The 58,121-nt window shown below is 33.8% G+C and overlaps 9 protein-coding genes across 13 annotated transcripts in view; 4 read left to right on the top strand and 5 right to left on the bottom strand.

Moving 5' to 3' along the window:
* Positions 1-2,050: 2,050 nt before the first annotated feature.
* On the bottom strand, positions 2,051-7,663 carry LOC122581602 (transcription initiation factor IIB-2). Its single transcript, XM_043753844.1, has 7 exons — positions 7,192-7,663; positions 5,710-5,734; positions 5,300-5,429; positions 5,086-5,216; positions 4,875-4,963; positions 3,321-3,397; positions 2,051-2,482 (listed from the first exon to the last, which is right to left on the bottom strand). Exons 1-7 carry the CDS (start codon positions 7,542-7,544, stop codon positions 2,349-2,351), a joined length of 939 nt encoding a protein of 312 aa, XP_043609779.1. The 5' UTR covers positions 7,545-7,663; the 3' UTR covers positions 2,051-2,348.
* Positions 7,664-10,449: 2,786 nt separating this feature from the next.
* LOC122581076 (xylan glycosyltransferase MUCI21-like) lies at positions 10,450-13,183 on the top strand. The gene is made up of 3 exons (XM_043753220.1): positions 10,450-10,779; positions 11,198-11,266; positions 11,771-13,183. Exons 1-3 carry the CDS (start codon positions 10,569-10,571, stop codon positions 12,970-12,972), a joined length of 1,482 nt encoding a protein of 493 aa, XP_043609155.1. The 5' UTR covers positions 10,450-10,568; the 3' UTR covers positions 12,973-13,183.
* Positions 13,184-14,955: 1,772 nt separating this feature from the next.
* LOC122581075 (thioredoxin reductase NTRC-like) lies at positions 14,956-21,185 on the bottom strand. Of its 2 annotated transcripts, none has more exons than XM_043753219.1 (10): positions 20,849-21,185; positions 20,014-20,221; positions 19,825-19,930; positions 19,104-19,369; positions 17,309-17,588; positions 16,873-16,980; positions 16,265-16,351; positions 16,073-16,177; positions 15,828-15,958; positions 14,956-15,186 (listed from the first exon to the last, which is right to left on the bottom strand). In XM_043753219.1, exons 1-10 carry the CDS (start codon positions 21,120-21,122, stop codon positions 15,126-15,128), a joined length of 1,626 nt encoding a protein of 541 aa, XP_043609154.1. In that variant the 5' UTR covers positions 21,123-21,185; the 3' UTR covers positions 14,956-15,125. The 2 variants fall into 2 exon arrangements, with proteins under 2 accessions (XP_043609154.1, XP_043609153.1); XM_043753218.1 differs by having other exon boundaries at positions 20,014-20,224.
* Positions 21,186-22,639: 1,454 nt separating this feature from the next.
* Positions 22,640-27,719, top strand: LOC122583945 (pentatricopeptide repeat-containing protein At1g79540). Of its 4 annotated transcripts, XM_043756315.1 has the most exons (4): positions 22,640-25,299; positions 25,711-25,774; positions 25,971-26,073; positions 26,958-27,719. In XM_043756315.1, the coding sequence occupies exon 1, from the start codon at positions 22,878-22,880 to the stop codon at positions 25,236-25,238; it is 2,361 nt and encodes a 786-aa protein (XP_043612250.1). In that variant the 5' UTR covers positions 22,640-22,877; the 3' UTR covers positions 25,239-25,299; positions 25,711-25,774; positions 25,971-26,073; positions 26,958-27,719. The 4 variants fall into 4 exon arrangements, with proteins under 4 accessions (XP_043612250.1, XP_043612249.1, XP_043612251.1 ...); XM_043756314.1 differs by lacking the exon at positions 25,711-25,774; XM_043756316.1 differs by lacking the exon at positions 25,711-25,774 and having other exon boundaries at positions 26,970-27,719.
* A 558-nt stretch (positions 27,720-28,277) lies between these two features.
* LOC122582041 (DNA-directed RNA polymerase II subunit RPB7-like) lies at positions 28,278-31,995 on the bottom strand. Its single transcript, XM_043754387.1, has 7 exons — positions 31,905-31,995; positions 31,175-31,298; positions 30,921-31,086; positions 30,779-30,829; positions 29,482-29,547; positions 29,317-29,385; positions 28,278-28,636 (listed from the first exon to the last, which is right to left on the bottom strand). The coding sequence occupies exons 2-7, from the start codon at positions 31,288-31,290 to the stop codon at positions 28,571-28,573; spliced, it is 534 nt and encodes a 177-aa protein (XP_043610322.1). The 5' UTR covers positions 31,291-31,298; positions 31,905-31,995; the 3' UTR covers positions 28,278-28,570.
* Positions 31,996-36,642: 4,647 nt separating this feature from the next.
* Positions 36,643-38,406, top strand: LOC122581193. The gene has a single exon (XM_043753362.1). It carries the CDS (start codon positions 36,838-36,840, stop codon positions 38,266-38,268), a length of 1,431 nt encoding a protein of 476 aa, XP_043609297.1. The 5' UTR covers positions 36,643-36,837; the 3' UTR covers positions 38,269-38,406.
* Positions 38,407-41,806: 3,400 nt separating this feature from the next.
* On the bottom strand, positions 41,807-47,983 carry LOC122582749 (villin-3-like). Its single transcript, XM_043755175.1, has 20 exons — positions 47,900-47,983; positions 47,492-47,666; positions 46,985-47,399; positions 46,757-46,889; positions 46,503-46,662; positions 46,265-46,430; positions 45,778-45,881; positions 45,536-45,694; positions 45,391-45,459; positions 44,876-44,944; positions 44,650-44,787; positions 44,403-44,531; positions 44,135-44,282; positions 43,857-43,867; positions 43,623-43,763; positions 43,120-43,245; positions 42,961-43,020; positions 42,678-42,882; positions 42,341-42,537; positions 41,807-41,948 (listed from the first exon to the last, which is right to left on the bottom strand). Exons 1-20 carry the CDS (start codon positions 47,950-47,952, stop codon positions 41,835-41,837), a joined length of 2,772 nt encoding a protein of 923 aa, XP_043611110.1. The 5' UTR covers positions 47,953-47,983; the 3' UTR covers positions 41,807-41,834.
* Positions 47,984-49,684: 1,701 nt separating this feature from the next.
* LOC122582297 (exosome complex component RRP43) lies at positions 49,685-54,208 on the top strand. Its single transcript, XM_043754668.1, has 9 exons — positions 49,685-49,916; positions 50,141-50,307; positions 50,629-50,678; positions 51,019-51,088; positions 51,180-51,285; positions 51,474-51,540; positions 51,727-51,802; positions 52,802-53,097; positions 53,889-54,208. The coding sequence occupies exons 1-9, from the start codon at positions 49,732-49,734 to the stop codon at positions 53,970-53,972; spliced, it is 1,101 nt and encodes a 366-aa protein (XP_043610603.1). The 5' UTR covers positions 49,685-49,731; the 3' UTR covers positions 53,973-54,208.
* Positions 54,209-55,947: 1,739 nt separating this feature from the next.
* Positions 55,948-58,121, bottom strand: part of LOC122582767 (probable glycosyltransferase STELLO2) — a 3,549-nt gene continuing 1,375 nt past the window's right edge. The window contains exons 1-3 of the mRNA XM_043755199.1: positions 57,614-58,121; positions 56,726-56,852; positions 55,948-56,625 (exon numbers count right to left, since the gene is read on the bottom strand). The exon at positions 57,614-58,121 is cut by the window's right edge and continues 1,375 nt beyond it. Of these exons, the coding sequence (XP_043611134.1) occupies positions 56,152-56,625; positions 56,726-56,852; positions 57,614-58,121 (1,109 nt within the window). The 3' untranslated portion in view covers positions 55,948-56,151. The remainder of the gene's footprint in view (positions 56,626-56,725; positions 56,853-57,613) is intronic.

Here is a 58,121-nt window from a genome sequence, read left to right on the forward strand (position 1 = left end):
AATTATTAACATAAATATGAAACAAATATATGAGAGAAAAATTTTGGGGATGGTGGAGAGAAGTAAACCTGAAACTTTTTGTATTTAAGAATGAAATGGATGAATGGTGGAAAATAGAAGAAGATAAAGTAGAGAGAGAAAATGGAAGGGGGAAATGAGAAGGATATGAGGGATTAGGTTGGGTGAGAGGAGATATTCCCGTGACTAGTTCCAGTTTTTTTTGAGAAATGATTCGTTTAATTTAAACTTTAAGCCTGAGTAATGTTTAAATGTTTTGTTGATACAATATTACATATTTTTAAATTACGCTCTTAATGATTAATCACATGCCTACCTTTTCTTTACAAAACTTTATTTACTTCATTGGACTAATTTCCGTTTTACGAGTTCGCTAATGTTGATCGATCAAAGTGGCGGGCGTTACACTTTGAATTCCAAGTCCAAGATCAAAATGTTTTTGGAAGGACCATGCATAAACTGAGAAAGACGTTGCGCTGCATAACTAATATCTGGACTTATTAAAGTAAATAAACTAATTTTCTTACAAATGTTGATAAACAGTGATATTTTAAAATACTTTCATATTTTCAGTAACAAGTTTCATAGTTTTATTAACTTCGGGAGGTGTTTTAATAGGTTACATCTTAATATTCCAAAATCACTCAATAATGCGAAATAATATTTTCTATGAGAATGACATAAACTTTCATTGGTTTCAAGAACTTCAATAACTAAAACATATTTAAAGTTTTCTAAATCTTTTACGAGTATTTTATAGAACCCAAAAACATCTTCACTTTATCAATTTACTTTTACAAAGGACCCATTGCACACTTTTATTTGGCGTCTGGTATCCTGACCATGATTTTGGTAACCCGACCAGATTACTAATGACAGGGGGCCCGCTTTTTACTTTATTATATATACCATTATAGACATGGGGCTCACACTTTTTGGTTGGAATACCAAAAAGTGTGGTTGGAATACAAGAGGTGTTTTATTTTCCAAAGTCTTTTCTTTCGCGAGCAAAGCTACGAAAATCCCAATCATCAATAACTTTGCACGTAAAGTGAATATTTTCCTTTAGATGCATTTTTAAGGGAAATGATTAATCTTTTTGAAAAATAGCTTAACACCCATCCTAATACTATAAGGTTGGACGGAGTGGGTTAAGCATCACACCGGTACCGGTCCGATACGAGGGGAACACCGCCCCGTGGTACCGATACCGGTCGGGTGGTGACCAACCCGGATACCACGCTCCCTACCCTCCTCTCGAATCGCACATGACCGTGAACCAAAAAAAAATTTTAAGAAAAGGTATGTGGGGCCGACCAGTCGACCGTTTGACCTCCACCCTCTCTCTTCTTTCTTTCTTTCTTTCTTCTTCTTTTCTCTCTTTTCCTACTTTTCTCTCTTTTCCTACTGCCGTTTCACCATTTTCTTTTCTTTGATTCCTTCTCAAATTTCATCACAGAATCATTAAAACAAAAATCACAAAAACGAATCGCAGAAAGGGTAATCAAAAACGAAAAGATCCAGTGTTTAATCAACTTCCCAAACGTCGCAAAAACCCACCGCCCCCAAACAATCACTATATAGTTTGTTAAATTAAATAGAAAATGATTAAAATAAAAAAGGGTGAGAAGGGACGGGGAAGCACTCCGTGCATTTAAGGAGTGGGCGGGAACAGAGTGAAAAACCGGTGAGGGAAGGGGGCACAGGTGGTGAAGCCCTCCCCCCAGCCTAACCATTTTACATGTACAATCACTTATTATCTTTCTTCATCTTCTCCCTTAATGTTTCCATGTAACATAGTTATGATTTGAAAGATTTTTAGGATATTTTCCTAAAGGATTAGTCGACGGACAGAGAGATTGTAAAGCTATGATGGAAGATAAGTAGATATGATGGAAGATACTGATATCAAAAACAATTTCAAGTTGACAGCTTTTCAAGTTTTCCGAAATTTGGATGTTCAGTTACAGACTTACAGCTAAAAGTTAAAACGGCAAATGTTGATTAAAAAATAATAATAATAAAACTTACATGGGCAAAGGACAAGAATGGAATTGGCTTGTATGTTGAACGAGAGTATGTTCATGAAACAGATGAAATGTACAACTTACAGATCTTTTTGAATAGAAAAAAATGTCCAAAACATGAGCCACTCCCCTAGTAAACTACATTTGTGAAAGAAAGGGAGGGGAGAGGGAACGACCATGTTTTGCTGTATTGTATAACCATCGCAACAACGGGGGAAAACCTCATATAAAGGGCTTGAAGGCCAAACATGTTGAAAAGCAAATCGTTTTTTTTTTTGTCCAGCATAAATCATAAATGTGTGTTCAAGGGCTGGTGAGGTTCTTGAGATCCTCTTCCTGGGCATACCAGGAAGGTATTATTTTCACCAAATGAGGATAAAGATCCTTGTAAGAGTTTCGGATTGTCCCTTCTGCAACTCCAGTTGCAAGTGCAACATCTGCATCCACATTCCACAATTAAAGACAATTCAAATTATAAGAAAAAGTTCCAAACAAATATTAAATCTGTCCATTAGCAATCTATAGAAAAATACTGATAAGTAAACACTTGATCTTTACAAGATCCATCCAATGTTGTAATTATCAAATTATATATATCTCACCAACGACCGTACATTTTCACAAACCATGTACATCAAATAGAAGAGTCAAAGGTTATGTTTATTTTGAAAGGGAAATGACCAAGATATCTTGTCAGAACAACGATTTAAGACATGATCAACTAGAGAATGATGATACATTCTCCTAATGGGGAGTGAAAAATTCAATACACCTAGGAAAAAGTCAGCACCTCATGAATTATAGCTATGTGTATCAATCAGTATACATAAAACTTTTAGTACGGCTCAGGTCTTTCAGGTTTAATCTAAAACACTTCCGTCCATTTTTATATAAATAAAACATACTGTAAAAGGTAAATACACTACATATGCCTACAATGTTATGACTGTAGTCCAATTTTTGAAACCCTCAATTCTACCAAGGTTAAATAAATGTCTCCTGAAAAAATTAAATCAAATTTTCTACACTTAAAAATGTTCCACTTATTTATATGATCATATCATCACTTAGTTATTTTTGCATCTATAAGTAAGAGATTTTTATAAAGCATTTTATGCAATTGTAAATATGACAAATTCCTTTTATTATCTACAAAGATTTTACGTTATTGTTGCAATGTGTTCACTAAAGATACATTTACCCAACTTCAGGTCCATTTGACATGTTCTTAATTGAGAATCAAAATATTGTACTAATCAATTGAGCAAACTTCACCTTTGAGGGGCTTCTTATCATCCGAAAGTTGAGTTACAATGTAGATAACAGCTGCAGCGATAGAAATTGGACTTCTCCTGGAAGAAAAGAAAAAAAATACACATTAGAAAACCAACACAAAAAATTCCAAAAGAAATCAATTAAACTGTGGGGTACATGAGTTAAGACTTGGAGTTGACACTACAAAAGGCAACACATACATGTATTCTTATATAATTTTGATTGATACGAAACAGACCTAAGATAGTATATATGTTTGGAGGTCAAATAATCAGTTACATAAAAGTTGCAACAAAACCGATTATCCAAGGGTGCATTTACCTACTAAGCCCATCTTATAGCATAACTTCAAAGAAAGACTAATCCCATGTGTCCACATAACAAGACCTTTCCTCAACAGTGAAGATGTCTCATTTGATTCTTTCATATAGCAAGTCCTCATCAGAATTCGTATTTGTCAAACACTCGGTATTTAATAACCATACTGTTAAATTTCATATAAAGGAAGCACATACAAACACTACTTTCTACCGTCCTTGCATTCCAACAGATTACCTGTTCTAGTTATCCAATATCACACATTGACTTTCAGAACTCACATCTAAACACCCCCAAAGTTACCCTTTCCAATGGTGTAAATGTATTTACATAATCACATAAACGATTCAGATTTTGGGTCCGTAGTCCAAGTTCGTTTTTCAAATTTGAGTTTTAACTATGTTTTTGTAACTTTATATCACATTTTAATTTACAATACTTTCTATTTTATTTTGATAATCTAGTTCTCAAGCTGGTTGTTTTTGGTTGGAAATAAAAACTAATCTCAACTTTTTCCTGTGCACCTGCGTAAAACTGTAAAACAGTTGATAGTGCTATTGGTATATTATGTGCCAATGTTTTTGTAAAACTGTAAAACAGTTGATGGTGCTACTGGTATGTTATGTGCCAATGTTTTTGCAGAATGCAAGTTGAAATGTGGATATTTTGTCAGTCTTTCTATTCTATTTTGATAATCTAGTTCTCAAGCTAGTTGTTTTTGGTTGGGGATAAAAATTTATCTCAACTTTTTCCTGTGCACCTGCGTAAAACCGTAAAACAGTTGATGGTGCTACTGGTATGTTATGTGCCAATGTTTTTGCAGAATGCAAGTTAAATTGTGGATATTTTGTCAGTTTACAAGCTATTTGTGTAGTGAGATCACAGATTCTTTTAATAGTCTCTGTTTTGATGGTCCCTTTTTCAGGTTGCTGATCTTCAAATGATAATAAATAATTCCACCTATTTCATCTAAGGTATTTTAGCGGTGAAGTAGTAATTTTTGGGTATCAATAACAGTAATTAATGCCCATGTTATGTACAATAATCAATTGGACTATCTAGCTATGCAATTTACTTTGTTCTGTCGATTACTTTCGTAATATGCAACTCAATTGTTGTATATGTAGCTTAACACTGGCGGTAATAATTGGCAATAAATCACTTTAATCTTACAAGTATATTCTGACTAACTTGATCAAAAAGAACTCTGTCCACCAAAACATTTTTGCCACTTACCTTATATCAAACTCTTCCGACTTTTGGACAGATTCCTGGGCAGCTTTAACTGTTTGATTGGTCATGCCAAGATTGGAACAAAAACGCCTCTGATGATTCCAAATTGTTGCAAATAACACACAATCAATAATCAGATAAATGAAAATATAAAAAAACCAAACCCAATAAAAGGAAACTTTAAGTAACATAAAAGAAAACCAATAAAACTTACCATAAAATCACCAGCATGTATAGTACCCATCTCCACTGACTGACCCATCTCAAGCTCTAGTTGTTTGACAATGTATTCTTTAGCCCGACCAATTTCCTTCTTTGTTGCTCCATTGGCAACCGAGCAGATTTCTATTGAACAAATGTTCAGGGAAATCTCATTCATACATAGATTTCTATTTGAACATATGTTAATAAAACAAGGTTGTTAGTACCCTTTACGGTCCGTGGCTTATCTTCTTGACGACAAGCAATGTAAAGACAGGCAGCCAAAATGGCATCTTGATTTCTCCCTCTACTCGACTTCTGATCTTCTACCTTCTTAAATATCTCATTAGCACGATCCTATAATATCGACACAAAACCAACATAAAATAAATGGAAACACAAAAGCACACGTTTGAAATGAAATTCAAATTGCAGGGAAAAAGGTAAACTTTCAAAATGTTTAATCTGCCAGGGAATATATAAATATATATATATATATATATATATATTATATATATATATATATATATTTCAAGCCAAATCTTGAAAGAGAACATTTCATTTTAAGTAACACACTGAAGAACCTTGTTGATACAATGATACCAATTGTCTATATGTACTGTTGTAGATAGCATACCTTAATTGTTGCAACAAGGCCCAACCTGAATGACAAATTAAATGCATCAGATATAACCTCAGGCTACAAATGAAATTGCTTTAAAATGAATGTGCGGCTGTTGATAAAAGAAAAGATGTGTCTGCTGAAGCATTGGTTAAAATCATGAAAAAATGGGAAATCACTAGTAGAAAACTTTGGATTCAAATGCTAAACTAGATCGGTGACTAACATAGTGACATTAGCATTCTCAAATGGCATGGACATACAACTGCTCAAGCTAAAAAGAACCAAATATAAAACAAAAACAAAACTAAGATACCAAAAATATACATGAGAAAATTGACAAGACTCAAACTTTGGCAAAATGATAGTTTATCATTAAAAATTTAACCAGTTCTTCAGAGCCAGCAAGAAAAGAAGTATCACACGTTAATTTGTTCAAGTTAAAGGGACACCTCGCACCACATGATTGAAACTATTAGTAGCTCACAACTTGATGCTTGTAAGGTGCCCAAACTTCTCATTTCTCTATATATCTGCAACGGGTTGGCTATGGACTCCAACTTATAAACCTAATGCTTACACCTAAATTCGATGTGTACTCCGTTCAGTGCAATTATATGTACTTAGTTACCTCTTCATCAAGTAAATCGTATTTTTCAATGACATATTCTACACCGCATCCGCACAAATAACCATTCAGTGGACACACACAAAAACGCCAAAACATCGCAAGTCGGAAACTTTTTCAATTCCCTAATCCAATACACACACACATTCTTATTCAAAACAAATTCCTTTCCTCCTATATTTTGCATATCACAATTATAATACTAAATGTATCACTACCTTATATATATATATATATATATATATATATATATAGGGGGACAATCAAATAAGAACAGTTTTAAAATAAGAACGGTGAGAACACCTTAAAAACATCATTTTGATGCATTAAAAGTCTATAAAACTGACATAGTGCATAACTAATTATCATTATTTAAGTGTTTAACAACACATTAATTCATCAAAATCGAAAAAATCACGTTTTTTGTTGGATGCATTATTTTGATGATTATGCATCCAAGATGGATGCACAAAACAAAAAACATGATTATTTCGATTTTGACGGATGAATGTGTTGTTAAACACTTAAATAAAGATAATTAGTTATGCACTATGTTAGTTTTATGGACTTTTAATGCATCAAAATGATGTTTTTAAGGTGTTCTCATCGTTCTTATTTTAAGAGTGTTCTCACCGGAGTGTTACCCTATATATATATATATATATATATATATATATATATATATATAGGGGAACAATCAAATAAGAACAGTTTTAAAATAAGAACGGTGAGAACACTCAAAAAACATCATTTTGATAATTAGTGTTCTCACCGTTCTTATTTTAAGACTGTTCTTATATATATAAGAATCAAACAATATAAATATATATATATATATATAAATTGAAGCAAAAGAGCTGAAAACTGACCGATCAGACATAGTAGCAATGGTTTTAAAAGCCATAATAAGCGAGCGATCAGGATTCGAGCCGCGGTTCTGCCAACGGCCTAAAGACGAAGACAAAAAATCACTAGTAACGCCGTTAGGTTTGGAGATAACGGTGGATAAACCGCCGTCATTCAAGAGAACGTTAGTGGGACCGCCAACACGGACGGGATCATTATCGCCGGATTCATTAGCGAAAGTACGCCACTCGGAGGTTTCGTCAATTGAATGGGATTCGAGAACGAGACCGCATTCGGAACAGACGGTGTCGCCGGCGGAATGATCGAATACGACTTCGGTTGATTTCCGGCAGTCGGAACAGTATGCGTCTGCCATTAATAATTATTAATTGATTAATTAATGTGGTGAGGATTTGTTTTGTAAAATTAGGGTTTGTTTTTGGTGATGGATGGATGGATGGATTTGGTGAGATGGATTGAGGGAACTGGAGTGAGAAGAAAAGAGAGACTTTGGATTGGGATTAATTATTTGTTTCTTAACTATTTTTATATATCTGACTTTTTTGACTTTAGACTTTAGAGTAACTTTGAAACAGAAACAAACTTTTTTGCTATCAAATATCTCCAAACAAAATAAAAATGTGTATCAAATACTTATGGGAAATGAATATGTGTATGTAATTTGTGTTCAGGTATTATTGTAGCAAAGAAGTTTTTTTTTTTCGTTGTATGTAAGTTTGTCTCAAAAACTTAAAGAAATGTATAAGAAATCGGTCGGATATTAACGTGTCACTATCAAACATCTGGTACGTGACCCAATGAGCGACCACCACATCAACATTTAACATATTATTTACACGATTTGTTCAGCTTAGCAGGTTACTTACATACAATAAACAACCAAAACAAAGTTTCTTTCCCACAATAGTAGCTGAAGACAAGTTAAATACACAAACATATTCTTTTCCCAATACTTATATATCTATCATAAAATTTAGATAATGGGTTTTCAATATAAAATGTAAAAAATATTTTATGCATGTTAGCTGCATTTAAGCATTTTCTTTTATTTAAAGGACTACCAAGACGCTAATATGATCATAAAATAGAACGATACAATCATACAAAAATATAATTAGAAGTCAAAACGATATCATTGGTTCCATGAGATCGAAAAAAATTTAGCTTTACATTTGATCCAATTATTAAAATAAACGTTTTGATGCTTATACAAAGCTTTAATTTCCATTTGATAAACTAATTTACATATTCAACCTTTGTCAGTTCATCTTACTATTACAACTCAAATCTTTATCTTTAAAAGCATTTTAACTATGACAGATACATCAATTACATGTATATCAACCTACATCATTTAATGCACCAACCATTAACAATAGTCACCACTGTCTATAAGGACATGTGGATTTCACTAAAAAAATAATTATCTTATCCTTTTATATATATATATATATATCATTTGATATAAAATATATGAATGGATTGAGTTTCTAATGTACTTTTCGTCTTTCATCAACTAACATATAGTATAAATAAAGTTATTTACGGTAAAAGTTAACCAACATGACAATTATAACGAGACGAAGAAGTAAATAATAAAAATTAACTATGACTGTATTGGCGTGCTGGCTCCGCCGCCCATTTGAGATCCTACGCGGTTTTTGGTCGAGCGTATAATCACGCGCGATCCGAACACACCAAACATTACGCAATTCGGACAGCCAGGCTTTTATTCCTTCAAAATTTTTCAGATTAATCCCTCAACTATTAACTTCTGATGTGTACCCACTTGTACTTGTGAAACTATCAATCCAATCTTAAATGTATTATTTGCATCCTTTCTGCTGCTTCTTCATATATGAAATGAAATGTCATCTTATTGGCTCGTTCTTCCTTCCCCTATTTTTTTGAGAGAGAAGGTCATGATAAACCAACAATTTTAAAAGTCTATATTGATATTGATATAAAAGCTTTTGTTATATATATATATATTTTTAAAAGTGAGTTTTGATTCAAACGTGTTGGAGGCAATTTTGACCAGAGATTTCCGGACCTCCAACCCCTTTTCATGGAAAATTCCTTTGAGATGAGAACCCCAAGACTTAAATCTGAGACCTTGGTTAAACTCACCCTTGAAGTCCACATAGTGAATTTATAAGATACCCCTAACTACTAGAGTTTAAGCTTTTGTTATATAATATAACAATAACTGTAATTTGTGTTTTTTAACTCGTCACTGAGTTATAATTTTATTTATTTACGTTATTGAACTTAAAAATCATTCGCTTATATAGAAAACTTTTGGTGGTTTGTATTTACTTTAATTTATATATGCATCCAATAATGTTTATGTTGACATAAGTATTAGAAAAGTTTTAGTAAAAACGGGGACACATCTAAGTTTTAGGTGATGTGGTAATGGATGACTATTTAATTCTTCTTTAAATCATTTTATGTGAACCGACAAAGAAATAATTGGTACTCATAAGGTTAAGGTATGATATCCAAGTTCGATACAAATAACTTCGTGGTAATTTTGAAGTCTTTTAGACAATAAAGTTTAGTCTCCAAAAACTTTGCTAAGAAGTTTGCCAAGTCAATGGCAAGGTTTAGTTTAATATGAAGATGTTGTTTTACATAAATACATTTATTTATGAAAGATACTAGCATGTTATCCGCGCAATGCGGCGGTAGTCGTGACGGCGACGATGTGATGATGGGGCGACTGTTGGCGGTGAATGAGACGTCAAATGATATAGATAATTGATGTAAAGGATTAATGAAGATATTTTAAAATATAAATGATTGATAGTATAATTTAATCATTAATGTTAAAGGATAGTATATGTGAAAATATATTAACGAGTGTTAAGTGTATTACATATTTTTAACACTTTCAAAAATAAAATGCTATTCTTTTTATAATACAGTATAGAGATATAGATATATGAAATTTGTGTTTGACATAAATCTTACTAATCGATGACGGTTAAGAAAAGGGTAAGATCTCTTATTGATAATATGATAGTGTATAGCCTTAAGTTGTAATCATCAAAACTTTGAGGGCCTAGTTTGAAACTTCTATTCACACGCATTCTTGACTGTCCCAAAAAAGCATCCATACCAAACCCTGATTTTGACTATGTCCCAAAGCACCACTCTCTTTTAATGAAATCTACTGTATAAACAATCAATTTTATCATACAAGAACTAACATAGGAAACCCCATAAAACACTTCCCCATATAACCCCAAGATAATATAATCTTTCGTTACATACTTGCATCTATATCTACATTATTTCTCTATATTATCTCATAAAAATATCTCTACATCTTGGCTCTAAATCTTGGTTTTGAAACTTTAAAGAAATACCAACAATGGTTGATCATCATAGACATATGCAACATAAAAAAGCTGCAAATATGATGGTGATACATCATGTAGATGAAGAAAGTGGTTGTGTTGTTAGTATCAAAAGATCAAGACCAAAACTTCTGTTTTTTCTCACTTTTTGCTGCCTTCTTTCTTGTTGCTTGCTTCTTATTCCTTCCTTTCTTCCTTCTCCTTCTTCCACTTTTTCTCTCCTATGTAAGCTCACTTTCTATATCTATATCTATATCTGTATCTATCTGTATGTGTATATATAACTAACTCTGCTTTTACTCTGTTTTTGAATCAAAGTTTGAATCTTTTTGAAACCCATCTCATTTTTACTATGTTTTTTAGCTAAAGTTTGAATCTTTTTAGTAACCATCTCATTTTTTGTTCTCTGTTTTTGAATAAAAGTTTGAATCTTTTTGGCAACCATAATGAAAGTTTGAATCTGTTTGATGACCATCTTATTTTTGATTTATTTTTGAATCAAAAAGTTCGAAACTTTTATGATTTCTAAAAGTAATCTTTGTTTTTTGAATTGAAGTTTGCACTTTTTCCTTATGTCTTCTAATAAAGTTTATAGTTTTTTGTTCCTTCTAATAACCATGTACTTTCTTTTTTGGTTTTATAGATTCATATGAAGGTGAAGATGAAACAACTTCTGATACAAAAGCTCCTCTTTGTTCATCCGTCTCTAATGGTAAATTATTTTCACTGTTTTATTCAACTTTGCATTGTGGGCTTATTTCATTTTACTTAATGACAAAGAAATACTCCTTTTGAAATTTTTTTAATCAAAGTTTATCTATTGAAATGATAAGTTTTTGGTCTCCAAGTTAATGTGTGAATATATTATGTATAATGGGAATTTCTATGTATCTTGATGTTGGTGATGTTATGTACTCCGTATGTTTTTTATATATAGAAATTTACATACATGTATTATATTAGATTAAGTCTTGAATAATAGTTTCAACAAAATATAAAAACTATACTACACCAAGTCTTTTGAATTTGCCTTCTCTGAATAACCTAAACAAATAAGACCTCATCCGTTTACTGTTTTATAAAATACTTAAGTTTTTGGGTGTTTTTTATAGGGACTATATGTTCTGAATCTTAATGTATGCTTGTATGAACATGATATTTTGGTTTCGTTAATCCTGAGACTATATTAACAAACTTTATGTGTTTTATTTTACAGGAACTATATGTTGTGATAGAAGCAGTATTAGATCAGATTTATGTATAATGAAAGGTGATATTAGAACAAAATCTTCTTCATTTTCCGTCTTCCTTTACACTGAAGATCAAGAAGAAATCCGGCGAGAAAAGATCAAACCTTATACTCGAAAATGGGAACCATCAACCATGGCCACAATTGATGAACTAACTCTCAAGAAAACCAACTCTTCAGCAATCGAAAAAAGACATAAATGTGATGTGAATCATGATGTTCCAGCTGTTTTCTTCTCAACTGGAGGCTTTACGGGTAATGTATATCATGAATTCAATGATGGGTTGATACCACTATACATAACTTCTCAGAAATATAACAAGAAAGTTGTGTTTGTAATTCTTGAGTATCATGATTGGTGGGTTATGAAGTATGGTGATGTTGTTTCAAGATTGTCTGATTATAAACCTATCGATTTTAATGGAGATAACCGAACCCATTGCTTCTCTGAAGCCATAGTTGGGTTAAGAATCCATGATGAACTCGCTATCAATTCTACATTGACGGAGAATAACAAAACAATTGAAGACTTTCATGATGTTCTTGACAAAGCATATTGGCCAAGAATTCAGGATTTGATTCGAGAAGAACCAAGAGAAGAAGATAAAGAATTGGAGAAGCCAAAGCTTGTGATCATATCAAGATCTGGGTCTCGGGCCATTATGAACCAAGATTTACTAGCAAAAATGGCAGAAAAAATCGGGTTTTCAGTGGAGATTTTGTGGCCTGATAAAACAACGGAGTTGGCAAAGATTTATCGTTCATTGAACTCAAGTGATGTCATGATCGGAGTCCACGGTGCTGCAATGACTCATTTCTTGTTCATGAAGCCTGGATCTGTGTTCATACAAGTTATACCTTTAGGTACAAACTGGGCCGCAGAGACTTATTACGGTGGGCCAGCAAAGAAGCTTGGTCTGCGGTATATAGGGTATGAGATTCTACCACAAGAAAGCTCGTTGTACAACGACTATGAACACAATGACGTAGTTTTGACTAACCCAGATAGTGTAAATGATCGTGGCTGGGAATTCACTAAAAAGATCTACCTTGATCGTCAAAAGGTGAAGTTAAATCTAGCACGGTTCAGGAAACATTTGGTTCGCTCGCATTTATATATCATGGCAAAAAGGAACCAAGCTCACGTTCAGACACGATCCCGAGTTTGAGCTCGTGCCTCAACCTGAGCCTGAGCTAGCGCATCACAGAAAATTCATCCTTTAATGTTAATCGGAGTAAAATTTGGGAGAATGTAGATATATTTTACACTTGAGATTAGGAATTGGTTGTAAAAACTTGAGGTATACAATATTGTAGCAAAATGGAACAAACTTATATTCTTTGATATACATAGAAGTAAATACAATCTTTATTCTTTAATTTATCTTCTTTGGAGTATACTTGGTGGATTATCAGGTGTCTTGAATAACTGAAGTAGCGACTTAATCCAAAATTGATACATTTTCAGTTAACCTAATCATTTTATCACTAATTTTGTTACCTAAAGTGGCCCAAATTTCAGTCAGGTGCATTATTTTAACCCATGTTCCTGATCATCAGTCAACATGAAATAAGTAAATCGCACTAATCCGAAACATGATATACCTCAACCTTCCCTTGATGTTGTATTTTCCACCAAGTTGCCATTACAGCAAGGTTCATAGTGTAGTAACATAGATCATATATAGATATAGTGGACATGGTTGACATTTGAGAATGATTGTTACAATGTTACTTGTCGTGTATAACTATCTTTCTGATTTCCTTTCCTTTTTTTTTTTATTGTATGTTTTGTGATGTGTCCCTCTAAAGTCATGGCCATTATCTCATATTCCTTTTCATGACAACTATGATTATCCAGTAATACTAATTATCTTTTGATACATCAGATTAATCTATTCTTATAAAGTTTCTATTTTTATGAAGTTTCTTTATGAAAATCCATATCTATAACTATATTTATACCCTTTATAATACAAACTAGAAATCTATTTTAAGATATCAATTTTTCCAATATCTCCATATTGACCCTAATTTACACATTACCTATAATTCTATATCTTTAAACACAATCAGACAAACACCCTATCAAGATCTAACACACAGTCACTTCTTTCTCTCCTTCCTATTTACACCCACGCATATCAATTCCCCCATCTGTTTTGGATTATCATCATCGTTTAACCGCCGCAATGCACAAGCACTAACCCTAGATTTTCATTAGACTCTTTTGTATACACACGGTCTTAAATACACTGTTTGAAAAATCCTTACAAAATAATTGTTTTAATCCAGTAGGTGCTAAACAAGTTATTCTATAAATCTATAGCAAACCTACAAAGATATGACTATCTACAATCTTTCCGGACATGATGTATGTTTTTGATGGTTTACGTATACGTTACTGTATCTTCTTCACAACTCTAGACAATTAGAAATCTGCTGGTTATTGTGCTTTGAAAAAAGTATCGAACTGTGGTTGGCTGGTTGCACATTGCATGATTGGTTTGGGAATCTTGTCCCCTTTTGGGTTGCCAACCTTTTAGAGCAGCATATTGTCACAAGGGTGCCATATCATTAACCACTAAAAATGGGCCAATCATGATCCCCATCTTATATTTAAATTGTCTTTCTATACATAAAAAATTCTACTAATGACCAACGAAAGATGGTTACACTAGAAAAATTGATGTCTTGCAACCCTCACCGGGCATACCGGCCCATGAGAGTATGAGACGGTGCAGACCTCACTCAAGGATTATCTGGGAGACAACAAAAGAAACCAACCCAGCCCTCCATAATCTAATCAGGGTAACCCTTTTATCGGAAAAAAACTCGGCCCTCCATCCGATGTAAATGACAACAGAGTCTGCTAAAAAGGGTAGGTGTTCCCAGATCAAGATGAAATATCCCTACTGTGTTAGATTTGTAGTTGACTTGATCATATTTAGAGATGATATAAGCATAATACACAACTACACAAATTACAATTATAACATGTAAATTTCAATACTGTCAGCTAAACCCAAATACATATAAGAATTTACAGATGTATAGCAAGTATTTTTGTGGAGTGGCCATGTATATCAAGTATAGTTGTGGTCAAATATCACATTTTTTAAGAAGAATTTTATATTCATTTTAGACTTGTATTGTCAAATACAATCTGATACTGCATTAAGAGCTCGGCATCTATATTGCGATGTGATCAGTATAAATTGTTTAAATTACAAGGAAGAATTTAACTAGCCAATTTGGAATATCAAAATTGAATGACAACATGAGCTAGTGGAACACTTGTAGACGAATGAACAGAAAAAACTCACTTATTTGCATTGATAAATTCTCTGTACTCTTTCTTCATTTTGACACCTGATACACTCCTGCATATCGATCCATGGGCATGACTAAGTATAAGCAAATTTAAGTACTCGTTGAGATTTTTTCTAGTTGATAATACATATTCCATACTAACTTAATAACACATGCCTTCATATTGTAGTCCGATTTTAAGAAGCATGAGGTAATAGGGTCATGGTAATGGTTAGAGGTGGCATATTGATCCTTTACTTACGGAGTTACGGTCATGGTAATGGTTAGAGGTGGCAATATTGATCCTTAACTTATGAACGGGTCGTTGCGAGTTACATTTATCTCAAGTGGGAGATATGGGTACAAAGTAAAACATAAAGGAAACGGTTCAAAGGGGTCGAAAGTTGCGAGGGTATTTTAGTGCATTAAACCTCCTAATTCAGACATTTTTAATCATATTCGAGACATCAATTATACATAAAAATTTCAAAAATTTCGGATAGAAAGTGTTTGGGAACTACCGGATCTGACCCATTTCAGCTGGTACAAATATAACCCTTTTAGTTTTAAAAGGTTACGGATCCTACCTATTTTCCCATCTCTAACAAGGGGGTTTTAGATTGTAAAAGCTGATCCAATACTTAGAGATCATGCAGAATTGCAGATGGAAAGACCAATGACAAAATAGGTCAACACAAGTATATAAACTAACCTGATCATTTCTTTGTTCTTAAAGAACTGTACACACGGTGTACCCATAATATTTGCTGCCTCTGCAACCTCGGGATCTTCTTCAATATCAATCTCAACAAAATGGACATTCTGATCAAACTCGTCTATCACCTGCCATTAACCAAAATTTACAACATCAGTCGAGGGCAGATCAAAGATCAACAATATAAGATATAAAAAACATCATCATTACAATACAGACGCATATTTGAATAACATTCTTACCTTGCCGAGAATTGGCTTCAAGGTCCTACATGGACCACAAGTTGGCGATGTATATAGCACACAAATGAGTCTAGGACTTTCGTGGTACAATTTACGCAATGCATACTGCGGGACAAAGAAATAGAGTTAAATATGGAACCACGGTAAATGACGTAACATGTAGAAGATATCTCGTTAATAAAGATTATTTACCTGGCCCCTGTGCTTAGTAATTGTAATGTCAAACCCTTCCTGCACATCTCTTGGCGTGAGCTCCTTCTTAACTTCTTCAGTATGGGGCTACAGTAACCAAATAAAGATTATGTTCATTTTCTGTGGCACGTAATACCATAATTAACTAAGAGACAATTGTACTAATTTTCTGCCATTTTCATTACTAAAGTAAAGGATGAACCTAGAGGTAGGAAGATGGGTCTGTTCAAGCGGGTTGGTAAAAGGGATCAAAACAGGATGGGTATGAAAAAGGTCATATTTGATACGTGTGGGTCCGGCTGGGTTGACTTGCAAACATATTGTTGCCAGTCTTAACTATTTTGTATGCATGTTATGTTTACGTAAAGAGTCTTATTACATCAGTACTCTAAATTTTTCAATAAAATGATTTAGAACGTTGCATTGGAAATAGACTGTAAGCTACTTTCGACCCTTTTGACCTGTTTATCCCATTTGACCAATCAAGCAAGCATTTAATTTGACCCATTTAAAATAAAACACAGCCCAAAATCATCTACTTATAAGTAAACAAGTCAAAATTGCAGCCTCCAGTTCTAACAGAAAACATCATTCACTTGGCAGCATACCTGGTGAAATTCAATAAGTAGATCATTGCTGACAAGATATCTCTCCACTGACAGAGCGGCAATGCATCCTGATCCAGCTGCAGTTATAGCTTGCCTCCATTCATGGTCCTGCACAGAAATTTAGAATAAAAAATATTTTAAAAAATTGTTAGAAATTTATAGAAGTGAAAAAACAAGGAATCTCACATACACACACACACACACACACACACATATATATATATTATATACAGAGGAAAAGGTTCATGAGAGAACCATTAAAATTGGAAGAACTATGAGAACTTCTCAATAATAACTTGATGTTCATATCCGAATGGTATATGAGAACATGTTCGTTCACATATGAATTATCAAGTTATACTTAACATTATCTATGTTCATATGTGAATAGTTCTCACATGAACCTTATATAAAGCCTGGTAGTCTGGTATGCTACCTGAACATCTCCAGCAGCAAACACCCCTTCTACAGAAGTCTTTGCATTTCCGTCCTCGACCAAAATATATCCCGCACTATCCAGATCAACTTGTCCTTCCAGCAATTGGCTGTTTGGAGAATGGCCAATTCCATAAAATAGTCCTTTAGCCTCCAGCACAGATTCCTCCCCAGTATCATGTTTCTTGATCTTTATGCCAGACATCTGTCCTTTTGTATTGCTGACCACATCCAGCGTCTCTGTGTTGTAGTGCACTGTGATATTCGGATTATCGTGAACTCTGAAACATTCGCCAGAATCAACCTGTTAAACAAACATTCAGGGAGTTGAAACTAGAATACATTAACTTCTTTAGTAACTTGGTTCACCTAAATGATAAACAAACAGTGAACAAGAAAGTTCCCACTCTTAAATAAGGCACTATATGTATCATTGATGTCCAAATTTATGCGTGGGAAAGAACTAAAAGTTTTTTGGTTCTGAAGCAGAACCCATATATGGGGTCAGTGGCCCATTGGTAAGGTCTTTGACCTTAGAAGGATCCACCTAGGTGTGAGTCCCACTTTCACATTTATGGGGGTGGATTAATAGGGGGGGTTTTCAAGAGTCTTGGGTTCCATTCCAGACATTCGTGTAATGTAGGAGTAGAATAATACGCCGTTCAAAAAATTTTTTAAAAAAATAAAAACGCATCCAAATACATAATGTATAAACTATAACAAACTGGCGTTCAAGTACTGTAAGTGTAACACTTCAAATTTCTAAATGTGACGTTATCAAATGTTCTGGTTTACTTAAAGGAGAGGAAAGGACTACAAATTTGGTGTGTGGTGAGAAAAGGAAGTTACATCAAGGAAATAGAGTTGAGGAAGTGAAGAAGTACTTTTAAATCATAGTCATATGCATAAATGTGAAAGAAGCTGCAAGTTCGTGGTACATGTTACACCTTTTGTTACCAAATCTATACTAGATTAACTCTTGATTAAAAGTTATTGTGATCTAGCAGATATGGAAGAATCGCACATATGATGTATGAATGAAAATGTACTAACGGTCCATGTATCCACTATATTAATGAAGAAGGATGGGTGTAACAATAAGTAACAAAAAATCTCAATAATTTAAGGAGGGAAAGTTTTAAACGAAGTTTACAGAACCAATCACTACTAATATTTGATCCAAGCAAGAAAGCTTGAGAAACGCAAATGCTTGTAAATAACAAACTAACAAAGGGGGGGTCATCAGACTTGAATCGTATATCATGCTATTGTAAAATCAATGCAACATCATGAAGCAGCAAAAATGGTAAGAAAGCAGGCTTGTAAAGTTCGAATCATCATAATAAGTGGCAGACAATTAGAGAGGGGAACTTTGACCCATTTACTCTTAATTGATTGGTTTGAGTTAGATTTTAACTCAAACGGGTTAAAAAAAGAATGCGTCAAATGGGTAGAAAGTCACCAAAGGCTATTCTATCGGCATACAACCCCTAAACCGTTTTTACTTAGATAATTATATAGTTATTGTAATAAAATTGGTTTTATAAATTATAATCACATTTGATGCATTAGCCATATGTAATTTAGAGACAAGATAATAAAAAAAATTGTTCTAGGGTGAACCCAATCGATCCTGCCTGTTTGGACCCAAACAAATGGTCTGTTTCTATCCGACCCAGTACCGTCGCCCCCTGGACCATCCCATATTGCCACCTCTAAACAATACCCACAAACAAAACTAAATTTATTGTTCAACTAATTTTCTTAAATCCACGTGAAATAAAATTAACACTAACCTATCTTGCATCGCTTTTGATGCCCTCATTTGATCCCTGCGTACGAGTAAATGCACATGTCGAGCATATTTAGTCAGATATATTGCTTCTTCGGTAGCTGTATCACCTCCTCCAACAACTGCAAGAACTTGACCCTTGAAAAGTGGTGAAGCTCCATCACAAATTGCACATGCACTAATTCCTCTACTCCAGAACTCCTCTTCACGGGGTAAATTGAGTCTTCTGGCAGTTGCTCCGGTAGCTACTATAATACTATGGCATTTCACCTGAACAAAACCAATATATTTATGATACTTTTCTTCTTAAGGACAGCGTATATTTTGTTCATTGCCATTATATATAGGGCAGGCAACCAACTTTGTCTAGCTTTTGTTTTGGTTAATCAGTGTATAGTTAGGCAAGAAAAAACCATCAAAGTTTAAAGAATGAACTACAATTACTAAAGATAGCTGGTTTATAAATGCCAGTGGTGCACATGTCGGACCAAATTAAAGTCAACATGGCCAAATTTTATGACTTGTTAATCAGGTCAGATTACCTTGAACTTTTGAAGGTTCGTCAACTTCATTTAAAGAAATTTATGGTTATGATGGTTTTTTTCTGATGCAAGAAATGGCCTAAAACATAACTTGGACCAGAGTTGGTTATCTTATTAGACAATTAGCCCTTGCACACTAGGTTATGAAACGAAGATTCACATGGTAATAACACGAGACATCACCTTTCGATCGGTACTTTGTACGGTAAACGGACGTGAATTCGTGTCAATAAATTCTACATCTTCTTGAAAAAGTTCTGCTCCCCAACGCTCAGCTTGATTCCGCATCCTATTAACCAAAACATTAGTAATCTTAAACTGTGGTTAAATTTACCAGCAAAATAACAAGAGATACTTCTGATAGTAACTTACCGCTCCATCAAATCTGGACCAGTAATTCCCTCAGGAAAACCTGGAAAGTTCTCAACCTCAGTAGTGGTCATCAATTGTCCACCAGGAACACCGCCAATCTGATACCCCTCAAACACTACAGGTTTTAAATTGGCACGAGCAGCATAGATTGCTGCTGTGTAGCCAGCCGGACCTGAACCAATTATCACCACATTTTCAACCCCTTGCCCTGCTGAAACAGAAGTTCAAATTGCATGAGACTCTATTTAGCATAAATACATATGGTCTAGATAAGAGCCTCATACAATCATTTAGCATAACATACTCAACCATTATACTTATCCTGAATGGGTTGACCAGCCATTAAACGTTAATAAGTAATCGAAAAAAACAACGTTTAAAGAGGCAACCGGATTCCACATACATATTTAACTTATCAGTGCAAACTTTGACTTCTATAGCACTTCACTGAGGCCTAAACTTGTCATGTTACGCTATTGTGTGTATCCAACTTTCAAATGTTCTATTGTATGCTTTTGACCTCTTATTACTCGTAAACCGCTGAAATGTCGGCTTATATGGTACCAGGTCAGCAAAAGGATATTTGTCACCGGATGAAGAGGTAACCGGATTCCGCATACTCACAACAACAATGAATTACATGTTTGATACCAACAATATACGTTTTCGAAATCTAAATACACAAAAATAACAAAAAAGTCACAAGCTTGATACGCCTTGGTGCACTTTACAACTACCTATGATACAATTGTAAGCTATATCTATATGTATATATATTTCTACAAAATCCTGATAAGTTACACATATATAAAATAAGATATAGTTAAAGAAAGACCTGAAGAAGTGGGCTGGTCAGCAGAGGAAGCTGAGGCGCGTACAGAACACGGTGGCGGGGAACGACGGTGGGTGTAAAATGGACCGGTGATATTGAGGACGGAGTTGAAACGAAGAGTGGTGGCGCGTGGGCGAGTGAAGCCAAGTAAGATGGTGTTGTTTGGAGTTAATGAACAAGAAGAGGTGGGATGCCGGCGGCGAGAATTTCCGATACCGAAGCCGTTGGCGATATGAGCAGTAGTAGTGGATGTGGCCATTGGTTGGTTTCGGACCATACAACAATATCCTTTCGACCAACCCCAAAACAAAAAAGGCTCAAATAACAACACACAATTATAGTATTATGAGAGTGTGTATGTGTGTGTGTTTTTTTATATGGTTTGGAGGGGTCTATCTAAAATGATCTAGAATTAATGATTAAGTTTTAGCGATAACACATATACCATATGGTCTAGTAGTCCATGTTATAAATTTGAGTTTTGTTACTAGCTATTTTGAGGGTACAAATAAGGTATATCTATAATTTGACAACATAAATTAAGGGGTTAATAAGTATGCATCTAGCTGCATATTGTTACTAAGATTTTGATAAAAGGGAGAATTTTATATTTACATGATTAACAGAAAGAGATTGTGATGGAGAATGCTATATTTGTTTTTCCCATAAAATTATAAACCAAGAAGGATAACTACAATAATGTTTAGTTTCAACTAAAATATGATAAAAATTAAATATAAACAGTTTTATTTACATCTAAAAGTAGAAAGACCACTCTTAGATAGAATATTTGTTATAATAATAGAGGTGATATTTGTACCATAACATTTGATTAATCTACCACAAACATGCTTCACTGACCTTTATAGTATGCTCTAATAATTGTACTGTATGTTAAATAAATCAACTTTTTTGATACGAATATCAATTCTCATAACAGGTGACATGAAATATTTGAGTATGTGTGTATGTATATGGATGGTGACCATATAGATCTATAGACCATCAAGCCAAGACGACAAAACTTATTAATCATGAATCATAGTTTGTAAACGATTTGAATTAAAATTTAAGAAAACACACAAACTATAAATCATTGAAATCATTACTAGATCAAATTATTAATCAACGCAAGATTATTCGAAGTATGATAAAAAACTAGTGGCATATACAAATCACAAATCAACGAACAATTAGTTATATATTGTAGTAACAGATGTAGAATTTCATTAAAATATACAAACTATACTTTCATGTAGTATGGGTTAAAGGGGTCGTGTCCAATTGCGATATCTAGGTGCAATGCCCATAAATCTCAATTACATAGTTAGTCATTACATATCGAAATTTTGTTTAAACAGATTAGTGATTGTTTAAATATTTACATCGACAAACAACTCATGTTGATTAATACGGTTATTGATTAAGGATGTTGACTTGGACATGATGTGTTGATAAACGATAATGGGTTAATGATCAATGACTACGTTGATAATTGACTTATATTAATTAATAACCTTGTTATCAATAGTCCGCTAATTATATATCACTTCTACTAAATCAATAGTAGATTTTGACATGGTTTTAATGGTCATGAGAAAATTTCATATATATCTTATTTTAAAGACATAATTACATATATACCTTAAATACAAGTTTTTAATACATAAATTAAATGCTTTTAAAGCATGTTTTCCTATAATAACAACATTTTTATAGTAAGCTTTGAAAAAAAAAAAAAATCTACTATGTTTTTGGGTTATTGACTATTACTACATCAAAGGGTCAAACACCAATTTGCATTTCCTTCTTTCAATCTTCGTCACCACCGTCGATCCCTTCACACCCTCATCGCCCGCCGCCGTCACCACTCTAAAAACCTCCATTGCAAAACCCAAAAACCATACATATATTTATATCCTATTTATATACATACATACACACAAAGTCTTGAAAAAAACACACACACCCACAACACACACAAACCATGAGACAACGATGCCAACACTAAAACCATCAAAGATTTCAACAAATGAAGAAAATTTCAAAGCTTTTTTACACCCAAAGATTCCATTCATTTTCAACATTATCACGTTCACAAGAAGTATTAAATATAATACAATCAATAGATCCAATGGAACCTTCATTAGAACAAATTTCACCTTTTTTATCCCCTGAAGTTATTAGCTCTGTTATTCAAGAACAGCAAAAACCTTATCTTTGTTTTCGATTTTTCATCTGGGCTGCGAAAAGAAAGCGATTTCGCAGCTGGGTTTCGCATAATTTGATGATTGGTATGCTTGTTAATAATAAAGTTGAAAACTTTGATACTTATTGGAAAGTTCTTGAAGAAATCAAGAATGCCGGTTATCCGATACCTTCTGATGCTTTTGCAGTTTTGATTGGTGGGTATTGGGAGATGAAAGATGGCGAAAAAGCGGTTGAGTGTTTTGGTAGAATGAAAGAATTCGATTGCGAGCCGAATACGTTTACTTATAATTTGATGCTTCATGTTTTGGTGAATAAAGGTATGATAGTATTGGCTTTGGCTTTTTATAATATGATGATGAAGTTGAATTGTTGTTTGAATTGTTCTACTTATAATATTTTGATTAATGGGTTGTGTAAAAGTTCAATGATTTCGTATGCATTAGAGCTTTTTGATGAGATGATTAAAAGAGGGATAATGCCTAGTAAGATTACTTATACAATTGTGCTTTCGGGGTTATGTGAAGCTAAGAGGATAGATGATGCGTATCGTTTGTTTGAGAATATGAGAAACATTGGTATTAAGACTGATAGTGCTGTTTATAATGCTTTGCTTAATGGGGTTTGTAAGTTGGGTAGGATGGATGAAGTGTTTGTTCTTTTGAGGAAGTTTCAGAGTGACGGTTTTGAGCTTAATTTGAATAGTTATAGCTCGTTAATTGATGGGTTGTTTAGAGCTAAAAGGTTTGAAGATGCTCATGAGATGTTTAAGAGAATGACTGAAGCTGAGATAGTGCCTGATGTGGTCTTTCACACAATCATGATTCGAGGGTTGTGCGATGAGGGCAGAATACATGATGCGCTTAAGATGCTTAAAGATATGACTGATAATAATTTGGTACCAGATACTCAAGCTTATAATACGTTAATTAAAGGGCTTTGCGACAAGGGTTTCTTGGATGAAGCACGCTCGTTAAAACTTGAAATTTCAGGTGATAATGAGTTTCCGGATACTTGTACTTACACTATACTTATATCTGGTATGTGTAGATACGGTCTAGTTGGAGATGCACAAAATTTATTTAATGAAATGGAAAAGTTTGGATGTTTGCCTTCTGTTGTCACATTCAATGCTCTTATAGATGGGCTATGTAAAGCCGGTGAACTTCAAAATGCTCACATTTTGCTTTCCAAAATGGAGATTGGAAGAAATCCCTTTTTGTTTTTACGACTTACACAAGGTTCAGATAAAGTTGTTGACAGTAGAACTTTGCAGGCAAAAGTGAGTGAATTATGCGAGTCGGGGTCAACCCTTAAAGCATATAAGCTTCTCACACAGCTTGCTGACACTGCAATCATGCCAACTATCACAACTTATAATATCTTGATTAATGGTATGTGTAAAGCAGGTAGATTGGAAGGTGCTTATGAGCTTATTAAGGTGCTCGAAGGTAAGAAGATTTCGCCTGATTCGGTCACTTATGGAACACTGATTAATGGGCTCCAAAGTGTCGGGAGAGACAATGATGCATTTATACTGTTAGAAGAAATGGTTGGAAAAGGATGTAAACCTACTCCAGCGATTTATAGAACACTTATGAAATGGTCTTGTAGAAGAAAGAAAACTTTGGCTGCCTTTAATCTCTGGATTAGGTATTTAAAGAGCTTACCAAACCGAGATGAAAAAGTTCTGAAGTTGGTGGAAGATTATCTCCAGGAAGGTGAAATAGCGAGGCCTGTGAGATTGCTACTTGAAATGGATATAAAGTTACAAGATGTGTATTCGGCACCATATACAATTTGGCTTATTGGATTTTGTCAGGAGAGGAAATCAAAAGAGGCTTTATATTTATTTGACATTCTGAAGGAGTATGACATTAATGTAACTTCGCCGAGTTGTGTGATGTTAATTAGCACTCTTTGTCGAGAAGGGAAATTGAATCGTGCTATTGAAGTTTTTCTTTATGCTCTACAAAAAGGTTTTATCTTGAAACCAAGAATTTGCAATTTTTTGGTCAAGTCACTTCTTCGGTCTCGGTTGATGACTGATTATGATGCTTTTGATCTTTTGGAGAAAATGGAGTCCTGTGGGTATGATCTAGATGCCTATCTTAATGATGATACAACGTTTCTTTTGAGCAATCATAGGAGAAAACAAGATATGCAAAATGTTCTAACCAGATGAGGATGTTTTGCTTCACACACAAAGTGTTGAAACACTGGTGTTGTTGTAGAAGTCAAAGGAGGTACATGACAATTTACTTTGTTAAAATTAGAAAGAGTTAGCGTTGCTAGGAAGTTTTGTATTTGTTTATAGAAGTATTCAAATTTGCAATCTAAATCTTTGTGTAGTTCAAAATAATTGTTGAGTTTAGTTTTTATAGAGCTTGACACCTTTAGCATATGCTACTGTTATAGGGAAAGTTTTTCAAGTTAGTTTTTTTGTAAGTGGTGAAAGTTCTGATGTTGAATATACCAAGAACCATTAACATTTTTTGTATAGTGATATATGGTAGGTTCATGCTTATTCTAGTTAGTTTGAATCCTTTTTCATTGCAGACTCGTGTGTATTTTTTGAGATGTATAAATATTTAGGCCTCTCTGTATTTTTTTCGTTTTGAACTACCGTGGTATCAAGCACCCCTACTCATGTGTAGGATCAGTCTACATTGTACAACCAAACCCTTCTCTACACTGCCCGTGCATCTAGAAAGGTTTAAGGTATGCCATGCATACCCTAATACTCTTTTTTCCCTTAAAAAAAACTATACAGTAATGATAATACATATCCTGATTTATGTTCTTGTTTAGTAGTTCACACCATGGTTAGAATTTAGAAGTTTTTTTTAGCCACTGCCCTCCACATGGACCAGTTGATGATTCCAGAGAAATTGATGGTACTTTGAATATGGGCCAGGTTTTTTACTCAACCTGCTATGTAAACATTTGTGCAAGATCCAAATCAACCATGAGCTGTTTTATATTCATGACGATGAGTTTCTCCACTTCTGAGATAACTGGTAACTACCAATCCTTCCTTTTGTTGTGTATTATTTATTAATTATAATCATAATATTTGATGTGTAGACATTAGAAGTTGCAAAGTGGGTGGATCAGGCAGGTCGGGTGACCAGTTGAAATGGCAATTTTTTGTTACTGGTTGAAGCTTGTTGGGTTCGGTTGGGCAGACTCCCAACAGGTTTTTAGTCTAATTAGTGTCTCATGAATAATTAGTGTCTCATGTATGATCCAAAAGTTATACTCGTATATCAGTAATTTAATATTAGTCTAATTTCGTTAAAATGATTTAGGAGGTTTAGTGCCTTTAAAGTTATACTTTAGGTGACTGTTGGTCCGTTAGGACCCTTTGACCTTTTTCAACCTCAAGTACTTTTTGCCCAAATTGTTTAAATATCATGTAAAAATATGTGAGTCAATATTATTGTTAAACCTATATTGTTTTGGTTATGGTTTACCCTCAATAGCATAATTTTGGAGGTGTAATGTGTTAGAAATATACTTTGGGTAATTTCAACCCATTTGACCCTTTTCCTTCTTAGCTAATTTCGTTGATCTTACCTGTTTGGCTGAGCTAAAACATAACCCGTATCAACCTATTCATAAACAAATCGAAATTGTCACCAACTTAGTACACATGCATGTGTCTATGCCCACTCACAAGGAGGTCTGCTTTTCTATATATTGCATTTGTGTTAATGTGGGCTTATTTTGACTTTGGGGGTCAGACATGGACTTCTCAAATGCAAAGTTAAGTAACATCAATTTAAAAGATTCATATATATATATTACTTATATCACTCGGTATATGATATGTGTTTCCATATATATTTTATAAAAGATTCACATATATATGAACACAAAAATTAATCAGGCTGGCTCATAGCTACATGTGCAGGCACATCTTGTCATCCCAAATCAATTACATGTCAGCAACCTACATATTTGTATATTACTGTTGAAGAATGATGCATGGGATGAGTATGGTGGAATTTTGACTCTGACATACACAAGAAGTTCAAAATGACCACAAGCCATCATTCCAATATCCCACGACTTAAAGACTTATAGGCACGGCTTTAACATACTCATTGAAACAGATAAAGCTGTGGGCACGGACCACAACAAGACTAGAGGCGGTGAAGGTTAGAGACAAGTTAATTAGCTTATTTCAAAGACTATCTTCAAGTCTGTAAAGAGTTGCAACAAAGTGAAGAAATTTATTAGGGGGCTATTTAAAGAAGCCAAGGAAATCTTGGATGATCTTCAAATGGAAGCTATGAAGTTGAAATGCTGTTTGGGTTCGCCTTACTGAGTAGGAATTGGTTAAGGTGAAAGCGGTTAAGATCACTATGGTGTTCCAAGTTTTCGTTATATAGAATTTTGGCTCAGGACGGTCATCTGTATCTGATTTCTACCCCAGGTGTGCTGCTATTTATTATTCAAAAAAGTTGCGCAATTTCAGTTGGAAGTTGGAACATTGCAACTTGATAAAGATTGTTTTGGGAGTAACCGTTGAACTCGTAAGTGGTAACTTATAAAATGTAATCTTTGCCAGGTTTAACAGACACAATGTATACAATTAAAAGGATATATGTAAAGATGGGTCAATAGATATATCCAAGAGGTTAAAGATTTGGTTTAAAAAGAAGTTGGAATTTTAAGTCAAGAAAATTATTGAGTTGGTGTGAAACTGTAGTTAATCTGTCTTTGAATGTGAAGATTATTGAGTTGGTCTGAAAGTTATTGATTAGTAATGGTTTGAGTAAAGCAAATACTTCATGCATTATATGGTCCCTTTTAAATGGGTTCCAAACTGTTACGAGAGTAGATAATAACCTTACACTCCAAAAGCGTTTAAAACGTTGCTGTCAATTAATCCCACAAAAAGAAGTAATGAATATTGTGAAAACCATACACATGAAAATGATAACGGAGATATATATTAAAAGAAAACGGCCATCCACCCATTAGGGCCTAACTGACAGTCATGTCATCAAGGAGGGTGTAATTGTGAACCACATCCCCGGCCGCTAAGCTGCGAGTAAGGCTGCTTTTATTACAAGGTTCAATCAAATAAGGGTCACATTCTCTTTATTGGTATAGCCTGTGCTTATAATAGTCTCAAAATTGTCTCAACACTGACAACAAAGTGAAAACTAAAATTTGGAAGACACCAAACAATCAACAGTAATTGATGGTAAGATTTTGCCAAGAAATTCTGGGTTACGATTTAGTTTTTTGTTAGAAAAAAGAACCACCATTCAAACATGAATCCCATACAACTACTGCAATAAATATAACAGAAACTACAGAAAAACAAAATTAAAACTCATGGGCTAGAACCATAATCCAGCTGCAGCACAACAAGGCTTTGGGTCGAGCCATGAGATCTACTTTTTACTAGTACCGTATATACAAATCTCAATGTTGATCCAACAAGGTTTATCTGATAGCAAGCATGAATGATTTCATTCAGGAGAGAAGATATCCCATGAATCATGAAGTTGAACCAGGATCACTAATTACGCCCAAGAAATCATCTTTAATTGTGCCAATGCAGAACTGTAAAGCAACAGCAGAATGAAATGAATCCAACATATTTAAAGAAGATATAACTTGTAGTTGACAAACCAGCAAATTTGATAATGAGCCAAAATGGGTGATTCTTGTTCAAGGGTAAAACGTACCGGGTCAAGTTAACCCAAAGCATTTTTGGTCCACTTCATAAACTTCCATAAAACTTGGTGTGTCAGATTGATTACAGACACTACATAATTACAAATTGGAAGACTCGGCAGTCATGTCACGTATGCATTAACCACGTTGAAAGACTATCAACCACTCGACATGTTTTGAATTTAAATCCTCGTATTTAGCCTATTCAACTAGCCGGAGATAAAAGAAACCCAGATGGCCACCTCTAATTTCATATATGCAGATATCTTAGATTCTTAGGAAAACAAAAAGACAGCAAAAAATAAAGTAGAGGGACTGATATGAACCCCTGACATGTTTAAAAAGTAGACGAACCATGATTGTGTTATCTAATATAGTTCATGTGTTACTTTGATTTTAATCAGAATGCACATATATACTTGGTTTTCCAAAAATATTTTTGTACAAACTGTACACTTGATAAACAGTATGGTCCTTTTAATTTTGAAGTAATCCAAATAGACTCCACCCTAAGCTACTATAATTATTGAGCAATATACCATGAAGAAAAATAACTAATTACGTACTATTTCAGTGGCATCAACTCTAGTCCCAATGATCTTCAATCGAACCTCGCTATCCTTTTGAATCTTAACCTGGAATATTCCAAAAGGGGAGTAATTTCAGATGTCCGATACTTACATTGGTATAAACAAACCAGAAAACATTAAAAAACCAATATTGATTCGTACAGATCCATCTGAAGTTGTGTAATTAGGCATATCCCCTGACTGAAACTCCATGTCATCTGGTATCAACTAAAAGAAGGAAGAAAAAGATTAGAGTGTCGGGAGTGCCTTTAAGCAAAAAAAAAAAAAAAAGAAAAAGAGAGAGACAGTTTTCAGTTCATTATCAGAATGTAACACTCAACTATATTAAACTTAAACAACCAGAAGACAGAAAGTATGTAAAAGAAAGTAGTGTCATTTTCGCCTTAGGGTCTATTACATGAACAAACAAGTAATTTCTACTGGACTGGATCAAGAGTTGAGATGAATGACAGTTTGGTTACAACCTACAAACTTGTAACAACACAAGAACTGATTTCAATATCCTAAACGTGATGTCACCTCTGATATGCATAGCCCATCTTCTCTGTAATAATGTATATTGTGTCTCCAAATTATCAGTAGTCATACTGGCAGGCTGGAACTCAAAGTTGGAACCAGGATTTGCTTATTCGTACACCAAATTATCTATAGCCGAATATCTTCTTTTACTATTTGTCAAAAGTCAATCCTGACACACCCAAGTTCTAAGCAGAACTTAAATCCACAATGTCTCTGTTGTTAAAGCACCTTGCTACCGGTAAGCTAAAGGCATGCCAATTAGGCTAATGTTTGGTAACATTGTGAAACATAATTGTACCACATGGCTATATGAAAAGAATGTTCCAGCATGAGATCTAGAGAGAACCCAATCTCATAATTACTGAAGGTCCATGCTCACTTCAACTCATTGTACTGGCTTCTAAAGCATCACTAACTTCTTCAGTACTTAATGTTAAATCAATTTGATCATGCTACTATACCAACATGATATATTGATGTGAAACAGTTTGAGCAAAAAATGTTCTAACTAGAAATGAAAGTTTGCGTCATTTTAAACCAGATAAGGAATCCAAAACACTCTTCTGGATACTGTTTATCTGCTTCAATTCAAGGGATAAGAACTGGCTTATATGTAGATATATTGATGCATACTAATTTGTTAAGCACATTAGCACATGAAAATAAGCAAACCCAATCACCTATGAAAAGAAAATGATAATATATTCACGCAAGTTAATATATGTGGACGAATGGCTAGATGATACCACACATTCAGAACATTAGAATTACATTTTTTCATGGCAGTACAAGCGATTGAATAATCAACATACCAAACACCTATGATTTTCTAAAACTGTCAACTTTATATAATATGAATTCTAGCACAAAGCATTGACAAAAAAGTAACAGATGTGACTAAGATCATTGAATCACTTACATGGTTTGACACAAATATTTGAACAGGCCCAGCTTCAGCAAAGAAACCCATCTGCAAAATATATTAAAAAAACTCACTTCTTTAAGTCTTTAACAAAATCAAAATTTTGCTTTTTATCAAGAAACACTAAACCAAGTATGACCTTATTAACCATTGTTACTACGGCTTCCAGGATCTCCCCTTTGAAAGGACGGAACACCACGCATTGATATTTCACCGGAAAAGTCACGAAGCCTGTACCATCTCGAATCAGCCCCTTTCCAACATCTTCAACTCCTGTAATGGCGACGACAAATCCATGTCGCCCACTATAAAACCAAAAAAGCACCAAATTTTATTTTTACATAAACTTTTCAACCAAAACAGTGGAGTATACTAATTTATATGTATCGAAACCTGCTTGTTCCCTCAACATCTTTCATGAGCTTAGCAACCAGTTTCTCGCGAAGGTCCCGGCCAAAATGGCGCGGGTGTAGTTGCATATTTCTCTCCAACACAATGTGGAAAAACATCTTTTTACCTAAACCCCCAAATATAAAAATACAATCATTATGTCAAATAAATATACCAAAATACGCCAACTATCTTTGGTCTGAAACAAGATTCTTTTTTTTAAATCAATAACACAATAAATTCAGCTATCTCTAAGAGAACAATGTGTAAAAAAAAATTACTTTTTCTAAACAATGTGGTGATTTTTTTCCTGTCGCTATGTTTCGGGTATTATATTAGGGTCCTCCAATTTGGGCCGGGTCAAACAAAGATAACACTACAAATCTAAGTTTTCTTCATTCATTCACATTACCATTCTTACACATAAAAAAGATTAGTTTCTGACAAACAAAATACGAATTTGTAAAGTTAAAAGCTTTACAAAAAAATAATCAATATAACAATTAGGGTTTTACAGTTTACACTTGTAATTTGTAAATCTAAAAAAAAAAAAAAAAAAAAAAAAGAATTTAACTATAAATTCTAAGGATTTTTAGGGCAGAAACTGAAGTAAAGGTTTAGGGCAAAACTAAATTAATTTAATTGCGAGGAAGTCAAAATAATAACAACAAATTTATGGATTTAAGGCAAAAAATAAATAAATTAATTGATAGAGATAAATAGCAAACCGTACCGTATGGTGGCTCGACTGGCCGGAAGATGGTGTCTGGCGGCGGAGCACGGAGGTGAGTGGTTCTCGAGTTTTTATTAAAATAAAATAAATGAGAAGATTGGATAGGGAAGAAATGATAGAAAATTACATAAGGAGGCATTCTCAAGTTAAAAGAAAAGAAAGTTAATAGTCGGAAAAAAAAAGGTAACAAGATACAATTTTACATTTATAGTAATTAAAACCTTTATATAAGAGCATCTATAAAGGTAGGTGACAGAGGTAGGTGAAGGGTAAATGTGAAAAGGGTAAATGGTTAAAAAGTATAGGTGACGAGTGTAGGTGATGGGAAGAAGGTGATTGTAATAACCTAGGTAAAAAGACAAAATGTGGGGTACTTTTTTATTTATATACGAGCATGGTACCCGCGCAAAACGGTGGCGGTAACAGCGACGACGGTATAGTGGGGTTGGTGACGCATGGTGATGACATCGACAATTGGTGTCGAGTGGTGTAAGTTGATGTTAAGATAATAGAACTATTTTATAAGATAAAGACTTCGAATGTAAATTAGCAAAATAAGGGTTTAGGATGTAAATTAGTTCATTAAGGGCAAATTTGATAATTTATAAAAACTCTTTCATGGTGGAGTGTTTATTAAGGACATTTTGGTAATTTTGCATGTGACATTTTGGTAACACTTTCCATTTTGAGGGGGTGTATAATCTTTAATAAGGAGTATAGATATATTTTTTTGTTTTCTTTTATTTTGATTGGATATAGAGTGAAAGATTGTAAGGTATTATGTTTTTAATTAAATAATAGTGGGGACCAAATGATAAGTGAATGGTTAAGGGGAAAAATAAAAGGTGAATAAAATGAGAAGGTGATGTTGATGTGACAGAAAAAAGTGTAGGTGAAAGGGTAAACAGTTACGAATGGTCTAAGTTTGAGGGATATAATAATAATTTAACCACTTTTCCTTCCAAATCTTGCCAAAAATGGCAAAAAAGTTTTGAGATCAAAACACTCTATTTTTCCCTTTTTTTCCCTTTCCTTTTTTTTAAAACAAAAACTCAAGAATACAAAAACTAAAAAAGATAAATAAATAATTGATAGCATAAAAGTGATAAAAAAAAAAAAAAAGAGTTTGGAAACAATTGAATAAATTTCTTACTTAGAGCACGAAAACTTAAGTCAAATATTTGTTATTTTCAATAGCTTAAATAGAAATCTTTAACTGTCTAACCTTTTTACAATTTTTATATAAAAGTTCTTAGATGGCATAAATAGCCAAAAAAATAAATAAATAAATAATTCATGTACGACTATAATATAGCTAGATGTGTCAACACATAAGTTAAGTGATGAATTGGATATTAGAATAAGATGCTTTGAACTAAATTGACTAACTTTATATGTCAGCCAAAATGATCAGGTTTGGTATGGTTCAAGTTGGTGGTACTGGTTCTCAGCCCAAATTTGGTGGTTGTATTTAATTTAAGTTGGTTCTCCAATTGTTGTACGTAAACATGAAGAATACTTGTTACATGTTATCATTCACTTTATAATTGGTAGAGATCCACTATACATAATAGATGTACAAAATCTTTACCATTTCAAAGATGTACAGTTGCCTAGTTATAATAGATATACAAAATCTTTAACATTTTAAAGATGTATTGTAGAAAGGCAATTAGAGAGTACCCACAAATATTGTATATAATTGATATAAAGTAATTAATGTTAAAATATAATATATATAAAAATATTTTAATGGATAGTATACAAAAGTATTATACCTTATATTATACCTTTTTAACACTTTAAAAGAAAATTCATGAAAACCGTTATAAAGAAGTATAAATAACATATCTAAGAAAAATAAAAATCAGAGTAGTTATCTTTTCTTCCTTTTATCAATGAAGGTGTTTAAGATTGAGTTTTGAAGTGAATATGTGATTATTACTCCTCCATAACCAAATCATGAAATATAGTGTTTGCGAAACAGGTTGATTATTTGCAATTTTATAAAGACACAACATAGTTTTGGAAAGATAGATTGAAATAAACTTTTTTAACACGCAGTTTTAAAAACATAAAATTAATTGTTCGTTCAAGCGTAATCTTAAAACTCCTATAATATGTGAGATAACAATATATTGCACACAAAAGAAATGTTTATAGTAAAAGTACTAGCTAATTAATCCGGGTTCAAACCGAACATATTAATAAAATTAATTTTATAAAAACTTATCTTCATCACTAAAGTTGCGATAATTCAAAGATACTCATAACCTCGAAATAATATACCTTATAATTAGTTTATTAACCCGCATAATATGTAGGAAATTAAAAGTTTATTGTGACAAAATTATTTAAAGGGTTATTTACTGAAATGGTACCTGGACTATCCACCATATTACTGGTTTCATACCTATAACTTTAAAATTACTCTCATCATACCCCAACTTATCAATTTTTCACTCGGACGATACCTGACTTGACGGGCGTCAGTTTGGCCGTTAAGTTGGGGTATGACTACCGTAAATTTTAAAGTTTTAAGTATGAAACCAATAATATGGTGGATAGTCCAGATATCATTTATGTAATTATTATTATTATTATTATTATTATTATTATTATTATTATTATTATTATTATTATTATTATTATGGTTGTTGTTGTTGTTTTAATTACACAAAGTACATTGATATTTTTTTTGTAAATATTTATATTTATTTTATAAAAGAATATTTTATTTTTATAAAAAAATTATTGTAAATATTTGATTTTTTATTAAAAACTATTAATATTTCAAAACTATTATTTATAAAATTTATTTTTTAATAAAATAATATTTTCTTTTATAAAAGATCATTTTTAGTACAAAGTTTTTATTTCTATAAAAAATATTTTTCAATCTTCTTTTTTAAAAGGGTGAACCGGAAAGAATATCATAATTTCTTGTATTGAATTAGTACCTGTACAACTACTATGTAAGGTTTGAATCAGCTCAAAACAGATTTAATCAACTCCATATGGTGGTATCCATTCAAGACTTCACGTTCATTTATCAATGTTTTACATGAAATTAATGTACTGCTTCCGATTTACTTATTTGTTTTAAATAAAAAATAAATAAATATGAAATAAATAAAATCATCATGGATCTATAATTTGATTGATTAATAGTTTTTAATAAAAAAAACTAAATATTTACAATATTTTTTATAAAAATAAATCGTCCGTGTGGAGAATTGATAAGTTGGGGTATGATGAGAGTAATTTTAAAGTTATAGGTATGAAATCAGTAATATGATGGATAGTCCAGGTACCATTTCAGTAAATAACCCTTATTTAAATACTAGAGCTTAAAGATCATGTATAAACTTTTAGAGTTTAAAAAATATAAAAACATTCTTTTATTAAAAAAGTAACATTATAAAATAACAAAAATAAAAATACAATAAATTTTATTAAGGAAAATGTTGGTGACATTATAAGTAAAATGAATGTGATTTTGTACAATCACGTTGCGATTTTATAAATATAAATCTTGTAGCGATTTTGTAAATCTTAATAAGATGTTGTAAATATATTGCCATTTAGTTACTATTTTCTGAAAATCCCAAACAAATTTAGACCAAAATAATAAAATTGTATAAAAACTGACTACTCATGCCATTCTTTCTTAAAAAGAAAATTATAGCGATTTGTATAGTATGGACATATATTTAGTTGTACAATATAACTTCCACGACCACCGCCCCTCTATGATTGACATTTTGTGCGTTGACAGCAAACAAACACACGACATCGGACACCCCCCACGGCCCACGCAACCTCCACCAACTGGTTCTCATATTTTCTTTTAAACCCCTCATATGATCAAATATCAGCTTTTGCACCCCTCATGCTTTTTAATTTCTAATAAAATAATCCACCACTTTTTCTTTTTCAACATCCAAGGCAAAAAAACATTAAACCAAGGTAAATTCATTAATCATCTTCTATAAAGGGGTTGTGCAACTAGTAATAACTTAAATAAGCATGCTATACATAGGACTTTGGATTTAATGTATCATGTTAATGTTGCATATTAATAAAGGTTTTATGGATCATGTTTAGTAGCCAAAGCAAACTTAAATTTGATTAGCTATGAAACGTGACATATGAATATTTGATTGCATTTAATTTCAAAATGTTAGGGACCACAATAATAGTATAATTGCTTCCAAAGTGTTGAAGGTCCACAAACGATGGTGTAAAAGTTTCTATCAATATATTATGTCTCTATGTTTCTTTATAACGTACAATTTTCATTTTGAATTCTTATTTCTTGTTTTGTAGTTTTGTTAATTGCATAAAATATTTGGTTATTTAATTAATATAATACCAAAAAACTTCTAGATAGCTTAACACACCATGTCATCTCCCACAAATAACACTTTGCCACTAAGATATCTTTATATTACTAACTTTTCAATTCAAAACGCCATGGCAATTTTATCCAAAAAAACCCAATTATTCTAAAATAGTGTACTATGCTCAATCAAAACAAAAACTAATTATCTTTCTCAAATTAAATAAAAAAATGAAGGTTCTAATATAAATAAAAAATCATAACTTTTCATCCCTTGTACTTTTCCTTTTTGCTTTAAAACCCCTTCCCTAACTTTAACAACTTTGTTTTTCCATATATCCAATGAACCCTAGTTGAAAAAGTAACTTATTTATTCAACAAACTCATTAAATAAAATCACATTCTTTTTCTTAAAAGAGAAGAGACAAAGTGAGAAATAACCATATACACCACTTCACAAATCACAACACACACATTCACATACATTCACACACAAACACTAGAATCTATACAACAACAAAACATATCACAAAATCCATAACTTCAACTCGCCGGAACTAGCGACGGAGACGGCGGCGCCACCGCCGGAAAATGGGCATTTTCTTGGTTTTCTTCCCGGAAGAAAAACAACTAAATTCACCAACAATAAACTCAATACTCAAACGCACAAACTCAAGCCACATATCAACAAAAACACAATCCACAATTTCCATTTGTGCCCTTTTGATCTTCTTAACTTTCCTTTTATTCACACTCTCATCTTTTGAACCAAACAACAATGATTTCATGACGTCATCACACCGACGCTTTCTCACACAAACACACCGTCATTTTCACACACAAACACCGCCCATAATGAACTCATATTCTCAACAACATGCATTACAAGGCCTAGGCACACTATACGCACGTGGCACAACGGCAATGAACGAGCTTGTTATATGTCACGTGACTAGTCACGTGACCAAGAAAGAGCTTAAGTTGTTCATGAAAGCTTTCCATCGTTCTGGGTTACCTTCAAAATCGGATCTTTTGTTCATATTTGATTCGGGTTCGAGTGTCGGTGAGCTAGATGATGTGATTCGTGAAGAAAATGATATTTTTTTGAAACTTGTTGACTTGTATAAGCAAGAATTGGGCAATGGGAGTAAAGCTTTTGACTTTCCGGTCAGTTTTGACCTGGCCCGGTTTGTGAAACCCGGGTCGGATCCTGATAAAGGTGAACCCATTTGGGGTCGGAGAGTTAGAACCAATAACTCGACTTTTGGTATTGGTAATGGCGAGTCTAAAAAGACTGGTTTTGACTCGTCTCAAGCTGGAAAATCCGGGTCGGATCCGGGTCAGGGGGTTAAGACAAATAATTCAAGTATTGGGTTTAGCGAGAATGGAACTGAGTCGACTCGGACGAGTCATGGGTCGGTGGTGGGTTTTGGGGTGGGCGAGTTAGACCCAGAAAATGCTTTATCCGGGTTCGTGGAAAATGCTCGAATGAGTTTAAGAAGATGGGCTACTTACCCGATGATTTTGGGCCGGGTTCGTAGAAAATTCAAGAAGATAATTCTAGTTGATGCTAAAGAGGTTTTACTATTAGGTGACCCATTCGGGCGAGTGAAAAACCATTCGCCCGAATCAATTTTCTTGTTTCGGAAGAACAAGAAGGGTCACAAAAAAGCGGTCAACCCCGTTGTGATACTCGGTGGAGAACGCGGGGTGCGGCGATTATCCGCCGCAATGTTGACCGAGATAGTGCGGTCAACTACACATCAACACCGCAACAAAAAGGGCTCGCTGACCGAGTCGGGCCTGTTGAGTCAACTCATTGGAAATGAGTTTCTGGCGAAAAGTATACGTTTTGTAACAAGTGAGTTGACAATACCGGAACCGAGTTCACTCAGTGGAGTGGAAATAACAAATCAGACAGTTGTACTAAGGCGTGGAAATAGTAATTTAGATATCGGTGAAGTTATTATGAAGCATATTTGTTCATTTTCAATAGATTCATCGGTTTACACGGAATGTTGACCGTCAAAGGTACAAGTAATGCGTAAGGTACTTGTTATTAGTTTTTGTGAATGTTTCCACTACTTGTAGAATGGTGTTGGAGTTACTTGTACATTTTGCAGTTAATATTTATATACATTCATTTAAATTTTAATTTAAGGATTTTCTGTAATTTTTAAAGTAGTCTTTTTTGTAAGTAAAAGAGTCACACGTTTAAGGTTCGATGTCAGCGAAAACGATGTCGTTTAATTGCATAGTTGTTGTCAGTCCGTAGCTGTCGCTTTTAATGCTAACTGTCCAATACAATCCATGTGTTGAACCGCGGGGCTCAATACGCCTAAAATTTTTATATGAATTTTGAAGAGAAAAAAAAAAGAATATATTTATTTTGGGTGTTTTAAATTGAGAACTTTAATTTTATAGTCATTGTTTATTCAAAGTTACACTAGAGTTAGAAAAATGATTGGGCCTTGTGAAAAGGACATTTTTGTATGAATTATTTGATTTGGTGATAAAGGATGTGAAGTATGAAGTATAATATAATATGATAGGTGATATGATAAGATATCAATCATGTAGGCCATGTTAATATGATCATGAACAAAGATTAATTAATCTTATGAAGGAATGTTAATGGTAATCATATCTGGACAACATTTGTCTTCTTAGTTAAATATACTAATGGTTTCTTTAGGGTGACTAATCAGTAATCACACAGATCATACAGGCTGGTTACTGGTTAGCAAGTGAATTATGGGTTGTTAGTAAAAAAGAAAAGAAAAAAAAAGTTGACTTTAATAGCATGTTAAATTAGGCCATGTTAAGTTGTTTCCTAAACCCTTTTTTAAGCATTTTAATTTGAAATTTAGAGGTAATTAACAAGTAATTGTGTTAGGAAAATTTCTTTTAAAATAATCTAACCGTTGGAAAAAAGAAAAAGATAAACCCAAAACGCTTAGTCACCTACTATTGTCTACCATCAACCCGGCTCAAAAGGCCGGCAAACGCACTAGAGGCTGTAACGGAAACACGCGTCACAACGTGTTGAGACTCATAGGTGATAGGTCACTCATAGGTGATAGGTCATAGGGCAGAAAAATTCCTAGATATCACACTGCAAGTGTGAATACAAAAAAATGAAAGTGTCTTCATAAGGGGTTATAAAATTTGAAAACCAATGCCTCAAAGTCTCAAACCATATATTCTCATTTTCCACTTTACCTTTTGTAAATGGTTTTTGAATCCACGTGACTTCATAAAGGCATGACCTTCACCAATGGTCTCAAATCTCAATTGAGTTATGCATTTGAAAGCTGACCCAAACATTGTAACTTGATAATCAAAATTGATATATGTAAGAAAATCATACTACGGGTACGAGGTGATATACAACAATAAATACTTATAATTCTTACTTAGAGTACACACATTTGTACATACTTAAAAAGTTAGAGTTAAATACAAGAATGGTCCCCGTGGTTTGTCACTTTTTGCAACGACAGTCCTTCTCTTTATTTTTTAGCAAAGACCGTGGTCCCTAAAGATATGTTTTAGTTGCAACGGCAGTCCCTCACTAATAGAATCGTTAATTAGTGTCATTAAGTTTCTCATGTGAGTATCACATGAGGGGTGTTAATGTCCTTCTACCTACACAAACATAGGGGTGTTCAAAAGTATTTGTATCCAAACACGTTATTTAAAAATCTAATTCGATATTATTTGGATATTCAAATTTTGGTTCAGATTTTGATTTAGATTTAGGTAAAGATTTTAGAAAACTTCGGATATTCGAATATCCAAAAGTCGGATATTCAACTTTTGGATATCCTAAATTTCTAAATCAAATTTCGGATATCCAAAAGGGATATTATGCCGATCTTATCTTGAAAGTTTTAGATATTTCGGATATCCAAAACCTTTGGATATGTGTTCGGATAACCGAATTTTAGGAAAAAATATAAGTATTCTAGAAAAAAAAATATTTCAAGTATCTGAATTTTAGAAAAAAATAAATATCATAGGTATTGTCGTATTATTAGATATTGAGACTAACGTTTTGGATACTTTCGGATATTGAAACTAGGATTTTTCGATATCTTTTGATATTTTCGAATTAAAAAAAAATGATATTGAAATCTAAGCAAAAAAAAATTCTAGATATTTTTAGATTTCCAAAATATCTGAAACTTTTCAAAAATTACTATCCGAATTTGAATCCAAAATTTATTGTATCCAACTTTTCATAGAAAATAGGATTGAATTTTCGGATCATGGTTCAGATACAGATACTTTTGAACCCCCCTCTGTTTATGTAGGAGAAAGGACATTAATACCTCTTATGTTTTACTCACATGAGAAACTTAACGACACTACCTAACGGTTGCGTTAGTGAGGGACCACCATTGCAACTTAAACATATTTTTAGGGACAACAATTGCTAAAAAATCAAAAGAGAGACTGCTGTTATAAAAAGTGACAAACCACGGGGACCATTATTCCATTTAACTCTAAAAATTCTCTTTAAAGAATACGAGTAAACTACAAATCAGAGATATTACTCAATGTTATTACTATTACCTTTTTATCAATAAATATATAAGAAATATTTGATGAGTCAATAACGTAAACGTAATATCACCGAAGCTGAAGTGGATTACAAAGCATGTGCATGGTCCTTCCTTCAATTTATTTTATGCCTTTTGAAGACTTTCTATTCCTTCTTTTAAGTATCTAAAACATGCTTCTATCTTTATTTTATTCCATATTCTTCTTTTAGTAAAGAATATCATTAATCAACTACATTATTTAAAAGAAAAAATGTTATATTCACATGTATCATTATGTTATTGTATATCTGTGGTATATATGTAACATATCATTATATCAATAGCTTATTTAAATCTTTCCATAACCCATAAGTCCACAACATTATGTCCATAAACGAATAAGGTTTTCTTATTTGGGTAACCCGAATCGAGTAATTAAGATGTATACGGTCTAATTAGGGTATACCCATGACCATTTTCGAATTTTTTTTTTTTTTTTTTTGTCATTCTCAAAATGTTTACCTAGTAAGATTCAATTCAGAATAAAAATGTTTGACCATTATACCACGATTGTGGTCGTTTCAAACCAACCTTGTACTATAAATATTCGCATATCTCGTCAATAACATGGTATGATCAAGAACAACTATAATAAGAATATATAGACAAACATTGGACTAAAGAGATATTATGACAAACAATGGCTCTTTATCCATTATATGTAATAGAATTTGAAATACAAATTGCACTACCTTCTTAAACAAAAAACGACAACAAAACTAGTTAAGACTGTTGTCGTGAAAATGTTGAAGGCAGCAACATAATGACTCTTTACATAAGCATGAAATAAGAAGGAACACGATACTAATTGTTATAATCATATCATATCAATATCAGGAATATGCCTATACAAAAAGGCATATCCATCGAGTAAAAAGGCAAAAGAAAATGATGAATGTTAAAAAAGGGGGTGTTATTGATGTGTCGGAAATGGTAGTGTTCAATGTTTAGTACTTGGTTTGTTTGACGAGTTTGATTTGTTTAGAAGAGATCGACCTTTTTCTTGGTCAAGTCTTGTTTCCATTTCGGCAATTGATAGAACTCTGCTTTTGACATTCCAAGGATAGACTCAAATTCTTCAACAGAAAGATAAGCCTGAAAGATCAAAGAGTGATGAATTGTGTTATGCATAGTTATAATAATGAAGTATGTTTAAGGGGTCAGATCAAAATGGTCTACAAGGAAACATGCTCATTGGGGTCGAAAGTTGTGACCTAAGTATATTTTAATGCATACAACGTCATAACTCATTTCACCAAAGTGAAGAGACTATAATTTGGAATGATATAGTTTATGTAATCATATTAGATGCATTATTCAGAAGTAAAGTATTTGCAAGTGTTTTGGGTCCATCAAACTGGCTTGTTTCAGCTCCTGCCATAAATATTACCAGTTTTTTTTTATCCAACCCGTTACCCAATTTGCCCATCTTGTGGTTATAATACAGACTCAAAAATATAACATGAGAATTTCTGTAGAAAACTAACCTCTCTCCTCTTAAGGTCGATTCCAGGAATGGGGTTCTCTGACTTCACCCTGACTTGTTCATAGCTGAAAGTCGATTGACTAGATAAAATACCATTTTCGTCCTCCTCTATTGCGACCTTTGGTTCTGAATCATCTTCTTCTGGAACTGGCTCTGAGGGTTCTACAGGGACTTCTTCGGGTGCTTCTTCAGGCTTCTCTGCACGTTAAAAGAGTCACGTACGCATTAGATTTTGATAAAAGAGTCATACATGCCCGTTTTAACCCATCCCTTAACATCCGTAACCCAACCTGCCCATTTTCACCCCCTCAGTGCATATTTTGGTCGATAGTACATACCAGGTGATTCAACAGGAGAGGGTTCTTCGATTTTAGTATCAGTAAGAACTCCTGATAAAGCAGCGACTGCAGCTCGTCTCTGTGAACCACTACTTGACCCTACTGCTGCAGGACCTTTACCTCCACCAGAAGAATTAAAAGCTGAATTCAAGGCCGCCATGGCTGAAGCCCTTTGAGTTGCTCCACCGCCTTGATTCCCCTGGCCCTGTGTTAACAACACCAAAAGTTAGTAAACACCATTGTAGAAACACAGATAAAAACATCGCTTACATACGACCATTACCTCAGCATGGCCTGCTCCAAACAGTATTGTAATCTTCTTTTGGAATGCGTTACCGTGAATCTAAATGCGTGGAGGTAAATATAAGAAAGATCCAAGTTATGATCAAAGTTACTAATTAAAATGAGATGAGTAATAATCACATGTAACAAGGGCACATACTAATGTTTTTGCAGGTTCCCAAGAGAAATATGTTGTAAAGAAGCTAGGTTCATTTCCGTCTGTAACTTTGTATAATGGCACACGTGGGCACAATCCATCCAGATTTTCAGCCCTTTCTATGTATTTCTGGAATAAAATTCATGCGAAATGAGATACAACAGTAATCATTCTATGCAAAAATGCTAGAGGTAGCAATTTTGATCCATTAACTTGTGCATTGGTCGCCTCGGGTTATGCTTGATCTCTAATGTTAAAAGTTAATTTTTTTGTTTTTGCTTAAGATACAAAAGGGCCAAACAGACTTAAAGTTCGCCCAAAGCAGATTACAACTTATACAGATTTTATAAAAAGCTTAAATTGTCTGAACTAAAAGTTTTACGAAAAGTCCAATCCAACTGAGCCATGTTGACCCTACAAACTCACAAATCTGACCAATTACTCAACCCATCTACCCTACCATTTTGCTACTATAAAACTTGTAGTATAACGATCTAAACGAGTACCTGGCCTAGATCAAGAGCGGCCTTTTTCTCTTTTTGGTCAACTGCATGACCAACCCAAACGAAAACCTCAGCATGTGTATCTAATATCAAGATATCCTCCGGCAACAAGTCATCTTGATCAAAATTGTAAACTTCTTCAATCTTTAAATACAAAAAAAATGTGAATCTCGATTTAGATATTTGTCACAAAAATTAATAACTGAACCAAGTAAACTTTATAAACTGTAAACCCACCTCAAATTTTCCTGAAAATCCACAAAGCAGCAGAAATAGTAACAATAAGTTAGTTAGAGATGTTATATACACACAAAAAATATTTACAAAAAAGTAATCTAGATTTCTATACTTGTGACCAAATGCCCTTGGCCTATTGGTATTCGAGGTGACCCATCAACCAAAAGGTTGTGGAAGGTAGTCCCATGGTGGACAAATTGTATATATACGTGGTCGTGTGGATGTTTGTGGATACTTGAGATTTTATTAAAAAATAAAAATTGCTATAACTGTAAAACCTTTGATAAGTTCGAATGCAAACAAGTGAGGATCCCTAATAGTCTCCAGTGATACTTGTTTACTTGTGAAACTATCTTTTCCTCCAAGGCCAAGCCAGAAAGTTGCACTTTCCGTTCCTTCTTTCTGAAATTTTGCTGTTACCCCTGGCTGTAATATAAGACATATGACATAATGATAAATCATAATGTAGTGGACAAGACAACCGTAAACTCGTCATGCATAGATGCTTAAAAGCAGAAAGTAAATATAAGAGTATTAAAACCATACCCTTAAAAATTCAGCAATTTTGCTGGCCCATTGCTGTTGTTCATAAGTACTTTGGGTTCCTTGCCAGATATATAGATGGTTACCCGCTTGTATAACAAAGCATTCGAACGAGTTTAAAGACGCTGGCACCTAAAATACATGATGTTTACACATGTAATCAGCTGTAACACTATATATGGCGTTCCAGAAATGTGAAATTTGATAAATTTTAACAAGTTTTGCAGTGCAAAAGGATAACCCAACATACCGGATCAACTTGACAAGTTTTATTATTATGCACTGCAGTTCCAAGTATACGAATAATCCAAGAACCATCTGCACTGTAGGTTTCATCAGCAATCCCATTATCTGCAATGTGGCTTTTATAACTGGAACTCAGTCCACCCTAGTGACATAAAATTCATATCATTACTTATACTCAAAAACCATGATAAGGCAGCAACTTTACGCCAAATAAACATTAGAACAAGTACCTTGAAAACGACCATAGGCTGAAAAATTGCAATAAACTGTGGCGGCTCTTTATCTTGATAGACACGGCCCTAAAGAAAAGATGCCATTTGTTAAGCACTATATGCTACCCCAAGTGCAACAAAAAAAGAAATTGTATGTGAATGTGACGAATTAGGCCAATATATAAATTGGTCATTTTGGGAGGCTTATTTCCTTTTAATCTCAAATGGGGTCAAATGGTACAAATTACAAACTAGGTTGAAGGTCCCTCGAAGTCTATGTTTGTTAACATTTACAACTTCCTACATTGTTTTCTTTTATTAAAGATTATATTACTATGGTAGTACTAATGAATTTTTAATCATACTTAACGTATGATGATTTATGAAAATGCACAAAAAGTTACTGTTGGTCAACCTTGCCCGGATCGTACCAGACAAAATTTACCCATTTCATTACTGAACCCATTTCAACCTGTTAACCGTCCCGCCCAACCCCCTCCAAGCTCATCTTGCCACCTCTAATGGAATGTTACCTGAACAGGCCTCCCCTTGAGTGAATTGAACATTGATGTGGTAAGTTTAGCGGCTGTATTTTGGTCCTCCTGATAATGGAAACGGATTTAAATACAATTTATTTAGTCTTTTTAGTTGATATTAGCAACTTTCTTGCAACTTTACCTCTGTGCTATCCTTTCCGATCCAGTAGCAAAGATAAAAATCTTCCTTCTTTTCTCTAGAATGGTAACTGTAAAGAACAATGTAGCAGTCTCCACTATAAAATTTACCAACGTCTTCACTGGCTACTGGCGTTTTAGCACCGCCGTCAATAGACCATACCTAAGCCCAAAAAATTTAATATATGACTAGCAAACAAGTAAACAGATGACTGGATGAGTACATAAATACAGTTGTGATCAAACCTCAAGTTTTCCGTTTCCTTCAAGCAAAGGAGGAACAACTTCCTCAGCGGTAGCAGCTTTATCTTTCCCCTTTGTCCCAACACCTTGTTGTTGCTTTAGAAGAGCTACAATACAAATATAGCACCATAGTTGATACCTAATAACAAAGTATTTCTGAATAGAGAACTGATAACAAGATGGGCAGATAGGCACATTGAGAAACTCCAAGAATACACTTTCTATTAATCATTTAGTGGTAAGTATATTGCATTAGATGGTCCAAACATTATGTTACTTGTATCGATGCAAAGTGAAGGATATGTAGTATCTTCCTGCAGTTGGCCTTTGATTATAGTTAGGAAAACTGTATTATTTGTGGGACTATATAAGGATTTAAAAGGTTGTATGCCTTAAGGTCTCAACTACTTGACCCATTTGTCTTGTTTGAGATAAAATCCAACCGAACCCACCGATGCATTAGTGAAGGAATTATTATATTTAACCTTACCTGATACTTTTCCTCTATTTTCAGCCACTTTTCCTCTATTCTCAGCAGCAGGTGCAATTGATGACGGCCAGGAGTCAAAGTTAGTCTTAAATGCATGTGTCTCATATCCTTGAATTAGTCTGGTTACAAGAGTTGCTTTTGGCCGATTATTACTGGTAATAAACTCCTATAAACATTAAGTTTGAAATCAGTGACCGATGAGCAAAAAGGAAGATGTAAAAATAATTTTCTTTTTTACCTCAGCAGCCTGTGTGGCAGCTTTTCTATCATCCACTGTTGTTGTTCGACCAACCCAAACGAACACCTCTGCTCCACAGTCAAATAGATAGCATTTGTCATTTTCAAATGACGACTTGGAATATTCTTCGATTTGATCCGCGACCTGACCCCCAGCAATGCTGTAAAAAGACGAGCAATAAAATAGTATCGTGTTAGAATGTCATGGCAATGCGTTCCTGGTCGGTATTTACTGAATTAAAAAGAGATTCATACCTGTACAGTTTGCCAGGAGTCCTATCTGGAATTATATCATCATCAGTTAAAACCTTTTTGCCAATAGGCGCGAACCCACCAAAGATGACCCAGAATTCACCAGAATCCCCTTCTGCTTGTAGTTTTCCATCATCTAAATATATCGTAAAAAGGAAAGGTCATAAAACAATCAAAGAAAAACAAAATAATATGTGTGTATCAGCATCGTTGTAAATGCATATATCCTACCAACAATTGCAACGTCACATGTCCCTTCATGATATTTATCCTTCAAGAACTGAATGACCTCCAACGCTTTAGCCCGTTCTTGAATATTAGAATTTGCTCCATTGAATTGAAAGATCTTTTCTTTAGTGTCCAAGACAAACACGTCATCGTGATTCAGTACAGATCGAGAAAAAGGGACCTGCCTCAAATGAACAACTCGTTTTCCTTGGCACGTATACAACCTTGTTTCAAACTCTTCTTCTTCTGGTTTCTTGAATCCAGATTTAATCCCACCTTCAAGTGTCAGGATACATGGTTTGAAATATGACAAGAACTTTTCAGATTCATGACTTTGAAGTTCTCTATGCTGCACTGCACGTCCACCTAGGATTGCATCAAGGTCCACTGCTTTTATTGCTGCTGTTCCGGCTTCATCCTATATATATATATCATGAATTACCCCATTTTAGATTTAGATACATGATGCATATTACATATGTACATATCCTAAAATCATATTTTGATCACCTGGCTAGTATCTTTTCCCAACCAAAAGTGTATGTCATACGAGAAAGCACCCGGACCACCTCTACCAGAAGAAGTCCGCAAGACAACATACGAATCACCATAGTAAAATCTACCATAATCAGATTTTGGCAAAGGTACAGGTTGAAAGTTCTCAATTCTCCATATTTCAATCCCACTATATTATGTTAAGAAAAATCTACACCAAATGCAAACGAAATATGTACACATAACGAAAATTATAGTAATGTACACAAATCCGAAAGAAACATATGCATATGACGATGAATCAACTACATTTTCCAAATAACTTTTAGATTATTAAAAAACAGTTTCAAGGTATGTATATGCATACTCTGCAGACCATGTACCCCAGACCCGCCCATATACCAGACACGTGGGTAAGGATACGGTCTTGAACCAACTCCCTGGAATGCAGGCTCAAGAGCTTTTGCAGTAGCCATGTTGTTGAATATTGACTTGTAACTTTTTTATATCCCCGCTTTGGAATATATGTCTAACACACTGCAACATATAAAGAGACCAAGCATAGGTTATGAGAAACATCATTTAAGACATGAGATATGAATTAAATACACCTTAAATTTTCAGTTTTTGTTTTGCAACCAAATGCATACAAATTAAAGAGGTGTTTGGATGCGCGTTTTGAGTGTAATTAGTACAAGTTACAACAAATAGGATGTAGCTTTTATGAATTCAATGCAAGGGGTCTTCGGAATCAATTTTGAAAAAACGTTGAAAAATCTTCGCAATCCACTTCTTCCAAATCACGTTTTCTCTTTAAACAAACGCAGATAATGATATTTGTTTTAGTTTCTGATTATTTTCATTTTACAAACAGCTAAATAACATAATCTCCAAACGCGGTCTTAAGCATGCATTTAAACAACCTCCTATATCATTTTACATGACTCTAAAAAACATATTCAAAACAATAACATAAACTCACAATGCATATAAGAAAACAATGTTTGATCTTAGCTCCAAAAAACCAACTTTTTCCTAGAAATGAAGATGTAAATAATTGTATCCAGTTTTGGAGAGAAAAATGCTAGAAAATTAGGGGAAATTTTGATGGCAATGCTATTTTTTCGTTAAAATTTTTATCTGTTTTTGGTCCCATAATTTTATGTCAATAAATCATCTGTACATTTGTCATTTGTTGATTGTTAATTGTTTCGTTTAATTTATGCATTCCGTTTGTTCAGGGAAACAATAAAGAAAATGTCATCAAACCAACAAGTTTGACATATCTATATCTAAAGTATTAATATTAATTACTCGTATTACAGGATTTATACAAGTGATTTAACTAATGTAAGGCAAAAAGGTGATCTTAGGCTGTTTGTTATACATTCCCGTATACTTCTTGCTAAATCAATGTCACATCAGTTTTTTTCTCCTTATAACATCTCCAATGACACCCACTCCATAGGAGCCTATTCTTCACCCCATCCTCAGATACTTTATTAATTATGCCCCTCACGCATATCACACATTTGGGTCCCACAACAATGCATCCACCACGTCTGAATTTGGAATAAACGGTTATACGCAAGCATGTAGATGCATGCTACTAATAATATCCAAATTTAGATGCACGCTTTACGCCGTCAAGAAACAACTTAACAAATGGCCTTATTATTATATTTTCCTAATGAATAATACTAGTTCATTTTTAAGGTCTCGATTTCTTTTTGATCAATAAAATAAACTATTTTCTTTAAAGAATAACATTATCTAATCTTGTCAAAAGTGGGGTATAAAGAAAATAATATATAAATTGTTTTATATCTATCCAGAGGTAGAGAGACTGCCACACAAATAAATAATTCTGTGTGTGCTTAACTATTTATTTCTACCTTTTATTTGACAAATCGAGGATTTTGTGCATGTGAGAGAGTTTAGATCAAACATAAACAAGTTTAACATACATTACTAAGTTAAATAACTAAGTAACCGTGAATGATAATTTTTATGCGATTTTTCTTGTTGTTCGGTCTGTGTTGGCAGGATCTGACTTAGACAACCGACTATTTGTAATTTGTTTGTCGAGTTATTGAAATAGTCTTTGATAAAATCAAGATTTTCAACATCTCATATCCTCATTTCCCATTTATTTAAGGATTGAATCATGTAGTTGTTGTGATTATTGTAATCATGCCATACAAATTGTCAAATTGAACGAATTTTTTTGGAAAGGGGTTAGCTCCAAGAAACCCATGAATAAAAAGGTCAACAATACACGGTCCGACCCGAATATACTTAGCCCATTCCAATCCAACAACCCATCCCAGTTTCTAAAACACTCTTTTTTCTTTCCTTCTTCTGCAATTTTACATAAGAGCACCACCGCATTCAACTGTCAAACCGAACCATTTATTCTACTCTGTCTCCATCACCTCAGGTATAATTTTATCTCTTTTTCCTATAACCTATATATACATACATCTTATATATCTATTTTTCTTGATTTTTTAATCTTCTCATTTTGTTCCTTTATAATGTTTATAAAGTTAAAATTTTTATTATAGGGTTTTGATTATATGTATGAATGTAAGAATACCCAGATGAGTTTATCAATTAATTTTTGTTTTTTATTTATTTTTTTAAAATTTATGAAAATGGTAGGAAAATGGGGGGTTCTGTGAATGGTGGGACTGATTTTTCATCAGAGATGGAAGTTGATGCTTTCAGAAGACTTTTTCCGTTACGGTTTCACGAGCGGCATTTGCTCGAGTCTGTACGGCCTGATGCTAGGCCACTTGGTAAAGCTAGAGAAACTTCTTTGGCTTTAGGTTAGTCTAGCTTTGTTCTAACTTTTGATGCTTTTTTATAAACATCGGTTATATGTATGCGTGTACTTGGGCCAGTTATTGGAGAATGTATGAACTTTTGCACATTTTGCCGTCGTATATATCGAATAAAAAGTCATGCTGTATGAACCAAACTTTCAAATAGTATTGCTTCGTGTATCTGACCTTTTATAACATATAAACCAGTGTTGTGAAATCTATTATGATGGCATGTTGATGAGTGTCTATAAAAAGACCGACGACCTCATGAATACATATAAAAGGAAGGTGTTAATACTTTTTTTTTTGGTTTATGTAATTTAGGTGCAGTGGCATCTGCAGATGGATCAGCACTAGCAAAGATAGGCTGTACAGTAAGTTCTCTTTCACCTACTTAATGAAGGTTCTTAGTTTTAGTTATATATGCTTGGAAATCAACTGGAAGGGGTGGTGTTATGGATTTAGGGTCCTTATGAACTGAAATGGTGTTATGATTTTTGAGAAAGGGATTTTGATGTGAGAATTAAAACTGATTATCAAATTGATCAACTAGAATCAGATAATAAAATGATTGTAGGAGATAGTGTTTGGATGTGCTTTTGAAGTTGTGAAAATCGTATGGTAAGGTCGTTGGTGGTTATGGTGTTGACGTGTCAAAAAAACTCTTGGTTATGGTGATTTACCAAAGTGTCTGCTGTTGTGCTATTCTTGCAGACTATGTTAGCTGCCATAAAAATGGAAGTCATGACTCCTGCAAAGGAAGCACCAGATGAAGGCTGCATAGGTTTGATTAGCGTTTAGTTTATGCCTTTCATATCATCTGCTAGCTCTAGTAAAATTAACCCTCTTGTATTTGATTATTCTCTTTTTAACAGCTATAGATTTCCACATGCCTCCAATTTGTTCTCCACTTGTTAGACCTGGCAGACCTGCTGAAGCTGCACCTGTTATATCAAAGCAGTTATCTGACACTATTGTAAAGTAAGTTATGTGATCTTATTTTGCACATGTAACATTTGAACTCTTACATGCTACACTTTTTGAGGGTTTATTTGATCGTGTAATTTATGAGGTGGAAGCATGTTAAGCATATGCTTCAGAATCTTAGACCATATATGTTCTTTGTATATCTATATGTGCCTTCGGTAAGTGAAATTTGTTTTTTGCAGTTCTGGAATGATTGATTTAAAACAGTTGTCGTTGGTCAGTGGCAAAGCTGCATGGATGGCATACCTGGTACTATTATCTAATAATTTTAATTACTTTTGCTACTTTAGAGGAATCCTAACATCAAGTTTGTATAATGTTAAATGGGCTGTTGCCTCTTGTGTTATTCGTGATGTTATTGTTTATATCTTTCCATATGGGTAATAATATCAGAATGATAAGTTTCTGACATACTAAACGATGCTGCTTTTATAGGATATATATTGTTTGGATGCCGATGGTGCTCTTTTTGATGTTGCTCTACTTGCTGCAGCAGCTGCTTTCTCCCATTGTAAGTGGCGACTATGACCTAACCTTGGGGTATATCCTTGTTTCTTGTCGTACATTAGATCTTGTAAATGCCTCAAGTGCAGATGATAGTCTTTACATCATACATTTGACACACAAAGAAACAAAAAATTAACTCTGGCTAGTTGGACAGATAGGTAAATAGTGGGTTTTAGTTCAAATTGGTACATCTCATGGAGCTTGCAATACTCTACAGTTGATCACAAATTCACAATTGACAATTTGACAACTGTCTTAACTAAAATAGAAAGTTAACTTTCGTTTGTTACATTGGCCTTATTCAGAAAAGTATTATTGTAATTAGGATATTATTACAGCCTCAAGTCCCTATTCAAAGACCGTATAGTATTGGTAAAGTCAGTTTTGAGGTTATCAATACCCCTTTTGTACACTCAAGTGTATTGCATATTCTTAGGCCCAAGAGGGTTCTTGCAATTGCTATATTTTACATATGTGTCAGATGAGATTATTAACCATGGACTTGTTATCAGAATTTTGAACTTCAGCATTGACCAAGTATATCATATGTATATCAGTTTTTAAACAAATGGAAAATTTTGCTCATGGTCATATAACTTAGTTTCTGCAAAAAAAGTTATCTTTTAGGAAATCTTAGTTGGAACAAACAACAGGCGACTATAACAACCCAAAACATTAACTACAGTAAAGAAGGAACATTCAGAGCATACTGTTGTTACTATCACTTTGTTTTTTTTCACATAGAATAGAAACGGTGAGGTTTTCCATATTTAGGTTACCCTGGGAGCGCAAGCTATTTTGACTCGTGTACACAGCCTTACTGGAATATCCCATGTCTGTTTCCAAATCCTTCCCTGGCAACCCCCAAGATTGTACATAGCAGTATTCGAAACCCCCGGAGACCTCTTGTTTGTAAAGATCTGAGGATGTTAACCACTAGGCCACCTAGGAAGCTGTTTGCTTTTTCATGTTTACATAGAATATAATTACTTTAATGTTGCAGTGCAAATTCCGGTGGTGTCGTTGAATGAAGATGGAAGAATTGTGGTTGTTTCTAAGGAAAACGGAGAGAAACTTAAAAACAAACCAGTGAATGAGGAGAAGAGGAAGCTTAAGCTAACAAACATTCCTTTTGGATTAACGTGTATACTTAACAAGAATTACATCCTAGCTGATCCAACAGCTGAGGAAGAATCCATCATGGAAACAATGATGACCGTAGTATTGGATTCATCATGTCAACTGGTGTCTTTTTACAAGCCAGGCGGTCCTGCTCTTGCCTATGAGTCCGTAATACAGGTCAGTCTATAACTTCAGTTTCTGGATTATCATTTTTGAGGCTCTGCAATATCTGCTAATAAAAAATAGATGTCGCAAATTGGGTGGGTCAGCACGGATGGGTAGTGGGTCATAATGGATTCAGGTCAATATGTGTCATATTTAAGTGTGGGCCAAAATGGGTCTGGTTGGGTACCATCCACTTTTTAAAAAAAGTTTATGATTAATCAGTGTTGAATTGGCAAATGGCATGTTAAGTAAACAGGTCAAAATGTGCCACTGTTGATACGGGTCAAAAAGGGTATATATGAACGTAAGTAGGTCGCATGCATTAGCGATGTAGCAATTAAAAAGTAAGTTATATCAATTATAATCTTGTATTTTATAAAGCGATTTAGTTTAGAGACTCACCTTAAGCCTTTTTTTACCCATTTGACGCATTTGACCCGTTGTTTTTGTAAGCTACAGTAGTTTTTTTTTTTACCTTACCCCAGTAGATATAAAACACAACTCAAATAGAACCATTCATCAATACATTGGTTGAAGTTGCTAGCTCTATTTTTGATATCAACTATCAAGTATGATATAACTAAAAATTAAATATGAATTGTTACTTATGTCTTATGAAAGAAAAAGATTTGGGAGGTCTCATTCCTTTTTTTGCTAAAACATTTCGTTCTTGTTTACCTGTATGGCTCATATCAAGAAAATATAACCCAATATAAAATGGATGGAAATTGCGTCATTTATCTACTATAAATTGTATTCCAATAAACTCTAGACGGTATTCCTTACGTAGTTATTGGCTGCAGGATTGTATTGCATTGTCAAGACAAAGAGTAAAAGAGCTTCAGGCAATCTTGAATGAAGCCATTTCTGATATGGAGGTGGATTAGCTTAATTAGAAAGATTCTCAAAGCATCGTTTTTGTTTTTTCTTCTTAGCTTTTGACTTTTTATCCTTTTTCCCAGAGGCTTAATCACCAATTTAATAGCATCTATTTGATAATGACGCTTCTTCATTGCTAAACATATTGGTGTTTCTCTAAGCCTTGTAAAATAGCGGCCTTAGAGTAGAATTTTGGTCTGAATTTTTGGAACACACTCTTATAAGTTAACTATGCTTTGCAACTTGTTGGAACTCCATTATTTAGCTCTTACATGCTTAATTAAGTCTAGCTCAACTGACATCAGTTGGCATTTCATTTTGATTTTTCAACTTTAAGTTGACTATTGGAGTTGAGAATCGATTTAAGATGGAAATGCATGGAGAAACCCGGGCTCTGCTTGCATGAAGAGCCTAGCCGCCTAGGTATATTTCTAGAATCTTGTACAAGGTTTAGCTTTGGGGTGGTCCTTGGTGCCTCTTTACCAAGGCTGTTAACGAATTGAACTTATGTTAAGATCATTGAATACTCTGTACCATTTTGGTTTACATAGTTATGATCATTGGATGGACTTATTCTGGGTCATACACTCATGCTATCATCGAGTTTAACTAAAGTACTCAATCAAACTAGCTTCGATATGCTAACAATCATAAACCACAAATCAGTCTCCTTTTCTTCTAGCGCGTTTTCTCCAAAGTGGTCATCTGTTAAACAGTTTTTTTTTCTTCAGAAAACTGTGTTGAGAAATATGCTTATCCTATCCAGCACAACACCCCGCCCACAACGGTAAACACTGGCAATGACTAGCTCAAACCTCTGGTTCATTACATAGTGGTCATTCAGAAGGTCTCATGATGGTGAATGAACCCCTTATTTACTCCATGTAATCTATATAAAAGAACTAGAAATCCACAATCATCTTAATAAACTTGGAAATCTGCTCTTTCTTATTTTAAATCTGTCCAAATTCTGTTCCGTTCCATTAAATTTTCATTCTTTTTTTCAGAGTAACCTTCTTATGTCCTCATATCAATCCTACACTACTATACCAAAATACTCTGTGCAATTTATATTGCGAGTAATATGTGTCATGAACAGTAATATATCAAAAATGGCCATAACGGCTACCATGAATTTTCATCTCTTGTATTATGAGCTTCATTTTGAATGATATTGCAACAAACTTTTATAAAACCGTGTCATTTAGATCAAGAGCAGGAAAGGCGTACGAGCAAAAAAGACCACGAGGTCAATGCCAACAAGTGACTTTACTGAAGCGACGTATCAAGACACTTATCAGCACCAAAATTCTCACTGCTAACGTTAACCTCCAGTTTTAGTTGATCATGTCCATACACATATTATGCTTCGAACTTTTGAAGCAGTTCAGGCATAGGTGTTAAAATACCATCTAAATAAAAAGTTTATCGAATTTATGCATTCATGAACGCTAGTTTAATTTCTTGTTTGATGGTCCATAACAAGTGTAAAAGCTAGTGCTGTGGCCTGTGGGTATAATTCTGAAGCATATAGTCATGGGCTTATTGTGATAAGTTATATGTGCGGCCTTAGTCCACTAAATCCAAATTTTAGCATTTAGTTCCGGGACAAAATAAAACTAGTACGATGTCCTTCGAACATTTTCAGTTCAGAGTTGTCAAGCGTTCTATAAAAGAAGAGGGACCAGACACCACACACATGACACATGCAAGGGAGCACACAGGAAAAGTGGGTGAGTTGCCCTGGAGGCAGTGTCGGTTACCATCACAGCACGAGCTACAGCGGGTGATGGGTGAATAAAGGCGGTCACTCGTAAGCGACGTGTGATTGGATGGTTCCAATGCATCTTTAACGGATTGTGAACGATAAACGTGTACTAAAATTAAGTCCGATGAGTATGCATGTACCATGTTTATTAAGGTTTTGAGCAAGAGGTGTTTGATGCTAACATACGATTTACTGTAATAGATGAGATACAAAAATTGGAAGTCAACACAATAGTTTGTGTATTTCACTCTATAAAACTAGTGACTACAGTACATTTTTTTTTTACATCCAGTTTATCTCGTTCAACTCTATAAAAGTACACAAGTCTCTAACAATCCATCAAGATTCTATAAAAAGGAACTACAATTATCTATAGAAAAAATGGTACAAAAAATAATGCAGCCAGGGTACAGTTATCTTCATACCAAATCCAGCAAAAGAGGATCACCAGCCGCCATTAATCTAACGAGTTTTATAAATTCTTGCTCATTTGAAACGCGCAATGGGTGAACTGCAGGCACTTCAGGAGAATAAAAACTCATGGTAATATTGGAAGGTGGTTTTCTTTTATAAACCATTTTGCTAAAAACCGAATCAAAATTCTGGGGAGAGTCCATTGCTATAAAGAACATGGGAATAGCAACTTTTTGGTGGATATCAAGATCTTCCACAAGATTTACAAGGTCGGCAAAGTCAGCCACGAGCCTTTGGGGGATATAGAACACATCTGAAGTGCAAGTTGTGAGACTCGAGTCATGGCTCTTAGTATGGTCCTTGTAATTGACTTGTAAATGTGCCGGCATTGAGCTCACGACTTTCTTGACCATCTCTGCTTGTTTTCCATACCAATCCTTGTTGCCATCGTATGGAACAGTGGTCCAAGATCTCGATACCTGCACAAAATGGGATGTCAACATAAAATTTGGACATTTTGATAATGAATTGCATAAGTTTTTCATCTTGTCATACTATTCATTTGACTAATGGCCAAACCTTATCTGTTATCCATAGCTTAGTTTTGTCTGCTTGGACTAAGTTCCAGTAATTAAGAATTGTATCATCCTGCAGAAATAGAAACCCTTCCGCGTTTTTAAACCTATCGAACAATCTTGGAAGTTGCCTGCCACAGATATAATACAAAGTAAACTAAATAAGATATTAAATAAAAAATAATAGGTGTAATATGATTGAAATATGATAGAGACATTCCAACAAATTTGTAGTTAGTCATAAATAGAATGATTGTTCTAAAAATGAGATTACACCTACTCATGCCACTAGAAGTGTGTGACTTGACAAAATCAAATGTCTAAAATAGCCTTAATAGAACGGACTGGCATATGCAATATATTACACCTAGTCACCTATGCATTAATTCAATACCTGTAAATAGTTTGAGCTCAATCTTCATATTTTATATTCTAAAGTACATAAATCAATTGGGACCATTTCTCGATTTGTGCATGTCATCCTTGCGCAGGGGTTACATTTCTCAAACCAAAAAATTTGCAGCTATTAAAGTGTTTTTACGAGAAAGTATCACACATGGTTTTTTAGAAGCAATTGAGTACTAGTCAAATGTCTAAACTACAGTTAGTGAATTGGATTTCCATATGGATTCTCTTACCCTTTAAGAATACAATAAACGAGATTATACCTACCTATACTACAAAAAGTGTGTGACTCGACACCTTTAATGCCTAAAAAACCCTTGGTAAATCAGATTACTATGAATGTAATAGATTATAGATGTACATATTATATGAGCTACATCTTCAAGTTTATATGCTAAATCAGTTAATAAGTTAACATTCTACACACTAACTAGAGATTTGCATAAATCAAGTGTTTAAAGTAGTAAAAAAATGAAGTATTACTTACTTGTATAGATGATCAAAGCGACCTTCTTCAACAACAAGCTCACTATTATTCTTTTCAGCCAAAATAATTACAGACTTAAATATCCTTCCATAAAGCAATCTCCATTCCAAAGCAGTCCGTTCAACAGGTCCATTAGAATACATTATAAGAACAACATTCCCAAAGTTCTTTCTCCACCTAACCAAATTCCCAATTTCATAATTTACAGTATTTGTTTCATCAACACCAAGAAAAACAGATGGTAACTTTTGAGGCACGAAATCCTTTCGATCTCCATGCCTAATTATACTTTTTGGCCTACGCAAATCGAGTGACATTAAACGTGGCTGCAAATAACCAACAGAAATCAAATCTTGAATCCATGCTGCAGTAAATTTCACATCTTTTTCACTCCAAAACCCTTCTTTAGCCATGGCATAACTCAATTCCAATATCTTTTCAAACAATCTATGCTTGTCGGATTTCCAAGAAACCAAGAAATTCAACAAATTACCGACATTAACATGAA

This window comes from Erigeron canadensis, chromosome 9 (assembly GCF_010389155.1).
Source record: "Erigeron canadensis isolate Cc75 chromosome 9, C_canadensis_v1, whole genome shotgun sequence".
Lineage (NCBI taxonomy): Eukaryota > Viridiplantae > Streptophyta > Magnoliopsida > Asterales > Asteraceae > Erigeron > Erigeron canadensis.

Excerpts from the sequence above, each read along its gene's own strand:
- LOC122581602 (XM_043753844.1), bottom strand. The coding sequence starts at position 7,544 with ATGGCAGACGCATACTGTTCCGACTGCCGGAAATCAACCGAAGTCGTA. Across the intron at positions 5,430-5,709 it reads GCCTTGTTGCAACAATTAAG|GATCGTGCTAATGAGATATT; the intron begins GTATGCTATCTA and ends TCGATATTATAG. Across the intron at positions 2,483-3,320 it reads TGATAAGAAGCCCCTCAAAG|ATGTTGCACTTGCAACTGGA; the intron begins GTGAAGTTTGCT and ends ATGTGGATGCAG.
- LOC122581076 (XM_043753220.1), top strand. The coding sequence starts at position 10,569 with ATGGTTGATCATCATAGACATATGCAACATAAAAAAGCTGCAAATATG. Across the intron at positions 10,780-11,197 it reads TTCCACTTTTTCTCTCCTAT|ATTCATATGAAGGTGAAGAT; the intron begins GTAAGCTCACTT and ends TTGGTTTTATAG. Across the intron at positions 11,267-11,770 it reads TTGTTCATCCGTCTCTAATG|GAACTATATGTTGTGATAGA; the intron begins GTAAATTATTTT and ends TTTATTTTACAG.
- LOC122581075 (XM_043753218.1), bottom strand. The coding sequence starts at position 21,122 with ATGGTCCGAAACCAACCAATGGCCACATCCACTACTACTGCTCATATC. Across the intron at positions 16,178-16,264 it reads TTACTAAGCACAGGGGCCAG|TATGCATTGCGTAAATTGTA; the intron begins GTAAATAATCTT and ends TTTGTCCCGCAG. Across the intron at positions 15,187-15,827 it reads AAGAACAAAGAAATGATCAG|GAGTGTATCAGGTGTCAAAA; the intron begins GTTAGTTTATAT and ends ATCGATATGCAG.
- LOC122583945 (XM_043756315.1), top strand. The coding sequence starts at position 22,878 with ATGAAGAAAATTTCAAAGCTTTTTTACACCCAAAGATTCCATTCATTT.
- LOC122582041 (XM_043754387.1), bottom strand. The coding sequence starts at position 31,290 with ATGTTTTTCCACATTGTGTTGGAGAGAAATATGCAACTACACCCGCGC. Across the intron at positions 31,087-31,174 it reads GATGTTGAGGGAACAAGCAG|TGGGCGACATGGATTTGTCG; the intron begins GTTTCGATACAT and ends TTGGTTTTATAG. Across the intron at positions 29,548-30,778 it reads AAATATTTGTGTCAAACCAT|TTGATACCAGATGACATGGA; the intron begins GTAAGTGATTCA and ends TCCTTCTTTTAG.
- LOC122581193 (XM_043753362.1), top strand. The coding sequence starts at position 36,838 with ATGGGCATTTTCTTGGTTTTCTTCCCGGAAGAAAAACAACTAAATTCA.
- LOC122582749 (XM_043755175.1), bottom strand. The coding sequence starts at position 47,952 with ATGGCTACTGCAAAAGCTCTTGAGCCTGCATTCCAGGGAGTTGGTTCA. Across the intron at positions 46,431-46,502 it reads CTGCCACACAGGCTGCTGAG|GAGTTTATTACCAGTAATAA; the intron begins GTAAAAAAGAAA and ends TAATGTTTATAG. Across the intron at positions 45,460-45,535 it reads TCGGAAAGGATAGCACAGAG|GAGGACCAAAATACAGCCGC; the intron begins GTAAAGTTGCAA and ends TTCCATTATCAG.
- LOC122582297 (XM_043754668.1), top strand. The coding sequence starts at position 49,732 with ATGAATAAAAAGGTCAACAATACACGGTCCGACCCGAATATACTTAGC. Across the intron at positions 50,679-51,018 it reads TAGCAAAGATAGGCTGTACA|ACTATGTTAGCTGCCATAAA; the intron begins GTAAGTTCTCTT and ends CTATTCTTGCAG. Across the intron at positions 53,098-53,888 it reads CCTATGAGTCCGTAATACAG|GATTGTATTGCATTGTCAAG; the intron begins GTCAGTCTATAA and ends TATTGGCTGCAG.